The sequence below is a fragment of the Electrophorus electricus genome, chromosome 17 (genome assembly GCF_041902795.1).
Source record: "Electrophorus electricus isolate QZ-2024a chromosome 17, ASM4190279v1, whole genome shotgun sequence".
In the NCBI taxonomy this organism is placed as follows: Eukaryota; Metazoa; Chordata; class Actinopteri; order Gymnotiformes; family Gymnotidae; genus Electrophorus; species Electrophorus electricus.
In genome coordinates, this window is record NC_137513.1 from 17514476 (window position 1) to 17586564 (window position 72089).

Below are 72089 nucleotides of genomic sequence, written 5' to 3' on the forward strand. Positions count from 1 at the left end.
GCCTCCTGTTTCTCAGGCTTCATGTTCCCTGCTCATCCCGTCCTAACCTGTGTCTTCTGCTGCCTCTGCCCTTGGGTTCCCGCCTGTCCTGCCCCGACCTGTGTCTCCGTTGTTGTCTGTTCCTGCTGCTCCATTATTTTTGCCTTCTCCGTTGCCTGGTTTTGTTTTTGCTCCTTTTGTGTTGTCTGTCCCTGTGCCCGTTTCTTTGCCCGTTTTGGTTCCTGTGTCACCCTTTGTTTCTGTCCCTGAGCCCGACCATGTGTCTGTTCCGGTGCCTGTGTCCATTGTTTTTCCTGTCCCTTTGTCCCTGGCCTGGTCTGTTTTGCGTTTTTGTACTCCTCGTCCTTCCTCCTGGCAATTTTCTTGCCCTCAGTTTGTTTCTATTGTTGGTTCTGCTTCCACGTCTGCTCCTACTGCTTCTCCTGTTTCTGCTCTTGATTCTTTTCCTGTTGCTCCTGTTCCTTCGGTTTCTGTGTCGGTTCCTGCTTCTGCTCCTGTTCAGTCTTCTCCTGTTGCCCAGGTTCCTGTGTCTGCTCCTGTTCCAGTGCCTGTTCCTCGTCGTGTCCCGTGTTTGGTTCCTGTTTCTGGCCTGTCTGCTCCTGTGTCTCGTCTGGGTCCTGTCCCTGCTCGGCATCTTGCTCGTTCTGTTCCTGTTGGTCTCTTGTCCTAGTCCTGTGTTTTGGTGGTTACTGTTTTTGCGTGCCCCAGTGTTGTGCGCTTTGGGGGTGGATGTACTGTCACGACCAGTCCCTCCTAGCTTCCTTGTTCAGTGTTTTCCCTGTCTTGTGTATTTTAGTTCCATGCCATAGTTTCATTTTCTCCGCCCGTCATTTGATTGCTTACACCTGTCCCTCGTTTCTACCTTTAGTTCATGTATTTAAACCCTGTTGTGTGCCTTGGTCGCGGCTGTTCAATGAATGTGAATGTGTGTTGTGGTTGTTGTTTGAATCTGTGTTCCAAAGCCTTCGTTTTTGTTATGCTGTTTTGTTTAGCCCCGAGTTTCCCTAGTCTTTGTTATAGCGCGCTTCCCTTTTGCCTTTGTGTGTTTTTTGTTATGTATCCACATACTATCCATATTGGCTCTTTGACCCTGGACTGCTTTAAGGACTCTGATTCTGGATTTGCCCTGAATAAATCTCGCTCTTCTCCGCACATGCGTCCACCCCCTTACCACTCACCATTACATGGACTCTGAGTTTGCATTTCCCCTTCTTACTTTGGCAACTGTTGTACATTTGTATAGAGTGTTTTGGTGTTGTGTACTGTGGGTAGGGAGTGGCTGCAGTTTTTGGTTGGGCTTGAGGTTTTGCCCTTGTTTTTGTGTGAGGGAGTGAGTGTAATAATGTGTTTTGTTTCTTGTGTGGGTTTGTTAGTTGTTTTGGTCTAGGATCACTTTCAAAGAGATTTGTACTAGTTGTATGTGTTTACACAATTGGTACAAACTGGAGCGAGAGAGATTCAAACTTGCAGTAAAGTACACAGAGCTTCCAGAGAAACAATGTTTTGATAGAGGTCCTTCATGAGCTGTGCGAGCAAAGTGCTTCAATATATATATATATATATATATATATATATATATATATATATATATATATATATATATTGTGTACAATACACTAGCTCTATGTGAATCCATTTCCTGGGTTTCACTTCTTAATTCAACACACACTTGGTAGACATTATTTCATGCCTTGTTACAGTCTCACAGCCTAGATGAAATCATAACAAGCACACAAACTTGTTTATTGTTGTAAATGCCATCTTTGTTAAATTGTGTCCATTTTTAGCACATCTACCTTTTTTTTTTCTTTTTTTTTTGAATAGTGAAGTTGCTGTGGCTTAACTGTTTTGTGATGGTCAGAACACTGGTCAAACAGATTTATTAATGCAAAGTGATCAGTCTAAACTCAATATCAACAAGTTTTCATTCCCACTCCTCTTTCTATTAGATTTTTTATTACTGATTTACCTGACCCTTGTAAAGAGTGTGCAAAAGGATGTGATTGGCTCCAAGTCACCCAGAATTGTACATTTTCACTATGTACTGTAATGCAGAGACATTATGTCTCCAGATCATGGAGACATGATGTATTATAATAAAGCATTATATTAGCCACAACAGTACTCTAATATAATACATTATTGATTATTGTACTGATTTTAATATTGATCATATTATCGATCTTGTTGATTATGGTTTTAAGGAATTTTAGATGCCCCATGCCTGAACCGAGAATCATAAGTTACCAGAGTATCTCTCCAGGTGTGGGAAGGGAGGCAGGGTGGACTGGTAGCTCTTTATAATAATTGAAAAAAGACACAAACTGGCTTTCTAGTATTTTTTATCTGGTTTGCAACTCTCTGTTGCTCTGACAGAGGAAAGGGTCTCTTTTTCTTTCAGATATTTGGCAGTCTTCTGGGAGAGAAGTTGGTTCACAAGTGGGCTGTTATTAACCCACACAAGAGCAACCGGTATTGAATCACCAGATGGTTCACCCAGGCTGCCTGTCTGGCCCATAGACACTGAGCCACAGCCCTACCACCACAGCATCATCTTTACTGATCCAGAAGAACAGTTAGCTAAGCCATGGGATGAGATGTAAATCTTTCTGATGGTGGGCTCAGCTTGTCACAGTTGGCCCCTCCTAGCCATTCTAATGACTCTGATTGTGGATTTGCCCTCAATAAATCAATAAACCTCAGCGTATGCATCCTCGTGATTGTTCCACGTTACACAGCTTTCATATGTGATCTGGAGTGTCAGCTGTGAGATGTTCTTATGACTTAACATTGTAAGGAAGGGTGTATTCGGAACATTTAAGAACTACGATATTTAGTGTTAACTGTTTTGCTTCTTTATTTATTTGAAATATTGTTTATTTGTTTATTTCTAGACAATTCTCTGACCCATCTGTCATGGCGAATTCAATAAAAAGGCAATGAATATTAAAGGGAACTGGAAAAAATCCATTGCGATCTGAGATAAGAGCCTTTTTCAAGAGTAAATACTAGGTCTGACAGCACAAAAACATATTAAGCTTTCTCTGAACACACACTGATATCACATATAGTTAGCAATAATCTTTCAAATCTATATCTCAGTACATAGTACATTTTTGTACTTCTCTTTAATGCAAATATAATGCAAATATAGGCCTATTTTTAAACTCCTGACCTTTCTCCTAATAACTTCCACATTTTACATGCATTGATATGCATGTGTGAACATGTTTGCTGCTTAAATTGTCTTTGTCGGAGAAACAGAGTTCAGAGATAAAAGGAAGTGATACCCCTAACCCACTCCATTAAAAAAAACCAACTTGAGATTCTGTACAGCAGAGCTCTCTGCTGGAAAACACATGCTCTCTGCGGTTTCTCTAGCCTTTAACCACTCAATTATCTAAACCCAGTTAAATACAGTACTGTGTTATCTTTGTCTAATATTTAAATTTGTTTGATGATCTGAAACATTTAAGTGTGACAAATATGCAAAAAAATAAGATATCAGGAAGGGAGCAAACACTTTTTAACACCACTGTACATCTGTGATGTGCTTGACAGTGGATATGGCAGATATTGATTACAAGGGAATTTACATAAGTTTGACAGAAAGTGAACTAGTATATATCCAGTAACCTGCTTAAAGAACAACAGTAATAAATACGACTACTGCACTTTTAATTTATGTATTACATGTCATAACAGTTTTTGTAATAGAGTGTTTTTATTTCTACATGGAAATTCTGCTTGCTTACCTACATGGCATTCCAAAGAGAAGAATATATGTGTGCACTGTAATATGCACACATTTATATTGGAATATAAAGTACATATTGTGAAAAGAGCAATGTACAAGCTGAAGCTGCAATTCAATCAACACAAATGTTACTTTGGAGATAATACAGTTGGCTACAAATTAGTCCATGATGTAACAGCCCAACCTGGGCTGGGCCACTAGGTCAGAGTTAGTCACCCTACTACACATAATTAACATAACATATATTTGCAAGGGTTGTAGTCAAATATATTGCAGTGATTTCGCCAATCAATATCAAGCGAGTAATGGCAGTATAACGTAAGGTGATTATACTAGTGTATTGACCCCTATTCATTAGAACAGCTCACTAAAATGATTTAAAATGAGTAAAAAGCAAGAGAGACTCATTAATGTCCTCAACATTATTTCCAAAGTTCTTTTTTTTTTTTGGAGTAGAGTATGGAAGTATGTCTACAGTTCAACAGACGCGCATACTGCATACTTATACATACTTAGACATACACATGTGTAAATCACGTGTGTTCTAGTGGGCAAGGAGCAGATTAATTTAGGTTTCTACATTTCCACATATAAATGTGCTATGAGGCATTTTGTTGTGCATATAATACATTTTGTAATTTATGCATAAATGTACATATGGTGATGAATTTATAGTGTGTGAGAAATGTGTGGGACTTAAGTTCCACTGGATGCTTTGGCAAACTTGTAAACAAGAGCTCATACCACACAGCCCTAAATAGAATGCTGCTAAGACCATTTCAACAGCTTCCTTTCTTCAGTCAGATTTAAACTCAGGGGCACCGTATGGATGCAGAGTTTGGATGATTCTAAGGACCTCTGACCCTAAAAATCCTTGTAGTGCTGAAGTGGTAGGGCCCAACGTAGTATGATTTCATGGATCCCAAAACCCCTGGAGGTGTCCCTGAATAGGCTTAATATATTTGTTTGTCCCATTTACCAGACATTTTCATTCTTGTAGTTTGTGCCACTTGGGGCCAGAATTAGACAAAGTTAGTGTGAGTAAAAGTTTTTCACTGGAGATTTCCATTGGATTTTTAGCTTGAAAGCTTAACATGCAATAATCAAAATTTAACTATTTACAAATGACTAGTCAGTTTGACTCTGTCTGGTTTAGTTGTTTCATTAAGGATGTTTTTAGCTCCCTGTCAACTTCAACAGAGTCATAGTATTTGTCAGTATGACAGGAAAGACTAAACATATCATAAAAACATATATGATAAAAACACCCTAACTGGACCAAAGTTGCTTTCTGAAGTGTATCAATATAAGGACACACTGAAAGGCATATTTCTCACATTCAAATAACTTCAATGTTATTTATTATTGAGGCTCACAGAAAATTTGGAACAGAGACCCAGTAAGATGACTACATTTAAACACCACTTGTAGAAGTCAGAATTAAACAGTAAATATTTAATTTTGTACTTTTGTACTTTAATTGTAATCCTGTCCTGATTATTTTATCTTATAGCAAGCTGTCTCAATGAAAGGCCTCTTTTGGAGAGGTCCTCTATCAGGTGTTGGGTAGGCATTTATGAATTCATAGTACACTGAAGGAGACATCTGAAACAGGGGGGAAAAAACAACCCCAGATGGTTGTTTTTTCTTGCAATGAATTAAAGAACTGCAGTGAAATTACCAGGTATAAATTTATTGCTCATGTTGGGTGTGATCACTCTAGGAGAGTGCACAGTAAAAAAAAGACAGCATGAGAAAGTGAAACATGTATAAAAACGCTATTTCATTATATTAGCATAATAAATTCTAATACATGCACAAAAATGGGGCCAGTAAATGTAATGTAATAGAAAACCAGGAAACACATATATGATAATTAAGAGATTGAAGAAAGGCAAAAATAGAACAAATGAAACAGCAGAAAATATAAATGACTTCTTAAAATGTTTACAGTTAAAGAGTATTAGAGACAGAGACTGGAGATCTGAGAGAGCGGGAGAGAAAGAGAGAGAGAGAGAGAGAGAGAGAGAGAGAGAGAGAGAGAGAGAGAGTATATGTGTGTGGGTGAGTGTGGGATATTGAACTGGAAAAAAATGCGCAGAAAAAAATATTCAATGTTATGTAATAGATACACTGACACCCTATTAACATGATAAGCCCATTTTTAAAATATTCTTTACTAATACTGCTACTAATGAATACCACACATTTGCTTGCATTTTCATGATCATTTACATTGCTTTCATTTACATTTGTTGTTTCTTTATAAAAAAAATTTGTGTGGGGAGATATTACTTTCATATTTCAGCCTTTTGAACATGATTATACTATGAATGAAATGTGACATGACACCAGTAAACTAACACAAAATAAGACAGAAGCAACATACAACATTGATGGAATGGTTGTCTCTACGCCATTACAGGTTGCCATATACGTTGAGATCAGCTGTGTTGGTGTAATCATCATCATAGTTCTGTAAGAAGGTGGTTTTCACAGTCAGCAGTATTCTAAATAGAAGGACTAAATTAAACATAGCTTAAATTACAATAATAAATAAATACATAATATAATACATAAAATGTTCAACACTATCTATTTATTTAATGATCTTAACCTACTTAATATAATTAATCTATGATCACTGGGTGTCTCATGACTGCCATAAATGCCCAGTAGTAGGCTACTGCATGTTATTGCCAAGATCTACAAATAAATGTTTAGTCATTAAATTATAGCATTTATCAATACCTATAAACCAATGATATAATTAGTGAGCTACTATTTATTAGAGCATTTTGTTGTAAAATGTAACCACATATAAATTTTACCACATATAAATGATAAGCTAGAAAAAAAAATGCAGTAAAAGGTCATTAACACAGAAACACAAAATGCTGAATGTGAAGAGATTTGTTTTTTGATCACTTACTGCTGAACATGTGACCTCTGATCTGTTGTAATTTTTTTGCTCACTGTGACATTTATAAAAATAAATGGAAAAAAAAACATAAAAAGATTTAAATTCTTAAAGGAAAAATAATGAACGTAATTATATTCTGGTGCATTTATGTATTTGTTTGTTTATATAGTTTTAATACATGTGCTTTTATGTTTTATGTTTGTGGCATTCATGTATTAATTACCAACATTAGTTCAAGTAATGAAAATGCACGCTACCTCTTTGGAGATGGAAAGTGAGGTTTTGAGAATCCAGTCATTCCAGACATAGTGTCCATACAGTTGTTTGATCTATGAGCATTATAAGACAATTTAATTTTAAGAAAATGAGACGCATATAATACTTTTACAAACACTGTTAAAGGATTTTAGCTTATCTCTAACCAGAAATAATATAGAAAATCTCTTAGCAGACAGCTGATATATGATTTTAATTGTTTAGAAAAACAAAACCAAAGTCATATGTGATTTTATTTTTGATTCCACGACAAGTACCAAAGTAACAGCAAATTACAATTCTTAATTCTATTACCTGTGAGACTAGGTGGTATTTTAAATTTAAGTTCCTCTGATGTTTAATCACCAATAACACATTTTAAACATAAAACCTTCATTTACATTCTGATAGCGATTTTAAAGAAGACTGAAAGTGTGGTATCAGTACATATGTGTAAGCTGAAGCTAATGTTTCCTAAACACTTAGATGTGCCATTTACAGAAGGCTTTAACTTATTGAGGGCCCTCAGAAATATTAGTTATCAATTATGTAAAACTAATCAGTATACTTACTTATTGACAACATCCATGCCAGTCTCCGGCCTCCTGTGGTTTCTGTAACAAAGTACACTCTGCATTTGTATGTGAAGTGGGCTTATGTTAACATGTTAAAATGAGAAGCCCAATTTTAGAATTCTTTACCTTCCCCTTTAGATAACCTTATATGACCCCAAATATGTTTAGATTAAAGTTAATATTCTGTCCCTTTTTCTATTTTTATGTTTATTTCAACTAATAATTCTAGAACAATTCTTAGATCAAACAAACAAACAAACAATTCAAGCCACACTGTCCTAATTCATACAGAGATAACATATGATATTGTCCTTAAAGCCCTGATGAATGCAATAAGGATAAACTTCTGTTGGACCACTGTAGCAGTTGAAGCTATTGGCATGAAATCTATTTTGTGTGCAAACAATGAAATCAGATTTTGAAAAAATATGTCCGTATATTTTCTTTATGGACTTCTTTAGAAGATGCTTCCTTTCATTGGGTTAACCACATCAGATTACAAATCCATGATAACTGTGTTTTCAACATATACATTTTAAGCATCTATATAAACAATTTTTAGAATATAGTGTCAGGAATATTTGTTGTCTTTGTAACTGGTTGCATGTCTGCAATTTTGGAAGTAGGACTGGGTGCTCGTTCACAAACAAATAATTTTTTTAAGTGGCATCTTTATCCTCCCCTGCATTAAAAGAGGAACAGAAAAGGTTCTGAGCAGAGATCATGTTAGATATAATTACTGTAAATGTCAGCAAGTAGAAATATCTCAGAATTCTAAGCAAACACCAATCAGAGTAGTGGAAAAAACACATGAGATGGGCTTCTTCTACTTCACATTTCATTATAGATGTGTTCCTGTAAATATCTAGGAATAAATGTAAAAGTACAACAATTTAGTCCTCCACTGCTTCTTCATTCCATTCTTCCTACATCTGCATGCTCTTTTCCTTACTTAAAATTTCTGAATATTACCAACTTCTAAAAGGACAGCCATGACTACTGAGTTAAGACTACATCTACAGAGAATCACAGCGCACTGATGAACACCTGTACTTAAATAGGACCAAGATATAGAACGTGTTATGCCCAAGATGTATTTTGGAGTTCACCATCGCTTTTGGTTTCTGTTTTATGTCCATGGATGTAAATCACCTGCAAGACCCATGAGGTTAGTTTTTAGTGGACCAGGCCTTGATCCTTGTAGTTCTCTCCAGGAAATGTCTAGTTCACTGACCTGAATCTGGTGATTACACAGTGAGACAAAACAGTCAGAAAGTCACACACACATATATGCATTTTGCCTGCTATGTATTAGGAATCAGATCAACTGCTACACTTTTTATGTCTATGTTTACCTTCTGGACACTCTAGAGATGCGACTCCATAATCTGTGTACCAGAAAGGTTAACAAACATTATACTTAAAAGAAAAACAAACAATTTATTATTTGTGAATTGAAATATAGAATTTATGTAGCAAGACCACTCAAACTACATTGCAATCATTGTTTACTTACCCATTCTCATTTCTAGATTGGAGCTCTTGAATCTGTCTCCTGGTGGTAAGTTTAGTCATTTTAAAAAAGCACACAAATTACTGTCATTTGATTACATTTTCTTAATGTACTTTAACAAGGCATTTGGATTGCAGGAGGAACAAAAATATAACTAATGCCATGAATCAGTGCTGTATACATAAAATAATCTGTTTACAATATTTAGAGGTGAAATCAGATTTTTTTCAGACTCACTTGTACTTCTTGATCACAAAGAAACCCACCACTACAAAAAAAATGATAGCTCCAACCACAGATATGACTGGAATAATGAAGTGAAGGATATTTGGTTTTTCTGCAAACACAAAAGTTAAACTAAAATCATCACAGAGCTCCAAAAAAATTACATTAATGGTATGCTAATCATTCGGAGTTTCTGATACTATTTTTTAAGAAGACAGCGAAAACCTTTTATAAGTGTGAACGCTACTGCCAACCAATCACCACTGTCAGGGCACATTTAACATCCAAGTCAAGTAATAACCCTTAAGTTATTACTGGAACAGGTGTGGTTAATCTTCTGTTAATTTTTTTAAATCTAAATATCCAAGAATAATCCCGAGCGGGGAGTCTTTAATATGCATATTGTTTATTAGGATACTATATTCGTTCCTCTTCTATTCTCAGCTTGTCTTACAGAAGCAAACAGCACCACAAAGATGATGATTGAAAGATATAGAGCTTTTCTTGCCTTACCTTTAACAAACATCTCGAATTTAGATTCAGTCTCCTTGTTTCCATGAAAAACAGCTTTGCATCTGATTTCTGTGTTATGGTCCTGCTCTTTTGTTGTGAAGGACAGAAGAGCCTCCACCTGCCAAGTGCCTTCATGAATTTTATTGTGGCTATAATGGACCTCACCTTCTGAACGGCTCCAAGTGAGTTTGGGGGGGTGGGAGGGGCAGGTGTGCCTCACAGAACATTTGAAGAGGGCATGTTGTCCCTCCACAAAGTACATTTTCTTTTGTTCCAGCACTGGTTCTCTGGGATTTGCTACAAACGAGTACAATGACATGGTTATTATTTCCATTTAAGGATTCCATCTCCTTTACAGCCTAATATTTAGCCTTTAGTATGAAAATAGAACCAAGAACAAAAGGGAACAAAAACGTATTGCAATGTAGCCACATAGAAGAGGAAAACCCAGGGTTACAGAGTCTCAAAGCTGTGATGCCCCTCAAGTAGATATGCCATAGCTACTGCTTTAGTGGGAATATAGCTTTCATGAAATTGTTTTGTCAAAGTGAAATAAAATAATTTATATGGATTGGTTTTGCTTGATATTTAGTTTATGCATGTTAAATTAATCTATTAAAGTTCATATAGTGTTAAATATATTAAAACTAACCCAGATTGTCTGTTAATAGACACTATCACTACTACAAAGATGATTGTCAATATCTTGCTTTATCAGTTTGATCCACTAGAAAAAAATTGCAATAATCAATATTATTATCTTATAAAATACAGACCAATGCAGTCTAGTGAAAGAATATCTGCAATTACTGAATCTTTAACTATAAACGAGGGCATTTTCTTAACTTTGAGCTATTTTTATTCCTCCATGCTTTTCAAAGTCATATTTCCTGTATGTAAAACAAAAAAGAATATGAGGAAAAATGAATTAAATGAATAACCACATCTACTAATATTGCCATCAGCCAAATTTCTTTGTCTTGATAAGTGAAAGATAAAGCTAGCAGATTGTTTATATTTTAATAATATCCCATTTTAATATTATTTGGGTTGTGTAAAACCCCATTATAAATATCCACAATATTTTAATCAGGCAAAAAATGTAAAAATATCAAGCCAAATTTAGAAATCCTTTGACATGCACATTTTGTGTCGCCAGTTCTTCATTGATGCTTGTTTTCTGACCGCAAGACCACTCTGGATATTTTAGGATGGAAGACCACGTCCTGTGAACCAGAAATTGAACAGAGGACAATGATGTGGGGGACTCTACTTACACAACATTGAGAGGCTGACACATTTTTCTTCAAAAGAATATTTGTCTATAGTTGGGATTTCAGCCCTGAAACAGAAAGGGCCGTTGTCATGATTTCTAATGTCATCTATCTCCAAGGTACAGTTTTTCTGACCCAAACTGCCAAGCAGTTTTGTGCGCCCCTTGAAATTCTCTACAACATTTGTTGAATCTTCGTGATAGATGATTTCTCTCTGATTTTTCTGTTTGTGCCAGATTCCTCTCACTCGTGAGTCCGGAAGTTGGGTGCCAGGGTATTGGAATTTGCAGGGTATCACAACACAAGAAGTGACCAGTGCCTCAATTTCAGAAACAACCTCTGCCTTCCATACATCAGAAAGCACAGAGGCAAAGATCACTGGAAGATGAAAGATGAATATCAGTCAGCTGAGGCATGCAGTGGTTAAAACAGTAAAGAGAGCCTCATTTATTGCTATTTATTTATTACTAATGCACTATTGCAAACAGCAATAAATGGAAGTATAACATAACAACAAAGTTTCAGAAATATGAATTGTTAGAAATGTACCTTGAAGATACAGCCAGCAAAATGCCAATCTTTTGTGGACATGCATTCTGGAGCAGCAAACTTGTCAGACTGTTAAAAAATGTGTCTCATATCAGAAGTAGTAAATAACTGCGTATTTACATAAATCAACAGTAAATTAATCCGATACTAAACTGCTTTTAAACCCTAAGTGCTTAACGATACACAGGTTAGTAAATAACCCAAAATTGACAATTTTATAAACCCAGCAAAAAAGAAAGAAATAGCAAAATAACAGAAAACAAATCACCAAACAACAGTATGTGCTCCGTGGCTCTAAGGATTCAACAGAAGTACAATGAATGACTGAATTATGTAGTTACACTTTAACAACAACGCGCGAGTCCGTGACACATAAGGAGATGAGCCGTAAACAAGCAACGGACCGCGTCTCCTCTCGCTTCGCACACAAGGGCGGCGGTTTCTGCTGAGACTCCGGTCTTCTTAGCCCAGCCACACACAGTAGTGTGGAGAATACAAAACAAACAACGCGGAGAGAGGGCTGTACTTTCACGCTAACAAACAACGTTAAACTGGACAGAAAGCGGGGGGCGGAAAGTTACAGTTTGGGATCTATACACTGCGTATATGAAGTCTCCAAACATCGTAAGTTCAGGGGGGAAAGGCTTCACATCTCCCAGTCTATTTGCTCCTCCTTATCACGGGTAGGTCAGCGAAAATGTTCCAACCAGAAAGCTGGCGCGAAACGTTAAAGAATGCTGGCAAGTGGAGTATTTAATACTCAGTACAACAATAATAAAAACAAAATAAACAATACCCCCCCCCCCCCCCCCCCCTTACAGGTATATTTATCTTAGAGGGGTATTTTTATGTGGGCACTTGCTGAGCAGATAATTGGGTGTCACACAATTGTCACCACATCATTTACACTAACAGACAGAAAAAACACAATCTCATTCATATGTTTGTGTAAACTTCATACAAGATCATTTTCACAATAATTTTATCATTAAACAAATATTAGTTGTTGTGCAGTGGGTATTTAAATGTTCAACAAGTCTTTTTTGTGTGATGAATAAATATGATCTTCCACAGGAGACACCTGCTATTAACTACACAAATTGGTATGCCTAGGACATGTTTAATTTACAGATACTCTGATAAGATGATCACTTCTTGGTTTCCTGATTGTAAGTATTTTTTTTTTTTTAATGTAACTAAAAATGTAATTATAATTAATTTTGTCTTTATGGTGCACCAGCAGCTCGTGTGGTTATTATATCGCTTAAAACATATTTTCATGTCAACTAAATGCATTAAAATGGCAAATTCCAGCAAATAACAAAAGGCAATGGAACTTACTTGGTGTTTTCAGCGTGTAGAAAGTCAATGTCTTAAATCTCTGAGTAAACAGCCCACTTCAGTTCTACATTAATTATAGAAAGTATTACTTTGTTTCCTCTCCAGACTAAGTGCTGAAGCCCTGCCCTCAAATTAGCTGTATCTTAAACAGGAAGTTAGACCATTTCAGGAAATATGTATTGTGATAGGGGAAGGTGAGCAAAGAGCTGAATTTAGTGAATGCACAATCACTTTAAACAGCAGCCTGATAGTCAATATACTTGCCTGATGTGCTTTCTCCTTTTGTGATCAAGTATCCTCACAAAAATATACATCTAACTGTACCAAATGAGCTCATCTAGCAGTTGAAACTGATTTTCAGCATTACTGCTTTAGAGCCCCTAACCTGAGCTACTGCACCAGCATGTTCACTTCTGTCAAATCCTTTCCTTCTCCAGCAGTTTTCCTTTTCTTGCCACTCCCTGCCTCTGGGTCTTGTTGGTGATTCCGTTTATCCCTGTCACTGAATATGTAGCCCCTGTTAGCTCTTTGCAAAATCTAGATGGGGTCTCTCAAAAGTGTTCAGCTCTATTCCATGTTCTTTTGATTCATATTTTGTGTTATGGTAACTGTTGGGTCTGATCTTAGTTTTGCCTGTTTCTGAATGACATAATGCACCTGTCTATCGTATCCCTGTATGCCTGTGCTTTGGCCTTTACAAATGTTTATGACCACAATTATCTAAAATAAGATTAAATAAAGAGATTATACACATCTAACCGCCTCTGGTTCCTGTGTATGACATCACATGGCATGATCTTAATTGTCCTACAGGGAAATTGTTCTTGAACTCAACACACAGAAAAACAATCACACGTTCACATACACACATCCCATAGTGTTGACATTTAAAGTTATTTAGACATGAAAAATATTTAATGATGTCTGTATTTATTACAATATAAAGCTATGTTTATATATTTATACAAATGTTTATATAGCAATTTATATACAGCCAACTCACATCTGTGGTTATAGATTTATATTTAAGAAAGTGCTACACAGTCACAGCTTCAGAAAAGTTCTAGACATAAATAGGCTAAATGTTAGTAGTGTATTAATTTGCTGGTATAGCAAAACCAGTAACTACTCTCCTTGGCACACACAAGTCGATACAGCTTGTGTCCAACTGTCAGTGGAGGGAACAACTATTGTACTCTGGTGTAGTTTGATATCATCACCAGAGAAGGAGGCAATTTATGGCATATTATTCTGTAAAATCTCTCATTCTCTTCATGCCTCGATGTCATACGATTTAGGAGCTGTGCCGTTGCCTGAAGTATTTTCTATCTGTCCCCCAGGGACAATTTTTGTTACAATAATTTTCATTCTTGCATATCTGATGGGGACACATTAAATAGAAATACTGTATTTGAATTTTATGTGTTAACAAGCAATAAACGGGGGTGAGGGGCAGACATATCCATCCCCTTACAGTGGCTCACATGATGCCATTGATATTAGTTAAATTTTCAATCCTGTGCTCAGCAATGTAAAATTCATATTCTAATAACTTCCTGATGTTACTATATTAAATAAGAGAACACGATGAATTTCTAATTTGTAGCCTAGTAGTACAGAAAGAAATAAAAGAAAAATTAGCTAAATAATAAACACTTCTCGGAAATCTAGCTCCACTTCTGACAACAGCAACCTTGGTGTGATTCTAGAAAATGACATCAGATTTACTTTAAAATAACTTTCAGATAAACGTCATGGTGAACTGCATTTTTGCATGATTGTTTTACCACCCCACCTAGTGGTACATTTAGAATTCACAGCCAAATCACATGATGGCTTTATTGTGCCAAATGTGCGTGTTGCTGCTAATCGATCTGACAGGAACATGTTTGTAGAAAAATGTACTATTTTGCTTGGTTTTCTTTTTATTTATTTGGCTCTGTGTTCGCCTTACATTGCTGATTTCTAGACTCTGTGTTTTCACACTGCCTGTTTCTATTTATTTGTTTATTCATTCATTCATTCATTCATTCATCTATTTATTTATTTATTTATTTATTTATTTATTTATTTATTTATTTATTTATTTATGTATTTATTTATTTATTTATTGTACGTAGCCAGTGTTCTGGGTTTTTCTGTTTTTTCTGCTTTTCATGTTTTGCTCTGTTACTATGTGTCTCCAATACTATGTATTCTCCAAGTTGGCTCAATGGCCCTGGGCCGTTTTGATTAATATTATTCTGGATTTGCCCTTAATAAATCTTGCTTCGTATTTATTTATTTTGTTGAGAAGAACAAAACAAATAAATAAAATAAGATGTGAAATAAAATGATTAGTGAGGAATAACTGATAGTAACCCCTTGCATAGGCCAGAGGACGAGACTGGTACTGAAATATTTGCGTAAACTAGAGGGTTTCGATCTATAGCTTAACTAAGACTAACCTATCCAAAGAGCTAACAGAGCTGGCTACTGAAGAGTTGGCTGAGAGGAGATGAGATTCCCATCTCTATATAGCCTAACTGGAGGGGAAGGGAGGAAATATTGATCTGGACTGAATTATCTACAGGAAATACAGCTCATTTGCGCACTCCAGAGTTAGCATATGAATGGAAACCACAGCTCTTAATGAGAGCTGGCTGGTCAGTTCACTCACGAAGAGCGAGCTTCGGTTCGACGGATCTCAGGCCGAGCGTGTGCCTTCCTCTGAACCTGATCCACAGCAGAGGTTATTCCGAATTAGCGAAGCGAACTAGTCCAAGTTATTGAGGTCTACCCCGAAATTCGAGAAATCCAAGCTGGTGTGTAGATGTTCCAGGTAGCCCACAGGTGTACTGCTGCTGTAGCGTGTCCTGGAGGTTTAGCTAACCTGTATAAACTAAGGTTAGCTAAACTATCCTTAATTACTGTTAGCAGACAGGATTCATTCTAATTATACCAACGACAAAAAGAAAAACTGACTACGTTGACGGGGAAGTGGGAGGCAAATTAAACAAGTTAAGACAAACTAACACACTAGATGCAAGACAGACATAAAATAAGACGCTATTCTAACTACTTAATTCTTGTCCAAATTCACCTTTTCTGGATCCAACTTCAAATGCGTCCCAGATAATCTACCTTTATAAGCCCGTTTCGTGAGCGCCTACGTGAGAAGGAATCATTCATGTACATTCATTCTTTCGTTGTCTCGTCTCTTTGATGGAAAAGTTTAAGATAAAAAAAAGAAGCAAAACAAAACAGAAAGAAACAGAAATAAAACAACTAAATATTGATACTTGGCTTATGCGACAGTTGTCTTTTTAAGCAATAACAAGTGAGGAAAGTTTTATCACACTAATTTCAACTGAGCCCTTAGTCCGCGTATTTCGAAATAGAAAGTCAGCGTTTTTAATATAAACGTCATCAATATCAGTATAAATGTTATCAGTATATCAATATAAAGCACCCAATTATATGAAAGAAAACAGAACATTTTCCATCAAGAGACACATTACATAGGGATAGAGAGTGTGACTTGGATATAAAGATAGACACGCATAGAAAAGAGAGAGAAAAAGAAAGTGTGATTATTACACAAGCGCTATAACTGTTCTAAACATTACTAATTTAAATAATCTTCCTCTGTTATACTTGAGAAGGAAATCACAAAGTAGTATAAGTATAAAGGTTAATATGCAAACACTAGTATAATAGGGCTAAGACAGGTATATTAATTTTATGAATGGCTGAAATAAGATATAAGAAAAGTTAATATAAATTTGGAGAGAGTGGGTTTCATAATAGTTCAGTGATGATGGCTAATTAGATTTCACTCAGAATTAAACGTATTGGGACTGTTATGTATATCACAATTCATTATTGGACCATACATGGTGGCAGTTGGATTGCTTCCAACAGTTCTGCTACCAGGCGGTGATTTTTTATCTTCGCTCCTGAGCTGGTGAGAAAGTTGCGATGTTTCCAAATGGCCCCAAAGTCATGTGCCACTCCCCAAGCATATCGGGAATCAGTCCAAACATTCACAGTCTTGTCCTGTGCTAGCTTACATGCCTGTATGAGTGCGGCAAGCTCAGCTGCCTGCGCTGAGTAGTTAGATGGGAGTGGTTCTGCTTTCACCACTTCTGTGTGCGACACAACGGCATATGCTGCTCGATTAGTGCCTTGAGAGTCACATTTGGCTGAACCATCCACAAACAATTCCAGGTCCGCATTAAGTATCGGTTCCTCCTTTAAATCTATTCTAGGAGATGTTGCAATTTCTAACACTTCTTGGCAGTCATGGGGCTCCCCCTCCTCCTCTGTAGGCAATAGAGTGGAGGAGTTCAAGGTTGTGCATTGTTTCACAGTAACATTTGGCATATCCAATAAAGCAGTGTGGTACCTGAGCCATCGTTGGGTGGATAAATGTGCCACCTTTTGGTCCTGCAATATTCGCGATACCGCATGGGGAACGTGTAGGGTCAGATTAGCATACCCTACTATATCTCTGGATGCTACTAGAGCCTTTTCTGCTGCAGCTACTGCTCTTATGCAGAATGGCAAGCCTGCTGCAACTGCATCCAGCTTTCCTGAGAAATAGGCTACTGGCCTCTGTTTGTCCCCGTGTTTCTGCATTAAAACGCTTGTCATGTATTGTCCTTTCACATCCACTGTCTGTTCAAATGATTTACTGGGATCTGGAATGCCTAAGGCGGGCATGACCTGTAATAATTGCTTCAATGCTGTAAAGGCTGCTTCAGCTTCCGGCGTCCACTCTAACTGAGAGGAATTCGACCCCTTGGTCGGTATTATATTCCTGAGTGGCCCCTCATGCTCTGCATAAGATGGTATGAACATTCTACAATAGGAGCACATGCCTAAAAAGGACAGCAGCTGTTTTTTCGTCATAGGCTTCGGTATAGTCAAAATAGCATTCACTCGGTCTTTAGTCAGCATGCGCATTTGTTCGGTAATGTCATGTCCTAAAAAGTGCACTTGCTGCTTGCAAAACTGTAATTTAGATTTGGATGCCTTGTGGCCTTGCCCTGCTAAATGATATAGCAGTCCCACCGTGGCTTGTTTACACGCTTCTCGTGTTTTTCCACAAATTAAAAGATCATCAACATATTGCAGCAGAGCTGTTCCTTCAGGGAGCTCTAAAGCCTCTAGGCTTCGGTGTAAGGCGGCATTGTAAATAGTTGGTTATTCACAATACCCCTGACACAACCTCGTGAATGTGTATGGCTTTCCTTCAAAAGTGAAAGCAAACCAAAATTGGCTATCCTTGTGCACAGGTACACTGAAAAAAGCATTGGCCAAATCAACTACACTGAACCAATTGCTGTCTGGTGGGATCTGAGAGAGAATGGTGTGCGGATTTGGAACTTCTGGGGCTCTAGGGTGTACTGCCGCGTTGACAGCCTGCAAATCCTGCACAAATCTCCATTCATCTTTCCCTGGTTTCTTAATTGGGAAGATTGGAGTACGTACCGGTGAGTCTGGGCATGGCACGATTACTCCTGCTTGCTTTAATGATTGGAACACAGGCCTAATACCCTCTGCTGCCTCTGGTTTCAGAGGGTATTGGTGCTGGTGTGGTCTATAATCAGATTTTGGGGTGATGTGGACAGGCTCGCATCCTTTTATTAAGCCCACATCATTTTTTCCCTGTGCCCATAACCCTGCAGGAACTGTTTTCAGTTCCTCTTCCTCTTCCTCTGAGAGGGTAACAGAGGCTGCCATAATTATCATATTTGGACTCACAAGCTCGACCCCCCTTTTGCAATTTAACCTATACGGGGCTGGCATTTTCCACGCTTTTATGCTCGGGCTGTACATAATTTCACACTGGGGTTCCTTTACCCAGTCAGTTGCACTCAACACGCGTTTAGTCCACAATCCTACTCTCTGCCAGTCTGTGTCGGCATGTGTGCTAGCCAGCGACACATGAGGTGCTGCATGCGAGACCGAATATAAAGATTTCTGTTTAGCTGAGAGCTGCACCACTCCCGCAGCCCACTCGCAGTCCCATGCTATAGCTGTGATAATCAAACTGACGCTGCCCCCTAAGTCAAATTTCTGCTCAAAATCAACGTCTGATCCCTCATGGACCTTCATTGTACAGTGAATAGAGTCACTTTGTTTAACCGTCAGCTCACCAGGTAGCGTGTTAGTAGCTTCAGTCATAAAATGTGTTAGTACTTCCCCAGCTGCAATTCATAAACATATAAAGGGACCCCCACTTCTAACTGGACTCCCTGTGTGGGTGTTTCCCACATGACAAATAACCCCTCTGGGTTGCTGCTAATTGTGCATCCAAGTTTACACATCAGGTCTCTAGATAACAAATTAATTGGACACAATTCTGACACCAAAAAGCTATGTTTGAATTGGCTATTTCCTAAACTACATTGGAGAGGCTCGGACATCCTTTCATCGATGGGATGGCCTCCCACTCCAATTACTGTTATCCCATACCCTGGTCTCATTCTACATTCTATTAAACCTTCTTTCAACACCGAATGGGTGGCACCACTGTCAACCAAAAACGTAACATTTTTTCCCTCTACATTCGCAGTTACTTTGGGGAGGCCTCTTGATCCTTTACTAATCTGCTGTAATAATTGGTAATTTAAATTTGTTACTTCCCTTTTGTCGTTTTCCTTCAGTGGCCTGTCGCTGTCCTGCCTCTCCGCCGCCCGTCAATCTTTTTTGACTTCCACAGCCATGTTGTCACTATCTTCCCCTTCTTCTTCAGGACAGTCTCTTGCAAAGTGTCCGAATTTTCCACAATTGTAGCATTCCCTTCCACCAGACTTTTTTCCTCAACCTCTTCCTCTCACTCGTCTGCGTCCTCTGCCATGTCCACAACCTCTTCCTCTGTCTCCTACTGTTTGCAGCATGGTCAGCATGGCCTGGTGGGTGGTGTCGGCGTGCTGGCGCTCCCGTCTAGCATCCTTCTTGCCCAGAATAGTTTCATGGTGCTTGGTGTGTTCTTCAATAGTTGACAAAGGGGCTCGACTATAACCGATGCAGTTTTTTCTGATGAGGTCGCTAATGTCCTTTCTCATAATCATAAGGAAGCTGTTTCACAGATGAGCTTCCCATGCCCCCACTTCTCCGGGGCCCGCTGCACGTTGTGCTGGTGCATCAATTCCACAATGATCAGTATGGACGCATGTCAAACGGACGAGGAAATCAGCCACGGGCTCGTCATCCCTTTGTTTGCATGCTGCTGTCACATCGGTGTTAATAGTTGTCGGGTATGCTGCTTCCACTCTTTTGATGAGTCCTCTCTATGGGCCATTTGAGTCAAGCTGGCCTTGGGGCGGTGCATTCCACTCAGGCAGATGGAGACGAACATCTCCATCCACCCAGTCTCTGTCAATGCGGTTATACTGCGGTCCGAGTCGAATCATAAGCAATCGTCTCAATTCAGCCTGAGTTGGTCTGCAGGACTGCACAAATGCCATAAGTTCTTGTCTGAAGCGTCGTCCGCCGATATCGCCTGGTTTGTTCAGGCCGTCGGCCGCTTTCATGATGTCTTCTGCAGTCCAGTGGCGGTGGACCATAATTATTCCATCTGGTCCAGCAAAGGCTCTAAAGGGGTAGACTGGCTCTACTCCTTATACCTAAACTTCACCCCCCGGAAGGGATGTCCTGTCATCCTGTTTACCTGTTTCCTGCTCCTTATCGCGCTAAACACTTTTGCACATACCAGAACGCTCTGTTCCACCAGGACAGACACCGTTTGCTAGTTCCTCTGTATCAGCATTAGTCGCACGACACATGCAAGATCACGAAGCAGCTGATTCAGCAGTCGTTTTGTTCACACAATATACAAAGACAGAATGTGCAGACTAAACTATTCATATAGGATTACATAGAGAAAGGATTAACATGATTATATATGAATCACATAATAATACATGATCGAATAATAATTTCCATCACAATGGTTAATAAGTCCAGATGGGGGAGTCTGTAATAGTCACTGAGGGGCACTGTTGATTCATATTCAGACAATCAAAGAAATCTTGCTGCGTTCCTTGGAGTCAATGAAGACATACTCTGTTTGTGAATTTGGATTCGTTGTGATGCTCATGAGAAGGCTTTTCGTCCAGTCCGGTTGGGCAGTAGAACAGAGACCAGAGGTATTCCTTAGTATCTTGATCAGGAGATCTTCCACAAGGGGTGTTGGGGTTACTTTAGGGTTAACTGCAGTCTTAAGAGTGGGGCTGCAGCTTCCACTACAACCTTGTATGTTCTCCCTCAGAAATGAACCAACGATGTTGGTGTTACTAGCACCTTGTTCAATTGTTCTATTGACAAGGTACAACACAAATTCTATGGCAAGGGGGAGCCAGGACGAGGGGTCAGAGGGGAGATATCATCATCTTCCCACACCCCAAAATTTGGAAACAAGACCCATCACAAATCAGCATCCCCCTTCCCCAAAGAAGTTCTGAATGTGTTTTAAGGAACTGTTAGCATACACCTATGGCACTCGATTATCATGGGTCAAAATTTTTTTGGAGAGTAGACAAGCCTCAACAAGGCTGAGACAAAGACATGGTAGTGGATGTTGTGTTGATCTGAGTGTAATTATGCCCAGAGGGGTTTCTGGAGTTTTTACATGTGATAGGGTCACTGCTGGGTCGAAAGCATCACTCAAATGTAGCAAGGTTCAGACTACAGCAGCCAAAGAAATAATGTAATGATATAAATGAACATTTACTTGGACTGTAAAAAGTTTACTATTGGTATTGATAAAATAGTCATACTATTTTACTATTCTATACATACTATTTTGTTATTTTGTATTTGCAATTTCTCAGGACACAGCCCACTTTAGAAAAAAAAAAGTTAATTTGTCACAAAACTGATTGTGTGTGTGTGTGTGTGTGTGTGCCATGTAAATGTTCAAAAGAGAGGAAAAATTTTGTTTCCTGAGATATTGCAGTTTATTAACATATTTTGAGGTCCTGATACATCCTCAGCTCATTTTTGACATGTACTGACTGTCTGGTATCTTTCAGTCTTGTGAGAAAATCAGCTTTGCAGGTGATGTGTGTCAAGATAGACTCCACCTCCCATATATCCCCATGCTGGACCTTGTGATGGACATGTGCAAGCTGGGAGGGTGGGAGGAACAGGTGTGTGTGATTCAAAAGTAGAAGATGGCTGTTTGTCCCACCTTTAAGGATTTATTGTATTGCATTGACTACAGTAAAATTGATTGATTCTTCATAAGAATTAAAAAATGAAGTGGTATTGGAGGCAGGCTTAAATGTGCAAAGATCTATAATCACACATATGATCAAGATAGTGACAGTTTCTCAGAAAGGAATGCTTGTCTAGAGATGGGATTTCAACCCTATAACAGAAAGGGCCATTGTCATGGTTTCTAACTTCTCCAATTAATTCTTAAGAATGAACATAAATTCTTACAAATGCACAGTAATGTAGGCAGCAAATGTAATGCAATAGAACACCAGAAAACAGAGATATATGAGAAATGAGACATTAAAGTAAGGCACATTAGGACAAAATAAAACATAAAGCAGAAAACATAATTGACTTTTTAAAATGTTTACAGTTAAAGAGTGAACAGTTAAAGAGGGAAGTATGGGGAGAGAGAGAGAGTGTGTGTGTGTGTGTGTGTGTGAGTGTGAGATATTAACCCTCCTGTCACCTTCAAATTTACTAACATCTTTTATCCTTGGGGTCAATTTCACCCCAGCAATTTAAACCTCCAGAAAATGATTATAATTAAAATTGTTACCCAAGTTTATGTCACATACTTTGTTTGTTTTGTTTTTTTTGACTACTTAAATAGCCTTTAACCCTCAGCACACCCCACTCCACCCCCCCCTTATACATCCAGAATACCTGTTATGTGACTGTCGAGAAAATGCAGATCACCATGAAATCTTACTGATTGACCTAAATCAGAGATCTTTTTGGTGTTTTAATTGCTTTATATTATTTCTAAGTACATATTTTCGCTATATATAACATTTGGAATTAAAAACTATTTGTTACGACGTGTACGATGTGAAAAAATTATCATATGTAATGTTATGACCATTCAGTCCTTCAGCCATGTCAAGTACCACCCTCATGCCCTGATTTTCTTTCAGGTGCTTCCCCAGGGGATTCACCAGTGTAAATCTGCATATTCCAGACATAGCTGGACTGTGCATCACACGCTGCCCATATTTTGATACAGCATGTATTGTCTGGGACAGCACCTACAAAATGCAATCAGACATTCATCCACAGTCACGTGGGGCCTGGATTGTAAAGAAAGGGTAATCACTAAACCCACTTGTCCCATACATCCCGTATTGCTGCGAGTTTGTATTGCTCTCCTCGGCTCTGCCTTGTTTCTCTGTCATCAAAGCGTACGACACGGTAATTAAGTCTACCATGTTGTTCAAGTGGGGAGACGGACCATAATAAGTTTCCATTTTTGGAAGGTAGTGTATTTGCTGGTGGTTGAGAGACAAAAGGAGGGTCAACACTGAGGGTCTCATTCTCATCAGAGGAGGATGCCTCATAATCAGGTCCTCCTCAATATCATCCTCTGTCTCAGACACATCCTCCTCTATGTCACTTTCATGGTCAAAGAGCTGTGACAAAACCTCATTGACAGAAAACCTTTCCTTAGAAGTCATTTTCAGTTGAAACAGACATATTAAAATTAAATATGCCCTCTGTGTTTGCTTTACATAGCTGTTTTCTAGCCTCTGTGTTTTCACACTGCCTGTATTTCTTTGGACGTAGCCAGTGTTCTGGGTTTTTCTGTGTCCGATGATCCTTTCTCTTTTCATGTTTTGCCTTCTTACTATGTGTTCCCGTACTCTCCAAGTTGGCTCTATGGCCCTGGACCGTTTTGAAGACTCTTATTCTGGATTTGCCCTTAATAAAATAAAATTAACATAAAATATGAAGCTAAAAAATTGTCAATCATTTATTTAAAGACATTAAATATTGAATGGGATCAAATTGATTCCAAAGATAATAGGCTTAAACTGGAAAACAATGTGCAGATAAAAAAATACATTGTCATGCTGTAAGTACATTGACAACATGTTTCGGTACTCTACATTTATATGTGAAGTGGGCTTATGTTAACATGTTAAAATGAGAAGCCCAATTTTTAGAATTCTTTACCTTCCCCTTTTAGATAACCTTATATGACCCCAAATATGTTTAGATTTAAGTTAATATTCTGTCCCTTTTTTATTTTTATGTTTATTTCAACTAATAATTCTAGAACAATTCTTAGATCAAACAAACAAACAAACAATTCAAGCCACACCGTCCTAATTCATACAGAGATAACATATGATATTGTCCTTAAAGCCCTGATGAATGCAATAAGGATAAACTTCTGTTGGACCACTGTAGCAGTTGAAGCTATTGGCATGAAATCTATTTTGTGTGCAAACAATAAAATCAGATTTTGAAAAAGTATGTCCTTATATTTTCTTTATGGACTTCTTTAGAAGATGCTTCCTTTCATTGGGTTAACCACACCAAATTACAAATCCATGATAACTGTGTTTTCAACAAATACATGTTAAGCATCTATATAAACAATTTTTAGAATATAGTGTCAGGAATATTTGTTGTCTTTTTAACTGGTTGCATGTCTGCAATTTTGGAAACAGGATTGGGTGCTCGTTCACAAACAAATAAAAAAATTTTTAAGTGGCATCTTTATCCTCCCCTGCATTAAAAGAGGAACAGAAAAAGTTCTGAGCAGAGATCATGTTAGATATAATTACTGTAAATGTCAGCAAGTAGAAATATCTCAGAATTCTAAGCAGTCACCAATCAGAGTAGTGGAAAAAACACGAGATGGGCTTCTTCTACTTCATATTTCATTATAGATGTGTTCCTGTAAATATCTATGAATAAATGTAAAAGTACAACAATTTAGTCCTCCACATGCTTCTTGAGGCATGCAGTGGTTAAAACAGTAAAGAGAGCCTCATTTATTGCTATTTATTTATTACTAATGCACTATTGCAAACAGCAATAAATGGAAGTATAACATTACAACAAAGTTTCAGTAATATGAATTGTTAGAAATGTACCTTGAAGATAAAGCCAGCAAAATGCCAATCTTTCGTGGACATGCATTCTGGAGTAGCAAACTTGTCAGACTTAAAAAATGTGTCTCATATCATCAGTAGTAAATAACTGCGTATTTACATAAATCAACAGTAAATTAATCCGATACTAAACTGCTTTTAAACCCTAAGTGCTTAACGATACACAAGTTAGTAAATAACCCAAAATTGACAATTTTATTTTAAAAATAATAAACCCAGCAAAAAATAAAGAAATCACGAAACAACAGTACGTGCTCAGTGGCTCTAAGGATTCAACAGAAGTACAATGAATGACTGAATTATGTAGAGTTACAATTTAACAACAACGCGCGAGTCCGTGACACATAAGGAGATGAGCCGTAAACAAGCAACGGATCGCGTCTCCTCTCGCTTCGCACACAAGGGCGGCGGTTTCTGCTGAGACTCCGGTCTTCTTAGCCCAGCCACACACAGTAGTGTGGAGAATACAAAACAAACAACGCGGAGAGAGGGCTGTACTTTCACGCTAACAAACAACGTTAAACTGGACAGAAAGCGGGGGGCGGAAAGTTACAGTTTGGGGTCTATACACTGCGTATATGAAGTCTCCAAACATCGTAAGTTCAGGGGAAAAACGCTTCCCAACTCCCAATCTATTTGCTCCTCCTTATCACGGGCAGGTCAGCGAAAATGTCCCTCAATCCTCGCAGTCCTCTGATTGCTCAGCTTGCTCAAAGGGTGGCAGTTCCAACCAGAAAGCTGGCGCGAAACGTCAAATAATTCTGGCAAGTCAAGTATTTAATATTCAGTACAACATTAATAAAAACATTACTTTGTTTCCTCTCCAGACTAAGTGCTGAACCCCTGCCCTCAAATTCGCTGTATATATGTACTGTGATAGGGGAAGGTGAGCAAAGAGCTGAATTTAGTGAATGCACAATCACTTTAAACAGCAGCCTGATAGTCAATATACTTGCCTGACGTGTTTTCTCCTTTTGTGATCAAGTATCCTCACAAAAATATACATCTAACTGTACCAAATGAGCTCATCTAGCAGTTGAAACTGATTTTCAGCATTACTGCTTTAGAGCCCCTAACCGGAGCTACTGCACCACCATGCTCACTTCTGTCAAATCCTTTCCTTCTCCAGCAGTTTTCCTTTTCTTGCCACTCCCTGCCTCTGGGTCTTGTTGGTGATTCCGTTTATCCGTCGCTGAATATGTAGCCCCTGTTAGCTCTTTGCAAAATCTATATGGGGTCTCTCAAAAGTGTTCAGCTCTATTCCATGTTCTTTTGATTCATATTTTGTGTTATGGTAACTGTTGGGTCTGATCTTAGTTTTGCCTGTTTCTCAGAATTACATAATATACCTGTCTACAGTATCCTCAACATTATTTCCAATATTCTTTTTCTGGAGTAGAGTATGGAAGTATGCCTACAGTTCAACAGACGCGCATACTGCATACTTATACATACTTATACATACACATGTGTAAATCACGTGTGTTCTAGTGGGCAATGAGCATGTTAATTTAGGTTTCTACATTTCCACATATAAATGTACTATGAGGCATTTTGTTGTGCATATAATACATTTTGTAATTTATGCATAAAAGTACTGTCACGGTACGCCCCCCCCCCCCCCACCCCTCAAATGTGTGCATGTGTGTGTGCGTGCATGTGCGTGTCTGTGCATGTGTGTCTGTGTGTTCGTATTGCCACGCCCTCTTGTGTTGTGGACCTGATCCTTGTTGCGTGTAATTGTCATGAGTGTATATAAGTCTCGTTTCGTATCGTCAAAGTTGTCTGTGTTTGATCTAAGCAGTCTGTGTTAAGACGTGTGTGATTCCTGTGCGAATAAAAACGTATGTTTGTGTTCGACGTGCCTCGTCCCCGCATCCTGCTTAACCCTCGTCCGTCACATGTACATATAGTGTTGAATTTATAATGTGTTAGAAATGTGTGGGACTTAAGTTCCACTGAATGCTTTGGCCACTTGTAAACGAGCTCATACCACACAGCCATAAATAGGTGATATAAAATAGAATGCTGCTAAGACCATTTCAACAGCTTCCTTTCTTCAGTCAGATTTAGACTCAGAGGCACCGCATGGAGGCAGAGTTTGGATGATTCTAAGGACCTCTGACCCTAAAAATCCTTGTAGTGCTGAAGTGGTAGGGCCCAACGTGGTATGATTTCATGGTTTCCAAAACTCCTGGAGGTGTCCCTGATTAGGCTTAATATATTTGTTTGTCCCATTTACCAGACATTTTCGTTCTTGTATTTTGTGTCACTTGGGGCCAGAATTAGACAAAGTTAGTGTGAGTAAAAGTTTTTCACTGGAGATTTCCATTGGATTTTTAGCTTGAAAGCTTAACATGCAATAATCAAAATTTAACTATTTACAAATGACTAGTCAGTTTGACTCTGTCTGGTTTAGTTGTTTCATTAAGGATGTTTTCTGCTCCCTGTCAACTTCAACAGAGTCATAGTATTTGTCAGTATGACAGGAAAGACTAAACATATCATTAAAACATATATGATAAAAACACCCTAACTGGACCAAAGTTGCTTTCTGAAGTGTACCAATATAAGGACACACTGAAAGGCATATTTCTCACATTCGATTATCTTTTTTCAGTAAGCCATTTTTCAGTAAGCTGATTACATTCAAACACCACTTATAGAATACAAAACTAAACAGTAAAGATATAACTGGGACTTTCATTGTAATCCTGTCCTGATTATTTTTTCATATAGTAAGCCATCTCACTGGAAGGCCTCCTTAGAGAGGTCTTCTGTGTCAGGTCTTGGCCTTTATGGCTTCATAGTACACTGAAGGAGTCATCTGGAATAGTTAGGGAGAAAATCCCTGTTTCTTGCAATGAATTAAATAACTTTAGAGAAATTACCAGGTGTATTTTATTGTGATCACTAGATTCCACAGTAAAAAAGAAAGAAAAAAACACCCTAACTGGACTAAAGTTGCTTTCTGAAGTGTACCAATATAAATACACACTGAAAGGCATATTTCTCACATTCAAATAACTTCAATGTTATTTATTATTGAGGCTCACAGAAAATTTGGAACAGAGACCCAGTAAGATGACTACATTTAAACACCACTTGTAGAAGTCAGAATTAAACAGTAAATATTTAATTTTGTACTTTTGTACTTTAATTGTAATCCTGTCCTGATTATTTTATCTTATAGCAAGCTGTCTCAATGAAAGGCCTCTTTTGGAGAGGTCCTCTGTATCAGGTGTTGGGTAGGCATTTATGAATTCATAGTATACTGAAGGAGACATCTGAAACAGGGGGGAAAAAACAACCCCAGATGGTTGTTTTTTCTTGCAATGAATTAAAGAACTGCAGTGAAATTACCAGGTATAAATTTATTGCTCATGTTGGGTGTGATCACTCTAGGAGAGTGCACATTAAAAAAAAGACAGCATGGGAAAGTGAAACATGTATAAAAACGCTATTTCATTATATTAACATAAGAAATTCTAGAACATGCACAAAAATGGGGCCAGTAAATGTAATGTAATAGAAAACCAGGAAACACATATATGATAATTAAGAGATTGAAGAAAGGCTAAAATAAAACAACCAAAACAGCAGAAAATATAAATGACTTCTTAAAATTTTTACAGTTAAAGAGTATTAGAGACAGAGACTGGAGATCAGAGAGAGAGAGAGAGAGAGAAAGAGAGAGAGAGAGAGAGAGAGAGAGAGAGAGAGAGAGAGAGAGTATATGTGTGTGTGTGAGTGTGGGATATTGAACTAGTAAAAAATGCGCAGATAAAAAATATTCAGTGTTATTTTATAGATACACTGACACCCTATTTCAGTACACTTTACATTTGTCTAAGAAATGGGCTTAACATGATAAAATGATAAGCCCATTTTTTTTAATATTCTTTACTAATACTGCTACTAATGAATACCACACATTTGCTTGCATTTTCATGATCATTTACATTGTTTTCATTTACATTTGTTGTTTCTTTATAAAAAAAAAATATGTGTGGGGAGATATTACTTTCATATTTCAGCCTTTTGAACATGATTATATTATGAATGAAATGTGACATGACACCAGTAAACCAACATAAAATAAGACAGAAACAACATACAACATTGATGGAATGGGTGTCTCTACGCCATTACAGGTTGCCATATACGTTGAGATCAGCTGTGTTGGTGTAATCATCATCATAGTTCTGTAAGAAGGTGGTTTTCACAGTCAGCAGTATTCTAAATAGTAGGACTAAATTAAACATATCTTAAATTACAGTAATAAATAAATACATAATATAATACATAAAAAGTTTACCACTATCTATTTATTTCATGATCTTAATCTACTTAATATAATTAATCTATGATCACTGGGTGTCTCATGACTGCCATAAATGCCCAGTAGTAGGCTACTGCATGTTATTGCCAAGATGTACAAATAAATGTTTAGTCATTTATATTATAGCATTTATCAATGCCTATAAACCAATGATATAATTAGTGAGCTACTATTTATTAGAGAATTTTGTTGTAAAATGTAACAACATAAAATTTTACCACATATAAATGATAAGCTAGAAAAAAAAATGCAGTAAAAGGTCATTAACACAGAAACACAAAATGCTGAATGTGAAGAGATTTGTTTTTTAATCACTTACTGCTGAACATGTGACCTCTGATCTGTTGTCATTTTTTTGCTCACTGTGACATTTATAAAAATAAATGGAAAAAAAAAACATAAAAAGATTTAAATTCTTAAAGGAAAAATAATGAACGTAATTATATTCTGGTGCATTTATGTATTTGTTTGTTTATATAGTTTTAATACATGTGCTTTTATGTTTTATGTTTGTGGTATTCATGTATTAATTACCAACATTAGTTCAAGTAATGAAAATGCACGCTACCTCTTTGGAGATGGAAAGCGAGCTTTTGAGAATCCAGTCATTCCAGACATAGTGTCCATACAGTTGTTTGATCTATGAGCATTATAAGACAATTTAATTTTAAGAAAATGAGACGCATATAATACTTTTACAAACACTGTTAAAGGATTTTAGCTTATCTCTAACCAGAAATAATATAGAAAATCTCTTAGCAGACAGCTGATATATGATTTTAATTGTTTAGAAAAACAAAACCAAAGTCATATGTGATTTTATTTTTGATTCCACGACAAGTACCAAAGTAACAGCAAATTACAATTCTTAATTCTATTACCTGTGAGACTAGGTGGTATTTTAAATTTAAGTTCCTCTGATGTTTAATCACCAATAACACATTTTAAACATAAAACCTTCATTTACATTCTGATAGCGATTTTAAAGAAGACTGAAAGTGTGGTATCAGTACATATGTGTAAGCTGAAGCTAATGTTTCCTAAACACTTAGATGTGCCATTTACAGAAGGCTTTAACTTATTGAGGGCCCTCAGAAATATTAGTTATCAATTATGTAAAACTAATCAGTATACTTACTTATTGACAACATCCATGCCAGTCTCCGGCCTCCTGTGGTTTCTGTAACAAAGTACACTCTGCATTTGTATGTGAAGTGGGCTTATGTTAACATGTTAAAATGAGAAGCCCAATTTTAGAATTCTTTACCTTCCCCTTTAGATAACCTTATATGACCCCAAATATGTTTAGATTAAAGTTAATATTCTGTCCCTTTTTCTATTTTTATGTTTATTTCAACTAATAATTCTAGAACAATTCTTAGATCAAACAAACAAACAAACAATTCAAGCCACACTGTCCTAATTCATACAGAGATAACATATGATATTGTCCTTAAAGCCCTGATGAATGCAATAAGGATAAACCTCTGTTGGACCACTGTAGCAGTTGAAGCTATTGGCATGAAATCTATTTTGTGTGCAAACAATGAAATCAGATTTTGAAAAAATATGTCCGTATATTTTCTTTATGGACTTCTTTAGAAGATGCTTCCTTTCATTGGGTTAACCACATCAGATTACAAATCCATGATAACTGTGTTTTCAACATATACATTTTAAGCATCTATATAAACAATTTTTAGAATATAGTGTCAGGAATATTTGTTGTCTTTGTAACTGGTTGCATGTCTGCAATTTTGGAAGTAGGATTGGGTGCTCGTTCACAAACAAATAATTTTTTTAAGTGGCATCTTTATCCTCCCCTGCATTAAAAGAGGAACAGAAAAAGTTCTGAGCAGAGATCATGTTAGATATAATTACTGTAAATGTCAGCAAGTAGAAATATCTCAGAATTCTAAGCAAACACCAATCAGAGTAGTGGAAAAAACACATGAGATGGGCTTCTTCTACTTCACATTTCATTATAGATGTGTTCCTGTAAATATCTAGGAATAAATGTAAAAGTACAACAATTTAGTCCTCCACTGCTTCTTCATTCCATTCTTCCTACATCTGCATGCTCTTTTCCTTACTTAAAATTTCTGAATATTACCAACTTCTAAAAGGACAGCCATGACTACTGAGTTAAGACTACATCTACAGAGAATCACAGCGCACTGATGAACACCTGTACTTAAATAGGACCAAGATATAGAACGTGTTATGCCCAAGATGTATTTTGGAGTTCACCATCGCTTTTGGTTTCTGTTTTATGTCCATGGATGTAAATCACCTGCAAGACCCATGAGGTTAGTTTTTAGTGGACCAGGCCTTGATCCTTGTAGTTCTCTCCAGGAAATGTCTAGTTCACTGACCTGAATCTGGTGATTACACAGTGAGACAAAACAGTCAGAAAGTCACACACACATATATGCATTTTGCCTGCTATGTATTAGGAATCAGATCAACTGCTACACTTTTTATGTCTATGTTTACCTTCTGGACACTCTAGAGATGCGACTCCATAATCTGTGTACCAGAAAGGTTAACAAACATTATACTTAAAAGAAAAACAAACAATTTATTATTTGTGAATTGAAATATAGAATTTATGTAGCAAGACCACTCAAACTACATTGCAATCATTGTTTACTTACCCATTCTCATTTCTAGATTGGAGCTCTTGAATCTGTCTCCTGGTGGTAAGTTTAGTCATTTTAAAAAAGCACACAAATTACTGTCATTTGATTACATTTTCTTAATGTACTTTAACAAGGCATTTGGATTGCAGGAGGAACAAAAATATAACTAATGCCATGAATCAGTGCTGTATACATAAAATAATCTGTTTACAATATTTAGAGGTGAAATCAGATTTTTTTCAGACTCACTTGTACTTCTTGATCACAAAGAAACCCACCACTACAAAAACAATGATAGCTCCAACCACAGATATGACTGGAATAATGAAGTGAAGGATATTTGGTTTTTCTGCAAACACAAAAGTTAAACTAAAATCATCACAGAGCTCCAAAAAAATTACATTAATGGTATGCTAATCATTCGGAGTTTCTGCTACTATTTTTTAAGAAGACAGCGAAAACCTTTTATAAGTGTGAACGCTACTGCCAACCAATCACCACTGTCAGGGCACATTTAACATCCAAGTCAAGTAATAACCCTTAAGTTATTACTGGAACAGGTGTGGTTAATCTTCTGTTAATTTTTTTAAATCTAAATATCCAAGAATAATCCCGAGCGGGGAGTCTTTAATATGCATATTGTTTATTAGGATACTATATTCGTTCCTCTTCTATTCTCAGCTTGTCTTACAGAAGCAAACAGCACCACAAAGATGATGATTGAAAGATATAGAGCTTTTCTTGCCTTACCTTTAACAAACATCACGAATTTAGATTCAGTCTCCTTGTTTCCATGAAAAACAGCTTTGCATCTGATTTCTGTGTTATGGTCCTGCTCTTTTGTTGTGAAGGACAGAAGAGCCTCCACCTGCCAAGTGCCTTCATGAATTTTATTGTGGCTATAATGGACCTCACCTTCTGAACGGCTCCAAGTGAGTTTGGGGGGGTGGGAGGGGCAGGTGTGCCTCACAGAACATTTGAAGAGGGCATGTTGTCCCTCCACAAAGTACATTTTCTTTTGTTCCAGCACTGGTTCTCTGGGATTTGCTACAAACGAGTACAATGACATGGTTATTATTTCCATTTAAGGATTCCATCTCCTTTACAGCCTAATATTTAGCCTTTAGTATGAAAATAGAACCAAGAACAAAAGGGAACAAAAACGTATTGCAATGTAGCCACATAGAAGAGGAAAACCCAGGGTTACAGAGTCTCAAAGCTGTGATGCCCCTCAAGTAGATATGCCATAGCTACTGCTTTAGTGGGAATATAGCTTTCATGAAATTGTTTTGTCAAAGTGAAATAAAATAATTTATATGGATTGGTTTTGCTTGATATTTAGTTTATGCATGTTAAATTAATCTATTAAAGTTCATATAGTGTTAAATATATTAAAACTAACCCAGATTGTCTGTTAATAGACACTATCACTACTGCAAAGATGATTGTCAATATCTTGCTTTATCAGTTTGATCCACTAGAAAAAAATTGCAATAATCAATATTATTATCTTATAAAATACAGACCAATGCAGTCTAGTGAAAGAATATCTGCAATTACTGAATCTTTAACTATAAACGAGGGCATTTTCTTAACTTTGAGCTATTTTTATTCCTCCATGCTTTTCAAAGTCATATTTCCTGTATGTAAAACAAAAAAGAATATGAGGAAAAATGAATTAAATGAATAACCACATCTACTAATATTGCCATCAGCCAAATTTCTTTGTCTTGATAAGTGAAAGATAAAGCTAGCAGATTGTTTATATTTTAATAATATCCCATTTTAATATTATTTGGGTTGTGTAAAACCCCATTATAAATATCCACAATATTTTAATCAGGCAAAAAATGTAAAAATATCAAGCCAAATTTAGAAATCCTTTGACATGCACATTTTGTGTCGCCAGTTCTTCATTGATGCTTGTTTTCTGACCGCAAGACCACTCTGGATATTTTAGGATGGAAGACCATGTCCTGTGAACCAGAAATTGAACAGAGGACAATGATGTGGGGGACTCTATTTACACAACATTGAGAGGCTGACACATTTTTCTTCAAAAGAATATTTGTCTATAGTTGGGATTTCAGCCCTGAAACAGAAAGGGCCGTTGTCATGATTTCTAATGTCATCTATCTCCAAGGTACAGTTTTTCTGACCCAAACTGCCAAGCAGTTTTGTGCGCCCCTTGAAATTGTCTACAATACGTAATGAATCTTCGTGATAGATGATTTCTCTCTGATTTTTCTGTTTGTGCCAGATTCCTCTCACTCGTGAGTCTGGAAGTTGGGTGCCAGGGTATTGGAATTTGCAGGGTATCACAACACAAGAAGTGACCATTGCCTCAATTTCAGAAACAACCTCTGCCTTCCATACATCAGAAAGCACAGAGGCAAAGATCACTGGAAGATGAAAGATGAATATCAGTCAGCTGAGGCATGCAGTGGATAAAACAGTAAAGAGAGCCTCATTTATTGCTATTTATTTATTACTAATGCACTATTGCAAACAGCAATAAATGGAAGTATAACATAACAACAAAGTTTCAGAAATATGAATTGTTAGAAATGTACCTTGAAGATACAGCCAGCAAAATGCCAATCTTTTGTGGACATGCATTCTGGAGCAGCAAACTTGTCAGACTGTTAAAAAATGTGTCTCATATCAGCAGTAGTAAATAACTGCGTATTTACATAAATCAACAGTAAATTAATCCGATACTAAACTGCTTTTAAACCCTAAGTGCTTAACGATACACAGGTTAGTAAATAACCCAAAATTGACAATTTTATTTAAAAAATAATAAACCCAGCAAAAAAGAAAGAAATAGCAGAATAACAGAAAACAAATCACGAAACAACAGTATGTGCTCCGTGGCACTAAGGATTCAACAGAAGTACAATGAATGACTGAATTATGTAGAGTTACAATTTAACAACAACGCGCGAGTCCGTGACACATAAGGAGATGAGCCGTAAACAAGCAACGGATCGCGTCTCCTCTCGCTTCGCACACAAGGGCGGCGGCTTCTGCTGAGACTCCGGTCTTCTTAGCCCAGCCACACACAGTAGTGTGGAGAATACAAAACAAACAACAGGGGGCTGTTCTTTCACGCTAACAAACAAGGTTACACCTAAAAGAAAGCGGGGGGGAGTTTCAGTTTGGGGCTTGTACACTGCGTACATGAAGTCTCCAAACATCGTAAGTTCATGGGGGAAAGGCTTCACATCTCCCAGTCTATTTGCTCCTCCTTATCACGGATAGGTCAGCGAAAATGTCACTCACTCCGAGCAATCCTCTGATTGCTCAGCTTGGTCAAAGGCTGGCAGTTCCAACCAGAAAGCTGGCGCGAAATGTCAAAGGATGCTGGCAAGTGGAGTATTTAATACTCAGTACAACATTAATAAAAACAAAATAAACAACCTGGGGTCCCCCCCCCCTTACAGCTATATCTATCTTAGATGGTATTTGTATTTGGGCACTTACAAACTAGAGTCAATGTATTGGCTTCTTCCTTCATAATGGGTCAGTTTCTCATCATAGGACTACTACTGACCAGATATTTGACACAATTGTCAGCACATCATTTACACTAACAGGGTAAAGACAAGGTTTTATTGATCTGGTCCACATTTAGCAGACATGTTGTTGTTTTTGTTTATGATTGTTTAAGGCTGAGAGTTATTTACCAACCAAAAATATTACATCATCAGTCAGGAGCTGGTTTCAATGAAGGTGTCGGCCATTTTTTAGACCTGTTTGACTAATGCATGGCTAAACACAACCTGTGTGTGGCTACAGACTCTAATTGTACACTTAAAACATTGTCAAGTTCCTGTATGTGAAAATCCCCCCATATTATGTAGGTAGGATAACTGTGTTCATTATGTCAACAATAGTAACAAAAAACACAATCTCACTGGCCATATGTTTGTGTAAGCTTCATACAAGATCATTTTCTCAATAATTTTATCATTAAACAAATATTGGTTGTTGTGCAGTGGGTGTTTAAATGTTCAACAAGTGTGTTTGTGTGATGAATAAATATGATCTTCCACAGGAAACACCTGCTTTTGACTATACAAATTGGTATGCCTAGGACATGTTTAATTCACAGATACTCTAATAAGATGATCACCTCTTGGTTTCCTGACTGTAAGTAATTCTTTTTTAAAACTGTAAGTAATAAAAATGTATTTATAATCAATTTAATTTTATAATCAATCAATTATAATCAAGCTCTTGTGGTTATTATATCACATAAAACATATTTTCATGTTAACTAAGGGCATTAAAATGGCAAATTACAGCAAATAACAAAAGGCAATGCAACTTACTTGGTGTTTTCAGGGTGTAGAAAATCAATGTCTTAAATTTCTAAATTTCTTAAGTTTCTAACTTCATCAGGCCACTTCAGTTCTACATTAATTACAGAAAGTATTACTTTGTTTCCTCTCCAGACTAAGTGCTGAAGCCCTGCCTTCAAATTAGCTGTATCTTAAACAGGAAGTTAGATCATTTCAGGAAATATGTATTGTGATAGGGGAAGGTGAGCAAAGAGCTGAATTTAGTGAATGCACAATCTCTTTATACAGCAGCCTGATAGTCAATATACTTGCCTGAAGTGCTTTCTCCTTTTGTGATCAAGTATCCTACATACTTATACATACACATGTGTAAATCACGTGTGTTCTAGTGGGCAATGAGCATGTTAATTTAGGTTTCTACATTTCCACATATAAATGTGCTATGAGGCATATTGTTGTGCATTTAATACATTTTGTAATTTATGCATAAATGTACTGTCACGGTACGCCCCCCCCCCCCCCCCCCAAATGTGTGCATGTGTGTGTGCATGCATGTGCGTGTCTGTGCATGTGTGTCTGTATGTGTTCGTATTGCCACACCCTCTTGTGTTGTGCACCTGATCCTTGTCGTGTGTAATTGTCATGAGTGTATATAAGTCTTATGTCGTATTGTCAAAGTTGTCGGTGTTTGATCTAAGTAGTCTGTGTTAAGACGTGTTTGCTTCCTGTGCTAATAAAAACATATGTTTGTGTTCGACGTGCCTTGTCCCCACATCCTGCTTAACCCTCATCTGTCACATGTACATATAGTGTTGAATTTATAATTTGTTAGAAATGTGTGGGACTTAAGTTCCACTGAATGCTTTGGCCACTTGTAAACAAGAGCTCATACCACACAGCCCTAAATAGGTGATATAAAATAGAATGCTGCTAAGACCATTTCAACAGCTTCCTTTTTTCAGTCAGATTTAGACTCAGGGGCACTGTAGGTAGGCAGAGTTTGGATGATGACCCAAAAAATCCTTGTAGTGCTGAAGTGGTAGGGCCCAACATGGTATGATTTCATGGGTCCCAAAACTCCTGGAGGTGTCCCTGATTAGGCTTAATATATTTGTCCCATTTACCAGACATTTTCATTCTTGTAGTTTGTGCCACTTAAGGCCAGAATTAGACAAAGTTAGTGTGAGTAAAAATTTTTCACTGGAGATTTCCATTGGATTTTTAGCTTGAAAGCTTAACATGCAATAATCAAAATTTAACTATTTACAAATGACTAGTCAGTTTGACTCTGTCTGGTTTAGTTGTTTCATTAAGGATGTTTTCTGCTCCCTGTCAACTTCAACAGAGTCATAGTATTTGTCAGTATGACAGGAAAGACTAAACATATCATAAAAACATATATGATAAAACACCCTAACTGGACCAAAGTTGCTTTCTGAAGTGTACCAATATAAGGACACACTGAAAGGCATATTTCTCACATTCGAATAACTTCACTGTTTTTTGTTGTTGAGACTCACAGAAAACAGAGACCATTTTTTGGTAAGCTAAGTACATTCAAACACCACTTACAGAATACAGAACTAAACAGTAAAGATATAAATGGGACTTTCATTGTAATCCTGTCCTGATTATTTTTTCATATAGTAAGCCATCTCACTGGAAGGCCTCCTTAGAGAGGCCTTCTGTGTCAGGTCTTGGCCTTTATGGCTTCATAGTACACTGAAGGAGTCATCTGGAATAGTTAGGGAGAAAATCCCTGTTTCTTGCAATGAATTAAATAACTTTAGAGAAATTACCAGGTGTATTTTATTGTGATCACTAGATTCCACAGTAAAAAAGAAAGAAAAACACCCTAACTGGACCAAAGTTGCTTTCTGAAGTGTACCAATATAAATACACACTGAAAGGCATATTTCTCACATTCAAATAACTTCACTGTTATTTATTGTTGAGGCTCACAGAAAATTTGGAACAGAGACCCATGTTCAAGTTCAAGTTCAAGTTCAAAGAGGTTTTATTGTCATTTCAGCTATATACAAGTACACAACAAAAACGAGACAATGTTCCTCCAGGACCATGGTGCAACACAAAAACAACAGTGCAACAGACAACATGCTACACGAGTGCAAACAATCCAATATAGTGTAAAATGTCATTAAATAAACATTAAATAAACAATAATAAATACAGGACAGGACAAATACAAAATGAGTAGACAGTGTAGACAGTAGACAATTATTTAGTACAGTACACAGTACTGGGCATATGTAAAGCGAGTTGTGCATAGCAATCAGTGACATGCTACCCTGAACATAGCAGTCACCGATAGCAGCCAGAACAGTTCAGAGTACAGTGCTGGTTTAGTACAGTACTCTAGCAGCAAGTAGGATAATGTGCAAGACTGCAACAGGAGTGCATAGTTTATTTGTGTGAGGTTTGACTTCAGCACTAGTCCGATGCAAAACAATGTGTGTGTGTGTGTAGATATGTATGTATGTACGTATGTGTGTGTGTGTGTGTGTGACTGTCTATAAGCATGTATAAAATTGCCCATTTTGGAATCTGAATTGGAATTGGAGTTAGCCAGAGTTCAGGAGTCTAACGGCTTCTGCGAAGAAGCTGTTGCACAGTCTGGAGGTGCGGGACTGGATGCTGCGGTACCTTCTTCCAGATAGCAAAAGGGTGAACAGATCATGTGAGGGGTGTGTGGGGTCTTTCACAATGTTGGTGGCTTTCCAGATGCAGCATGTTATGTAGATGTTTGTGATGGAGGGAAGAGAGACCCCAATGATCTTCTCAGCTGTTCTCACTATTGTTTGGAGGGTCTTGCGGTCAAAGGCGGTGCAGTTCCCAAACCAGGTAATGATGCAGCTGCTCAGGATGCTCTCTACAGTACCTCTATAGAAGGTAGTGAGGATGGGTGATGGGAGATGGGCTTCCCTCAGCTTCCGAAGGAAGTAAAGACGTTGCTGGGCTCTCTTGGTGATGGAACTGGTGTTCAGGGTCCAGGTGAGGTTCTCTGCTAAGTGAACACCAAGGAACTTGATGTTCTTGACGATCTCCACTGAGGAGCCGTTGATGGCAAGCGGGGAGTGATCTCACCTTGCTCTCCTGAAGTCAACAACCATTTCTTTTGTCTTGTCAACATTCAGATACAGGTTGTTGACCTTACACCAGCTCACCAGTTCTCGCACCTCCTCTCTGTATGCTGACTCGTTGTCTTTGTTGATGAGACCCACCACGTTCGCGTCATCAGCAAACTTGATGATGTGATTCGAACTGTGCATCACTGCACAGTCATGAGTCAGCAGTGTGAACAGCAGAGGGCTGAGTACGCTGCCCTGGGGAGCACCAGTACTCAGTGTGGTGGTGTTGGAAGTGCTGCTCCCAATCCAGACAAACTGAGGTCTACCAGTCAAGAAATCCAGGATCCAGTTGCAGAGGGAGGTGTTCAAGCCCAGTAAGCTCAACTTTCCAATCAGATGCTGAGGAACAATGGTGTTGAATGCTGAACTGAAGTCTATGAACAGCATTCTTATGTAGGTGCCCTTTTTATCCAGATGTGTGAGTGCCAGATGAAATGTGGTAGAGATGGCATTATCTGTAGAGCAGTTGGGGTGGTACACGAACTGCAGGGGGTCCAGAGAAGCGGGAAGCTGGGTCTTGATGTGTCTCATGACGAGTCTCTTGAAGCACTTCATGATGATGGATGTGAGTGCAATGGGATGGTAGTCATTGAGACACGACACTGTGGGCTTCCTAGGCACGGGGACGATGGTGGTGGTCTTGAAGCATGTCGGGACCACGGCGCAGCTCAGAGAGATATTGAAGATGTCTGTCAGGACATCTGCAAGCTGGTCAGCACATTCTCTGAGCACATGACCCGGGATGTTGTCTGGTCCAGCAGCTTTCCGTGGGTTAACTCCACGCAGAATACGCCTCACATCAGCCGCCGTCAGACACAGCACCTGGTCATTTTGCAAACGGATGGACTTTTCTGCTGCAATGTTGTTCTGCGCTTCAAACCGTGCATAGAAGTCATTCAGTGCATCTGGGAGGATGGCATCACTGTCACAGGAAGGTGATGTTTTCCTGTAGTTAGTAATGGCCCGAATGCGCTCCCACATGTGCCGTGTGTCACCAGTGTCTTTGAAGTGTCCATGGATCCTCTGTGCGTGTGCACGCTTTGCTTCCCTGATCGCACGTGACAGTTTGGCTCTTGTTTTCCTCAGAGCCTCTCTGTCACCTGTTCTGAAGGCTGAGTCACAGGTCCTCAGTAGCATGCACACCTCAGCAGTCATCCACGGCTTCGGGTTGGGGCGTGTGGTGATGGTCTTGGAGACAGTAACATCATCAATGCACTTGCTGATGTAGCCAATCACTGATGCTGTATACTCTTCCAGGTTAACAGTGGCACAGTCAGTAGCAGTCTCCTTGAACGTGATCCAAGTCTTCTGCTCAAAACAGTCCTGAAGAGCAGAGATGGCTCCTGCTGGCCAGGTTCTCACCTGCTTCAGAAGCGGTTTCGAGCGTCTGACGATCGGTCTATATGCAGGAATCAACATTACAGACATGTGATCAGAGTATCCGAGGTGGGGGCGGGGCTCCACCCGGTACGCACCGGAAATGTTTGTGTAAACGAGATCCAGCGCGTTCGCTCCTCTCATTGCAAAGTTCACATGTTGATGGAATTTAGACAGTACTGACTTGAGATTTGCATGGTTGAAGTCTCCGGTGACAATAAACAGTCCGTCTGGATGAACGTTCTGCAGTTCACTAATCGCTCCATAAAGTGTACTGTAAGTACACCCAGTAAAATTACAACATTTAAACACCACTTGTAGAAGTCAGAATTAAACAGTAAATATTTAATTTTGTACTTTTGTACTTTAATTGTAATCCTGTCCTGATTATTTTATCTTATAGCAAGCTGTCTCAATGAAAGGCCTCTTTTGGAGAGGTCCTCTATCAGGTGTTGGGTAGGCATTTATGAATTCATAGTACACTGAAGGAGACATCTGAAACAGGGGGGAAAAAACAACCCCAGATGGTTGTTTTTTCTTGCAATGAATTAAAGAACTGCAGTGAAATTACCAGGTATAAATTTATTTCTCATGTTGGGTGTGATTGCTCTAGGAGAGTGCACAGTAAAAAAAAAGACAGCATGAGAAAGTAAAACATGTATAAAAAGCTATTTCATTATATTAACATAATAAATTCTAATACATGCACAAAAATGGGACCAGTAAATGTAATGTAATAGAAAACCAGGAAACACATATGATAATTAAGAGATTGAAGAAAGGCAAAAATAGAACAAATGAAACAGCAGAAAATATAAATGACTTCTTAAAATGTTTACAGTTAAAGAGTATTAGAGACAGAGACTGGAGATCAGAGAGAGAGAGAGAGAGAGAAAGAGAGAGAGAGAGAGAGAGAGAGAGAGAGAGAGAGAGAGAGAGAGAGAGAGTATATGTGTGTGTGTGAGTGTGGGATATTGAACTAGTAAAAAATGCGCAGATAAAAAATTTCAGTGTTATGTTATAGATACACTGACACCCTATTTCAGTACACTTTACATTTGTCTGAGAAATGGGCTTAACATGATAAAATGATAAGCCTATTTTTAAAATATTCTTTACTAATACTACTACTAATGAATACCACACATTTGCTTGCATTTTCATGATCATTTACATTGCTTTCATTTACATTTGTTGTTTCTTTATAAATAAATGTGTGGGGAGATGTTAGTTTCATATTTCAGCCTTTTGAACATGATTATATTATGAATGAAATGTGACATGACACCAGTAAACTAACACAAAATAAGACAGAAACAACATACAACATTGATGGAATGGTTGTCTCTACGCCATTACAGGTTGCCATATATGTTGAGATCAGCTGTGTTGGTGTAATCATCATCATAGTTCTGTAAGAAGGTGGTTTTCTCAGTCAGCAGTATTCTAAATAGTAGGACTGAATTAAACAGCTTAAATTACAATAATAAATAAATACATAATATAATACATAAAACGTTCACCACTATCTATTTAATGATCTTAATCTACTTAATATAATTAATCTATGATCACTGGGTGTCTCATGACTGCCATAAATGCTGAGTAGTAGGCTACTGCATGTTATTGCCAAGATGTACAAATAAATGTTTAGTCATTTAAATTATAGCATTTATCAATGACTATAAACCAATGATATAATTAGTGAGTTACTATTTATTAGAGCATTTTGTTGTGAAATGTAACAACATAAAAATTTTACTAAACTGCTTTTAAGCCCTAAGTGCTTAACGATACACAAGTTAGTAAGTAACCCAAAATTGACAATTTTATTTCAAAAATAATAAACCCAACGGAATTATGTAAAGTTACACCTTAACAACAACGCGCGAGTCCGTGACACGAACGGAGATGAGCCGTAGCGCCGGAACAAGCAACGGACCGCGTCTCCTCTCGCTTCGCACACAAGGGCGCCGGTTTCTGCTGAGACTCCGGTCCTCTTAGCCCAGAAACACGGGCAGTAGTGTGGAGAATACAAAACAAACAACGCATATAGCGAAAAGAGGGCTGTTCTTTCATGCTAACAAACAACATTAGACTTAAAAGAAAGCTGGGGGCTATATGAAGTCTCCAAACATCGTAAGTTCAGGGGAAAAACGCTTCCCAACTTCCAGTCTATTTGTTCCTCCTTATCACGGGTAGGTCAGCGAAAATGTCACTCACTCCTCGCAGTCCTCTGATTGCTCAGCTTGGCCAAAGGCTGGCTGTTCCAACCAGAAAGCTGGCGCGAAATGTCAAAGGATGCTGGCAAGTGGAGTATTTAATACTCAGTACAACATTAATAAAAACACAATAAACAATATGGGGTCCCCCCTCTTACAGGTATATCTATCTTAGAGGGGTATTTTTATGTGGGCACTTACAAACTGGAGTCTGTCTCTCTCCTGAGGCTTCCCTTAGCCATTCAAGTTCCTCCCCGTTTTCTGGTTTTGTTTGGGAAGTTTTAGTTTGGTTTTCCCCAGTGCATCGGGGCTGCCATTTCTTCCCGTGGCGTCCTTTGTTCTTCATTTTTTTAGACACAGATTACACTAATACATTGAGGTTAGGGAACGGATTGGGGGATTATGGGAAACGTAGTCCTCTTCGGGCAGGCTTGACGCCACAGACATGACAATATACCTTCACCCTTCAGTTAGCGAAAGGCAAGAGTATAGATTGAAATCAATGATATCATATATGATGATCTTTCTAGATTCTGAGATTAGAAAGATCATTGTTAGAAAGATCATTTCATAACATTCAAAATATCTACAATGCATACTTTTTGACTACAGATTATTAATGGAAAGCTTTGGTAAGTTTAGATAGAACATTATGAAACTAAGTATTCTGATCAAACACATTTAAAGGAAATTCAGACAGGTGGAACAAAGTGAGAAGGAGAATAGAAAGTTGTTCTTTCATCCAGGCTCTTCTCACATGGGCTACAGATGTAGCTGTATGTTTGGCCAGCCTTTACCTTTCCCAAAGATGAACATTAGACCAATGCTTTTGAATCCTTACTTTTGAGTCTCTTCTCAACATTTATTTCTCATAGCCTCACATTTGTCTTGACCCTATTGCTTTTGTCTTGTTAATTATGGATCTATACATATGCACATTTATATTAACTGAGGGTAATTAAAATAATTTTTTGCTGAATTACATTAAAACATGAACTCGTTGATAAAGGGGTTTTGTTTGTCATGAGGCACCATACTGCAGTCCACATACACACCACAAATCAGTATCCCTCTTTCGAAAAAATGTGCTGAATGTTTTTTATTAAGGAACTGTTAGTAGCTAACATTTATCTTGGGCAGTTAAAAATCTTTACATAGTATCAACTACAACCTGGAGGCTATTAAGTGTTACTGTGGTAAAGTGGTGCTGTGGTACTGTAATAATGTTTGCCAGAGGTTTTTAAGAAATAATGGAACTAATGCAGAACTAAATTGCCTTTATATGCTGGTCCCTAAGAAGACCCCCAACTGCCTAATAGATACATGATATAAAGATATAGGGCCAGTTCTCAGGAGAAGAATTTGGTGAATCACTCTTAAGACTATTTCTGAGTCTAACTCTACAAAACTGGGCTTAAATGTATTAGGAATAAAGGGTAGAGAGAGTAATAATATACACTAACAGTCAAAATGATTTATTGCTTGATTTGACAGCTGTCAATCATCCCATATATATATATATATATATATATATATATATATGTCCCCCCCATTGGCTGATTCTCTAAGGAAGTCACACCTCCTCCCAAGTCCTTCCCCCTAACATACAGGAATACACATCAGAAATTGACATAAGGCCCCCTCACACAACCCTCCCCACTCACACATCCCTCCCCCTTCTCCTACCCATACAGGAATACACTTTCTGACAAAAATTGATAAAAGACCCCTCACCCTACCCACTCCCACTTTAGGTATTGATTCTTTAAAAGTAAGGCTCTCTGATCAGTTTGAAGCGGACATTCGATACCCATTTATAGAAGGTAGTGTCACGTGTCAAAGGGAAACTGAGCCCGGTTTTGCTGCCAAAATCAATAACGCCACCCCCACCCCACACACCCTGCCCATCTAATATAAATAGGGGGTATGGACTAGCCGAAACATTACAGCTTGAAAGGATGAGCCTAGAAACAGGTCTCATATTCTATACTCCTATGATGATCTCATATCACGAAGAAGCGGCTCTTACAGGTGTGAATGACAATGAGAGCGGACCCTCTGAAACAAGCTTTAGTGAAAACATGAATAACAACGAAACCGATGGGTGCATCAACGCAACGGTGCTGGCGGTCGTTCGAGCTGTGGTCGGGAATCTGATATATAGAATTATTGTTCAAGATATGAGAGAAAACTGTTACATTATGCTATTGATCACCCTAGTCAGCGTCAACACACGTGCCTGTGAGATCCGGATGAATCCTATTTCAGCCTAAACGCGCCTAAACTGCTAAAAAAAAACAAAAAAAAACTGTTCAAGCCGTGGTTCACCCACACGCTGTCCAGAGCTTTGAAGCTGTGCGGAAGTCAGATACTTCCATCCTCTAGCAAGATTCACAAGATTCAGGCTATAGCTGAGGTAGTGGTAACCGACCTGCAGGAGGAACAGAATATCAAATACGCTCTCAAAGAGTTCGTAGAAAAAACGATAGGGTGTACTGGGAGCAGGTATACGAAGACGTGGTGGACTACTGAAATCTGCATGAAAACCTGAACCATGGTGATCAGGTCATATGGGAAATCTCATCGACAACCGCTCCGGTCCTTCACCCGAGAAAAAAAGAGTACGGAGTTGATCACGCTGTTCTGTAAAACCCGTGAAAATAGAGTCAGATCGGTAAGCGTCACTGATGAGTTCAAATCTGCATATAATTTGGAAAAGCTGATGTGTGTAGTACATGAGTCTAGCAGTCAGTGTAGTTCTCTAGTATCAGAAGCCAATAATACACGTTATCCTTTATACACACACACTATATATATATATATATATATATATATATATATATATATATATATATATATATATATATATAAAGTGTATATTCTTACTCCCATGTTTGAAAACCCAGATTAATGTAAAAACGGGCATCTTATAAGTATATTCACCTATGTAATAGATGCATGTGTTTTGAAACTAAGTAACGATGAAAAGGTTGATGTATATAAAACCTTTGAATGCTTTCATTTTAGTTGAACGTAACATAAACGTAACCTCTTTTGCTATTAAAACCATAATCCATTCTAGCACTCTCTTCATTGTGCTTCAATAATTTCTCCATGACTAAACGGGGTCGAGAGTCTGCAAAGGTCCATGGTAGATGAAATCGGTAAAAGGGTTGATAAGGAAATCAAAAACTGGTTAGCAGCTCAGGATGCGTACAAACTACATAAACCAATCTGTGAAATTTAAAAGAGAGTCATTGCAAAAAACAGATGATTCAATGGCAGGCCGATTTGGTGGACATGACCAACATAGATATACTTTCCAAGTATGCTTGAGTATGTGTGATGAAAAACAAGACAGGTGCTGAGGTTACCAAAGCCTTTCTTTCTATTCTAAAACAAGCCAGAGTTCCTAAAAAACTTCAGATTTTTTAATAAACACATACACATATAAATAATTTTTTAATAAAAGCTTCAAAACATTAATGAAAAAACATAACGTCAATCACTTTGCTACTGGAATGGGACAAAAAGCATCAGTGTGTCAACGGTTCAACAGGACGTTGAAAACCAGAATGTGGAGATACATCAGCATTGTTAGATTTGACTTTAGTCATGTAGACTTTTTTTTTCTTTCAATATTTTAAAACTTTTTTCTTAGGAATGTACACTGCAGGGGTCTAAGACGAAGCTCTTCTGGCGTTTGAGCTTTCAAGTCTACAAATAGAGGTCTAGAGGTGGTGTCATGAAAACATTCAAAACATACACTGACCTGTGACTTGTCTCTGGGGTTCTTAAATAAAATCATGTAGTTTGCGTTGAGGTCGATAGTTCTGCTGGTCTTACCCTGAAAAAACAGATTTTGTACCAAATACAAAGTACTCAGGTTCCTGTGATGAGTATATTTTGTAAAAGTCTTTTCTACTTCTTCGTTCTTACTGGCATTATTCATCAAATCATCTAGAATTAGAAGGTTAGTCTAGCTGAGGGGAAACAGTTAATCACACAAAGATTCTGCTATTTCCTGAACAAAATTAATGTTTATTTTGTTCATCAGCTCATCATACAGAGGTTGCCAACACGTATAACACCATACAATGTTATCAGGAACTTTAGACAATGACTCATTACAATTTTCAAGTATTTTCCACTATTGATAGGACCACAAACGATACATGAAAATGGTACTTGTATTCTAGCATCAAAACAATGAGTTACAGATATTTTACAGTAACACTAAAAAATACAAATCCTATATACAAACAGATTCATAATCCTCGTACGGCAGAGTCCTGAAATCGGGCAACAAAACATGTTTGTCATAATCAGTCCTGAATCTTTTCAGTTGTGATTTGTTTTTTCAAGAGAAAGCCCTTTTTAGCTCTTACGATTTGATTGTGGGTGGTCATAAGTACTCTAGTCTGATCACCGTTTTTCACACATTTGTCAACCAGTTCTGTCAGAGATTTTAAGTTTACGAGTTTAGCATTTGAAAGTGATACCCTTGGCTTTCATTGTTGTTTTACCCTTGAGAGTCCTATACCTGTATGTCTTAGGTCCTTAGCTGACAAATACTACGATCTTGTCACCAGAGTCCAACTCATTTGTAAGACCCCCCCCAGGTAATCACCCAATCACCCTTATGACTTTTGAAGATGATGCTATCCATGTCTGTGTACCAGCAACAGTCTTGTAAACGATCTATCAAATTGTACAGCTTGAGCCTAGCATATGCGGTTGTAAAAATACCTATGAACATGTTAGCGTTCCCCGGTTTACAGCACCTGATGTCCTTGTGACGCCACTGCACCATTGCCACCTCGTCGTTCAGAAAAGAGAAATGGCTTACATCGTACAGGTTTGAGAATATGTACTCTAAAAACACATCAGGATTTCTGATTAAAACCGTGTTTGACCTGACTGGTTTTTGACATATCTTATCCCACAGAGAATTCAGCGTGAGTTTAGCTATGGACCTCTTGGCTGGTTGACGGAAATTCTCTTCCTCCAGCTTAATCCCTTCGTTCTCCTCATATTTTTGAACATACTCCTTTTTTGTGGTTTAATCAACCACCCAGGAAGGAGAACCTGAGCTCTTATGTTTGCTTTTCAAAAACATTTTTGTAGTCTGAAAACAGCTCATCTGTTCTATTAGGAAAGTGCCAGATCTCAAATACTTTCAGCACACTGTACCCCTTCTGTAGGGCCGTCATCAGCTCCATACGACACCACACACCTGTCAGGGCCCTCTCATCATCCCCATGATCACAGCTATGCTGTTGTTGCTCAGCGCAGGTTCTACAGAGAGGGAACAAGAGTTTGTTTTTTACCCGGTAGGGAAGAACAGGGGCCCACAACCCCCTGAGAGGTAAAACCTTTACCTTGATGATACCGAAGTAGTTTTCCAAGGGCCCAAAGTCATGACAAAAGATAACGGGGTGACCTATGGGGTACATTTTTACCTTATTCACATAAAGGTAGGTGAAGTTGTAGTAATCGATTCTTTTACCAGGTCGAACTGTGTAATACAGCTGTAGGGCATTTGTACGGCCCAACCCCTCCCCCCCCCCAAACAAAACAAACAAACAAACAAAAAAAAAACAGTTAATGTAATTATCTAGGGGAAGGAAGGCCAAAGTGTTTTTGGGCAGGAACATGGTACAGAATATTTTCATGCAGACGGATGCTATGGTAATCGACTTGAACGGGTCAACTTGAACGCTTGTGTCTCTCAGAATCTCACTTCTGAAAATTTTACACCCTGTTTTCAAAATCTTTACATCGTTACAGCAGTATTCTTTATATCTTTTCTGAAATCAAAGACTTTATCAGAGACCATTTTATACCAATCAAAGAAATCCTGCCTCTCTTTGGGCTTCATCGTATCCACATTGTAAAACCCAGGCTAAGGATACAACCTCACATAGTTCTGATTCTCTAGGTTGTTGTAAAAGTGGGAAAATGTTCTTATTTGTAACGGGCTCGAAGCCAGGTCACACAAGTGATGACACCGACAGCCTACTGGGTGAGAAACCACACTCTAATGATGGTGGGCACATGTGCAAAAACAGTTCGATCGTAGAACATATAAAACAAGAAAAGTAAATAACCAAAGGTGGGGAGTTGAACCCTGGCCGCTTTGAACCCGCTAGACTGCGGCTGCCATCAAAGTGACCTGCACGTATATCGCGCTTCAGTCCTCCACACAGTGAAGTTAAGCACTCTTCTTTTTCATACTGCATTTGAGATCCATACTTAATCACCACTGGCCTATCATTTTAATATTAGTTCATCATAAAGGATTTCACTATTTGTCACAGTCAAACTATCCCTTCACATCCCTAGTATCTAGGTGATGTTGTACTGTTCAGTCCATATCTGAGTGTAGCCATATCATTTAAGATCATGCCCAACTGGTTATTCTTGAACACTGATGGCATAAATGATTCCTCAGACTGAAGATGATGAAAGCCTAGATTGCAATTAAATTTGATTAAGTACACAGTTGTTATGGAACTGTTTGTATCTGTTGATCTTTGTATCTGTTGAACAGCGACTCCAGTGTCTATTATCATTTCTGTGTCTATTACCATTATTGTGGCTGGAATTGTAGCTGTGCTTGCATTTCTCTGCAGACGAAGAAGAAGGTGGGTCTACTTTAGACAATCTTCTGTATTTTTTAACTATAGAAATTATTAATTAATTCTGTTGTTATGAGTGTTTAATACTTTTGAGTGATTAATACTTTTCTCTTACTGTACTTTGGGTGATTTAATTGCAGTTGTAATATAACCAATTATTGTATGTTTAGCAAATTAACATTATAAGAATTATTATCTTTCAGAGGAAGGAACACTTTCAAACATGACTCAGAGGTTGAAATGCCTCATGGAACACAACCTGATATGTGAGACACTACTTTCATAATTTGAAATATCTGGTAAATCTGCATATAGCCTTGGAGTTTATAGCCTCGGAATATATCAAGGGACATAAGTTATCACTTTAGTAACTGCAAGCTTGCTGCAACATAGTTTGAAATGAAGGATTTGCTGTCTATCAAGTGTGATCTCCCTAGCTGCAAACTGTCTTCATCTCTCACAGCACAACTCAAATCTAAAAATATAATACATTTTCATATCATATTATTTTTAATCTTTGCATTATGAGTAATTAGTAATAAAACTAACCTGACTGCAAAATAATCATAATCATCCTCACACAGGCAAGACATGAACGAGAAGGATAACAAAGAACAGGAGCCACCACACACACCTAAAGATGAACCTATTTATAACAATGTACAGGTAGTCTATTTAAATCCAACATCAGCCATAACATATTCAACTCAAAGTAATGTTATTTAACAAAACTAACCAAACACAGGCCTTGAAACAATGACAATGTACTTATTATAAAGTGAGAGGTAAGGAGATCACATATGCTGAATTATACATTATCACAGATGAAATATACATTCTATAACTTAAACAAATAAATATGTGTTATGTGGTTAATAGTTTATGCAATCATTTGGATACTTACTCCTGTCATACGGGTAGATGTAGACGTAACGCGTGGTGGCCCGAGTGCCGCAGGCCGAGGGGCAGGACGCACAGACTAGCGACTGGGACATACATTTATTTACATAAACGACAGTGGCACTGATACGTATTACAAACAATAAACACAAACGTAACGATTGACATTAAACAAACACGATGAACACACATACGTTTCAACAATAAGGAAAGAACATTGACACGCTACGTCAACATTAACCAACACTCTCCACACTTTGACACGGGTTTATAGACATTTAGATGAACGCAGGCGCAGGTGTGTGCAGGTGTGGTTACAAACAGAACAGCCCTCCCACTGCATGTGGCTGGCCAAACCCTGTGACTCGGGGGAGGCGAGTGTTCCGTGACAGTAGACAAGGCAAGCCAACTGATTATCATTTTAATACAATAGTTCAGGGCCATTACAATTTTAAATCTGATTAAAATTAAATTAAAACTAAGTAAAGATAAAGTTCATCAAATAACCCATTAAAAATTGTTTGCAGAAAAAAGTAGCTTGAAGTTGAGCTACTCTACTGTCAGTTACAGTCTGATGGGGTTTACTTAATGTAGTGTCTTTGTCACCAAGCAGTCCTACCAAAATAAACATGATATCATAATGTTGGTCTATTTTTGGAAGATTAGCCCTTAATTGTCATGCATAATGTTTATTGGTCTCATTTACCAATATCAGTTTAAAGCCAACAAAGGACAGGCTAAGAAAACAGAAAGAAAGGAAAAGCTTCAGCGGGCCGCCCAGGGTAGCTCTCTTCTCTTCTGGATCAGGCCATCTAGCATTAAGGAGAAGAAGGAGGAGGGAATGATATTGCCACCTGATACAGAAGCCATCACAGATGAAGAAGAAAGCACAGAGTCCAGAGCAGAGTCAGTTTCAGGGACAACTACAGAAACAATCTTCTGACACATTAGATCAAGATGAGGGTGAGACGGAGGCTGGACCCCTTATAGCACAGGGAGGATATGAGCAAAAGCAAGCTGTTAATGCAGGAGAGGAAGTACATCGCAAACATAGTTGATAAACATTTCACATCAGCTGCAATGAGAATTACATTTCTATGTGCTGCAACACAGTCCTCTGTCTAGAGGCTGGTATATGATATGGTAACTAGACATAGCATATCTCAAAAATGCTGAAAAACATTGGTTCTCTGGAAAAGTATGTCTGGAGTACTCAAATACTCTTTTTTCAATACACTGTTTTAGTTGTCAGCTTTCAACCAGCACTCAGTCACAGAAATCCTCATGACAAGCATGGTCAGGCCAACTACCAAAAAAGGCACTCCAGACATTCTTTGATGTATAGCAGGAAGAATGCATTTCCTGCCATGACAGTGTCAATGTAGAATGTAGAATGAATGCAGAGTGAAAGTCACCAAGACAAAGCCCCAGGTGTCTGTGCTGTCTAACAGAAGCCAAAAAGACATATTTGCAGCACTGGGCCCTTACATCAGGAAGGCGAGATACAAAGTGAAATAAAAGGGGTGGGAATGTACTCCATCCTATTGGATGAAACCTCTGATGTTTTAAACCATAGGCAAGTGTTATTTGTAGTATGATATCTTCATCATATACAAATAAAGGGGAGACTCATTGGGGTGTGTAATGTTGATACAACTACAGGCCAGGAGCTGGAAAGTGCTATGCCTTCCCTTCTGTAGAAGACTGGTCCAGAGATAAAGAATACATGTGGCCAAGGATATGATGGAGCAGCCAACGTGAGTGGCATGTATAAAGGTCTTCAAGCCAGAATACATGCATGCAACAAAAAACAAAGTGCACTATTTGAATCTGGTCCTGGTGGAAGCCTCAAAATCTAACAAGCAGTTTGTGTATACTTGTTGCATACTTTTTGCACTGGCTCCCCAAAGTGCCTAGCTGCACTGATGAAATAGCAGCAGTCTTTGCATCCTCTACACTGAAGCTCAAGAAGCTCTTAGATATCTGATGGGCCTTCAGAGAGAGAGCACCGAAAGCCCTTCGGAATATTATGAAAGCTCTTACGAAGCTCCTTGATGACATCAGTGCAAGTGATTCACCTAATCTGGCCCTAGGGGATGATGAGATGCATAGAAATGGGATCAACTTTATTCTCTGCCTGGAAAGCATCACGTCAGAGACCACTGTCAGGGCCAAGAGAATGTTCTAAGATATGTAGACGTTAGCTGCTACATAGATAGTTAACCGCCTTCACAATCTGAGTTCTGCTAAGGATGGTGACCTGTTTGATGAGAAGTTGTAAGCATTCTTATCTACAAGAGGATTTGAACTAAGTGGACAAGCAATGATGCTGATGTCATTGCTCATCTGCTTGCTGACGCAACAGCAGGGAACAATGAACTGTGGCTTGCTCAGAATCAATTGGATCAACAAGAAATAACTTTGGGTCTTTGTTGGTATTGTATAAATGCTGAACTGGATTACAGATACAAAGTCACCTACCATGTGTCACATATATAGTGTTCTGGTGAAGCAATATGACCATATTGCATACATCACCTCCTTTACCAGTGGAGCTAAGGAGATTGTACAGCATCTCCAGGACGAACTTAGAGACTAGAATGACCCACACTTACCGGAAGAGCTCCGGAAAGCCTGGATTATATGTGGAAGAGAACTGCAATACCTCTCACAGCTCACATTCCCACAGTGCTATTTAAGCCCAGAAATGGATATTCCAGAATCACATCACGCATGGCAAATCACTATAGTCTCTTTAGGGTAAGAACCCTTCACATAATGGTCCTTCATTCCTCTGCTGCAGAACATTAAACAATGTGAATTTCTGTGGGGCCTCATAAGAACTTATCTCTTCTGTACCAAAGGCAAGAGCTACTAGAGAAAATGGCTCTTCGTGAGGCAGCAAGGAATGTGCCATCAGTTGGCAACCATAAAGCGACAAAACTTACACTCCTACATTTCACCATGTATCTGATGTATTTGATACAAAGCATCCTGTGATTAAACTCATTATTTCTGAATCTGATGACAAAGTGAAGCATCTACATAAGAATAAGTGTTCAGACACTTCTGAAAAAAAAAAAAAAGCTGTGAAATGTCATCAGCACAAATGCAGTGTTCCAAAGGTGGAGAGCAAAGCCACAGCCACCTACAATGACAGCTCTTCCCCCATGTAGACTTCAACTTTTTAAGCCTGCTTTCTTTTTCACTGGCACTATTTTGGCCCATTTGTAATCAAAATAATCCAAAGGAATGAAAAGAGGTGGGGCATCTTGATCAAGTGTCTGACAACACTTCCAGTATACGATTCTGTACTCTCTAGTACTGATACATTCATTCCCGATGGCCTGAGACAATTTAGTTTCTCACAGAGGAATTCCATCAGAGCGGTACTAACTCCACCAGAGGGACTAACTTTAGAGGAGGAGAATGCGAGTTGAAGAATGTGGGAGCATGAAATATGGTCTATTAAAGTAGCCTTGCAAGTATCATTTAGGACCCAGACCACACTTATCCCAAGTAGAAAATCCAGATAACAACAAATGACCATGGTCATGATTCTGATTGGGCAATGGGAACTGGCCCATCAGCCACTTTACAGAACTTTTGTCAGGGGAAGATGGAGCAGAACTGCTGCTCATGTGCGGGACAAAAACTTACGTCAGATGAAGGACAAGGCTAGTTCGCCTACCTGATTAGATTTGAAAGTAGAAAAATGTTCATGTGCAGTCAACAAACTGTTCAGTGTGGCCAAGCACCATCTAGAGGGCATTGTCAGGAACTGCACTTTTAAATTCAGGCTTTTTGGTCTTGTGTTACAATTACTCTAATGTGTATTTGTCATTTCTTAAAGACAAGCTTCCTCACATGGTCACACAGATAACCAAAATAAAGAAAGGAAGTTTTACATTATACATGATTTCTTCAACTCTCTGAAATAATTCGTTGAATTTTACAATTTAAAAATGGCATCCAATATGCACAAACAAGCCTAGATTGATTGAGATCAACCTAAACATAAATAAAGATTTTTCTTGAAGTCTTGCTCTCCTTCTCCAAGTGTCCAGCTCAGATTCAGTTCACTGGACTTCAGATGTTGGCATAAATGGCATCATCAGTAGCACATTCGTATGGATTGTCCTCTACATCCAGCTGCAAGAGTAAGAAATGGTTACGTTTATATGGATAGAGCACACAAAATTACAAGCCTCTGGTCACTAAATTATTTAAATAAATTGAGTGGCGGTAAGAGTTAGTTTCTTCTGTTTCATTAGTGCCTTTTTGTATAGTTTTATGTTGTTTTATTTATTTTAGAGCCTCCATGACTGTAATTGTGATCCTGGGATGCTGGGAGGGTGTCCAGATGGTAATGCATTGTTACTGCATTGTAATATACACTGTATTGCCAAAAGTATTCGCTCGTCTGCCTTTGCATGCATATGAACTTGAGTGACATTCCAATCTTAATCCATTGGGTTTAACATGATGTCAGCCTACCCTCTGCAGCTATAACAGCTTCAACTCTTCTGGGAAGGCTTTTCACCATGTTTAGGAATGCGTTTATGGGAATTTTTGACCATTCCTCCAGAAGGTCAGAGTGAGGTCAGACACTGATATAGGATGAGAAGGCCTGGCTCTCAGTCACCTAATTCATCCCAAAGGTGTTCTATCAGGTTGAGGTCAGGACTCTGTGCAGGTCAGTCAAGTTGTTCTACACCAAACTCGCTCATCCACATCTTTGTGGACCTTGCTTTGTGAACTAGTGCGCAGTCATGTTGGAACAGGAAGGGGCCATTCCCAAACTGTTCCCACAAAGCTGGGAGCATGAAATTGTCCAAAATCTCTTGGTATGCTGAAGCATTAACAGTTCCTTTCACTGGAACTAAGAGGCTGAGCCTAACTCCTGAAATCAACCCCACACCATAATCCTCCCTCCACCAAACTTTGCACTTGGCACAATGCAGTCAGACAAGTACTGTTCTCCTGGCAACCGCCAAACCCAGACTCGACAGAGAAGTGTGATTCAGCACTCCAAACAACATGTCTCCACTGCTCTAGAGTCCAGTGGCGGCATGCTTTACACTACTGCATCTGACGCTTTGCATTGCACTTGGTGATGTAAGGCTCGGATGCAGCTGCTCAACCATGGAAACCCATTCCATGAAGCTCTCTACGCACTGTTCTTGAGCTAACCTGAAGGCCATATGAAGTTTGGAGGTCTGTAGCGATTGACTCCGCAGAAAGTCGGCGATCTCTGCACACTACGAACCTCAGCATCCACTGACCTTGCACTGTCATTTTACGTGGCATACCAATTCGTGGCTGAGTTGCTGTCATTCCCAATCACTTCCACCTTATTATAATACCACTCACAGTTGACTGTGGAATATTTACTAGCACGGAAATTTCATGACTGGGCTTGTTGCAGAGGTGGCATCCTATCACAGCACCATGCTGGAATTCACCGAGCTCCTGACAGAGACCCATTCTTTCACAAATGTTTGTAGAAGTAGTCTACACGCCTGGGTGCTTGGTTTTATACACCTGTAGCCATGGATGTGATTGGAATACCTGAACTGAATGATTTGGATGGGTGAGTGAATACTTTTGGCAATATAATGATTAAAGTCTCATCTTTTACAGTACAGTTTTGCAGTTTCTCTTGCTGATAGTGGTGGAACCCACTGGTATATAGGAGTGCTATGTATTGGTGTTTTTCCTTTGTGTGTATTTTCTTTAGATCTGTTGTGGACCTCATCATTTTTTATTGGTTTGATGGTGTCACTGGGTTAAACTCCTCATGGTGGTGATGCCGAGTTAAACTGCTCTCATTAGACGTCATAACAGCTGATGTAAAGACAGCTGGACAGAAGTCGTTACATTACTTAGGACAGGATGTCCTCGAAATTGGTGTGATATGAAATGACCTCCATATTAGAGGAATGGTGTGTGTGTGGGTGTATGTATCTAAAGAAAGCTCAAAAATGATGCTTCAACAAATGCACTCATTATGTGAACCAGTAGTTTTCTTTGTACTGATACATCAAAATGTATTTATCACATGGCCAACCTTGTGTGTCATGTGTCACGGACTGTCGCCAGATCAGTAAGCATGAGCACCTTTGCCTTGTTTATTCTCTCTTATTTAAAGCCCATAGTTACTGTCCTCCAGTGCAGTGCATTGCTCGCCTGTACAGAGCCTAGAAGGCGACGCCTGCAAGCCAGCTTCCACATCGCTGTACAATGAGTGGTTATTGTCAGCTGCTTGTCAGTTTCCTTTCTATTAATGGAGTTAGCTCTCCGCTGGGCATATTTTTGTTCTTGTTATGGAGAATCAGGACTTTGTAAGTGCACTTGCTTCTCGTTCTCTCCCTGCTGCCGTCACAAAATGTTATCCTATCCTGACTGCTTGGTGTGATGCTCTTACAAATATCAGTACATTTATGATAAATGCCCCCTTTTTTCAAACATCACAAAATGACCATGTAGTGAATTTGAAAATTCAAAGTCATTTTGTGCCGGACTTGGCTTCTTTGATGAGAACTTTCCTGTCATGCTCTTTATTGTGTCCCAGAGTGTTTTGGGCTCTTTGTTGTAACAGCATCTTCCAGAGAGTTCCTCCATTTTACACTGTCAGCTTCTCTCTTAGGTTTCCCCTCAGTTTGACAGGACCTCAGTACTGGACACTAAATGCCTTCCTCATGGGATTTATCATCTGTTTAATATTCTCACTAATATGCATCATCTTGTTTAGGTGGCACAGACATAGACCTTAATATTTCCTGTAGGAATAACTGTTCCGCACACACGTATTGTCACTTGTAATTGTGGTAATCCAATGTACCCTGCTGACATGTGTTCCAATATGTATTTTCAAACCAACCTTTTAGTTGACTCATACTGTCTTGAGTCCACAACCTAACCTCTCTTTCCAGGGTGTTATTGTTTTAAAATTTTGATTAATGTTAGAATTAAGTAGACCACCAAATAAAGTTGTTCCCTTTAAAAAAAAAATCCGCTAAATACACTGTTTACTTAAATTCAACCGTATCCCTACTCTTATGAGACACATTGTGCGTATTTAGCACTACTGTAAATGCTGTGACAGATTAGTGTGGTACATGTTTTAGACTCCTTAACATTCCACAAAAGCAAATGACTTTCAACAAATGCAAAGATGATTTGTTGTGATCTGCCTACCGCCATGTTGCTATACACATGCTGCGTTCCTTTGTAGTTTGGGGGGGAATCTTCACATTTTCTGCAAACCGAAGGACAAGTTATTATGATATGAATATACCCAATCCATGTAAAGTGACCTCTGAAACCAAGAGCAATGCTAGCATGCTGACTAATATGCTACTGATATAGTGACTTTTCATTTACAGTAAACATCACTGGACAAATGTCGTTAATTCAAACTGCTTACAGCTTGCTCTGTAACAGGTAAGTATCTCTGCTGCAATTTTGACACAAGGATGTCCTTGCATGTACCTTTGTGAGTCAGCCTGGCTTGGGGTGACATTCATTTCTGTCTTCAGGTGTGTTGCATTCTGCTCTATTCTGCTAATTTCTCACAAAAGACATGTAGCATTATTTTCTCTCCCACAGCTTGTTCATATATTTTTAGAAGTGTGTTAATGTAGTTATTTGAAAAGAGTGATTCATTCTTACCATTTTCTTTTCATTATCCATATGGAGATGCCAGTTATGGTTACAACAAGTGCAGAGACAGCAATTGAAATGTATATAAGCTTTCCTATCAAAAAGGAAACACTATTAACACTGTCAGGTTGGAGATGAACACTTGAAATTCTATATTATACTAAACTTCTCACATGGTGCATTCATCATCTAGAAGACTGATTTGAAGTCTCACCATTGTGAGGCACTTGTAAAGTCAGGGTAGAGCTGCCCTCACTGTTGCTGGCACTGCAGTGCACAGTGTCTGTGAAGCCTAGTATCCCCTGTAGAGTTCCAATAGTAAGAGAGCCATTTGTCTCTATGCTGGTATTGTGGAGCTCTTTGGATGGGTCTGAACCCCACCACTTGATGTAGCTGGCAGGATGGGAGTTCACCTTGCACAGACATGTTACTACTAAGATCGCCGAAGTACACGAGGAGGCAACTTCAATTTGAGGAGGATCTGCGAAGGATAATTTCAAAAGGTGCTTAAATTTAGACTACTGGTGACATAAAAAGGTCAATGATGGTGATTATTTCATAATGTAACACATATATAAGTGTATCTGCCTTAATTGTATCTACAGATTTGTGAATGTGCAATGGTGCTCGAACCCAGGTCAGGACACCAACAGCCTACTGGGTGAGCTACCACGCTTTAACAATGGTGTACCCGTGTGCAAAACAGTTAGATCTAAGAACAGGTAGAACAGGAGAAGGTAAAAAAAAAAAAAAAAAAAAAAAAAAAAAAAAAAAAAAGTGGGGAGTTGAACCCTGGTCACTTTGCTGCAAGGCAAACGAACTCCAGCTAGACTGAGGCCGCCATCACAAAGCATGACAAAACGAGAGGAAAAACTAAACACCACGCTGAGCGTGGAAAATGGGAGAACAAAAGATGCTACGGAAAGAATGGCAGTACCGATGCACTGGGGAAAACCAAATTAAAACTTCCCAAACAAAACCAGAAAACAGGGAGAAACTTTAATGGCTAAGGGGAGCGACAGACTCGAGAGGGGAAAACTGGAGAAGGGAGGGGACGTGTACAGACACAGACACTCTCACAGAGGTGTAGCACAAGGGCTCACAGACCTCAGTTCCCAAAGTTACCAGCTAGGAGCTTGGCTCAACACTTTAGCAAAAGCCCAGCACTGAGTGACTGGGTCACTGGGCTTATACAGATCTAGCACAGCTGTCAGGCATCAAGCCTGATTAGTAATGTGCCTGGTACCGACCCTTACACTTTTTTGCGTCTATAAACCCCATGGCTTTTGAAATAGCGCTGTTTCATAGGTAGGAACGAGAGTCTATGAATCTCTGCTGATAAGCGGTACCTTCAAAGCACAAAATTTTCCCCCCTAACACTATGATTTCACCAGATAATTCAACAAAAGATAGGAATCATAACCATTAGTGTTATATGCTACGAATGTGTACCCTTCGAATTTTCTTTGACGGAACATTTTTAAAAAGGCTTCGATCTACACATCCCCTTAAGCCATCCACACACCCTCATTAAACCCCACGCAGCATAAAGAATTAGCTATATGCACGCCCATTTCCTGTATGGACTCTATATCATAAAATATGTAACGTTCGTCTGCCATCTCTACCTGTAACGGTTGTATGAAACATTCGTGTTTAACCTCTGATTCTATTTTTTCTCTACAAACTCTGCACCAAGGCTGAGCACATTTATGTTCTTTTTGACCTTTGCTAAAGGGGCTCAGATGTTCTACCATTCCACATTTCGGGCAGTAGAATCCTATTCTGTATAACGAATATGTATCTCCCAACAAGTTTCGCATCTCTTCTTTGTGTTTATCGTAGTAGTAATCTGACCTACACAGTCTTAGACAATCTGAACACTGCAATGTATTCTGAGTATAACTATAACATTCAGGATCAAGACATACGTTACAGTAATACTCGCATTTGTGTTTTCTCATACATGTGAACTCTTTGTAACAGAAACGACAGACGTAAGGAAACCCGATGAGGAAGACCTTCAATATTTTTAACACCGTAGTAATGGTTGTCGTGTTTGAATAAGAAAATGGTATTCTCGTGGGGTGTCCTGCTAGTTTAAAAACAAAGAGCAGCCACTTTTGTTGAACGTGTGATACAACACAACTATTTTACAATTCAATAACTTCTCAAATCGGTTTATATCGTTAAAACTAACTGCATCATTATCGAATAATCTTACACCCCGCTGCATCTGACTAACAACATTTTCAATGTATTGGGATACTTCCTGAGGATTCAAATGCTGTGCAATGCATAATGCAAAGCATAGATTGTTGTTAGTGTTGTGAAAAACATACAGATGTCTCATCTTCTTTTGGAAAACGTCTGATCTGAAGAGGTGCGCTATTTTACTCCTAACACAGCCTTTGGGTGGGTGCACTATTTGGATCACCAGTTCCACACTATCACTTGCCATTATCTCAAGATTGCTCTGCATAGCTTTCTTGAGCATGGTTAGAAAAGAGTCTAGTTCCACGGCTCTGTTATTCAACTCAAATTGTAATGAAACATTCAGATTAGGACCTTGAACTAGAAAATGTACAGCATCTCTCGGACCAGCTATTTCATTAACGGTATCCATCATGCCGTTTATAATCTCTAGAATATAATTGTAAAATTCTGCAAAACTGTTAACGTTATCCAGTGAGACAAAATGAACTCTCCTCCTAATTTTTGTTATTGAACTTTTCTCTACAAATTATTCTAATGTCAGGATCTACCCCATACCCCGTTTGTTCCGTTTCCGTACGGTTTTCATCATTATCTGAAGGGAGAAATTCTACATCAGTTTCATATGTTCTAGGACTCTTGTTCATCCTTATTAAAACTGGTTGAAGAAGAATTCTGTGAACTCGACTGTTGAGTACATTCACCAAATAAGAGTCTCTCATTTAACACAGCCAAGCACTGATTCAGTTCAGCCGCCCAGTCGAACAGACTCAACTCCTGATCCTCGTCGTCTGAGCCATCTTAGAGGGAAAAAAAACTGATCCAATCATTCTAGTATATATGTGATTATTAATCATGCATTTATAATGATACTTACGTGGTGATAGTGGCCTACATGTTAGTGGTTGAACAACTTGAATAGGCCTAGAGTTATTTAGACGTTATGAGCCACAGTGACCTCTGCATACGCATATGTGTAGACGTCGCCGGTTGTACGAGGTTCCATGAAAGAATTGTGAGCTCCGTCGGGGGGCTCGATGAATAGTGGATGACGGTAGAGGGATTCACCCCTTCTGCCTCTATGTGACAAATTAAAGCACTGTATAAGCTTTTCGACAAAAAGCAGTCTTTTAACATATGTTAGACGTGCTCTAGAATGGATTACCTTGTATCAATTCATTCAGTATATGAACTGTTTCATCATCTTGTGTCCTTATATCTGCTGATAAAAAATAACAAAAATTAAAATGATAAATAAATTACATCAAATTAAAATGTCTAAAAGTTCAAGAAATTACCTTGGTCAGCAATTCTCTCCACAGATTCAACAGGAACTCGTGAACATCTGAACCTACGGAAATACATAGAACAGAATTATAGACTGTGAGCAGAAGAGATCATCATGATGGTGTCCTTTATAACAAAACGCATTGATGTTACATAATTTAATGCATAAATTAAATAAATAGAATCACCTACTTCAAAGTTAAAGTTTCTCTATTTAGCTAGCCATGAGAATAAGAACAGCCATCGATCAAAAGAGTTTCACAGTTTTAAGAAAGAAAGGTCGGTGGGGAAAAGAGATGGTTTTCAGACAAAAGCTGTAAATTACAATCCACCCATCCCCAACACCACTCTCAGATGTGGAATGCACTGAAAAATGTTAAGGGCCCAATGTGTGATAATGGACAAAATGGACAAGAACCTTGTGTGATAAAACTTATAGAGTAAACACATTTGGTGAGAGATCACAGAAAAAAAAATAAAATAAATGGAAACATTATGATGTTTTGTGAAAGGTTTGCTTATTGCCCTGTTTGAGTGCATATGGCAGATAAGATGTGAGGAGGAGGAGAGAGAGAGAGAGAGAGAGAGAGAGAGAGAGAGAGAGAGAGTGTCAATGACCCCTGACTGCAGAGTGTGTGTCAGAGAGGATAATGAACAGACAGAGAAAGTGGAGAAAGACTGGTATAGTATGAGACTGAAAACTTAAATTTTCTTTAATCACGTTAATATTTCTCAGTTAAAGAAACCTCTAATACACAGGTCTGTTTGGTTGGGTAAAAAAAAAAGGCGGTAAAATTTGAACTTTCTGGCCTAGTGTATTACTGACCCTGGGAGGAGTTTGGTTTTTGGGGGACGGACACCTTATATCAATTTTTGTCAGAAAGTGTATTCCTGTATGGGTAGGAGAAGGGGGAGGGATGTGTGAGTGGGGAGGGTTGTATGAGGGGGGCTTATGTCAATTTTTGACAGAAGGTGTATTCCTGTATGTTAGGAGGAAGGACTTGGGAGGAGGTGTGACTTCCTTAGAGAATCAGCCAATGGGGGGGAAGAGTGAGTGAGTGGGTGAGTGTGAGAGAGAGAGAGAGACACAACTGAGACCCATACGCATGTTTGAGTATCCGTACATGACCGGCAGCGGAGCAGAGCGGACATTAATGACTGGGAGGTATGTATTCATTTAAGACTCATAACTTTTAATTACTTTAATCACTTGATTATTTCTCAATTCAATAAATTATTACATGTTTTCATATAATATTATGTCACATCATATCATGACTCGTGTCATGTAACTCGTGTCGGCCCGAGTGCCACAGGGCGTGGAGCAAGACTCGCAGACTTCCTCGACAAGGACGAACATTTATTAAATAAATGACAGCGGCACTCACACGTATTACAAATGATAACATGAACATGAAACGAGTGACATTTAAACAAACATAATGAACACGCTTAAGCTTTCACAATGACGAAGAAACATTAACAAGTTACATCAACACGTTACATCGACACGTTACTTCGACAATGACCAGCAACGCCGCACACCCTGACGTGAGTTTAAATACACACAGACTAAAACGAAGTGCAGGTGTGTGCAGGCGTGGCCACAAACGAGAGTCCTCCCACTGCACGTGGCTGGCCAAACCACGTGCCTTGCGCTTGACAATAATAATAATTTATATATATATATAAATTTTATAAGAAATATGGTGGTGGGGGGGTCGGGGTGGTGTGTGTATGTGTGGGGGTGATTGACAGATGTCAAATCAATCAATCAAATCAACAAATAAGTCATTTTGACTGTTAGTGTATACTATTACTCTCTCTCAGGGTTCATTTGATGACACATTTGCATGGGCTAGATGAATGATAAGGGAAACTAAGACTAGAATAAACGGGAAGTGTTAAGGCCTAAAATAAAGACATAACACTGGCCCTAAAAAGGGAACAAAGCACCCAAGGATAACAACTATGTTCTGAATTCAAGAATACTGCCAATCACTGGGTGCAAAAGGTATCTGATTGTTTTATTTACATTTTCATTTAGGGACTTTAGCAGATGCACTTGTCCAGAGTGACTTTTAAAAGTGCTGTAGTTGTCTATTCAGAAAAGTATCCTTAGCTATCATAAATAGTATAAATATAATAAAGACAAAACCTTTCTGAGCAGGTATGTAAATTTGGACCCCACAAGAAAACTACACATATGGTTTGCAGTACCAGAACAGCAAAGAAAATTTTAAACCTGAGTTTTTGTTTATTATTGTTCCAAATAAAGTAATTACATTATTATGTATATGTATAATGATGTATAATTCCAATTGCCCTGTATTGCTCCTGAAATTCTATGATAACTATTTCCCAGGTGAACAGTAAGACAGGAAGATGTTCTTTTACTGGTGGTATTTGTGTTTTTATGTCCTCTGGCTTAAGGGTAAGTAGAGAAAATTATACAAGTTTTTAAAATAAACATCAAAGAAATGTTAACCTCACCAAATATTAAAGATACCATAGAATGTATTTATTCAGTATTTTTAATTTGTTCTCTGATATCTGTATACCTGCAGAACAGCAGAAGGTTTGCCTGGAGTAGAATTTGGGCTGATGTATGCACATTTTAGGTGCAATATTTTAATCAATCAAGACTAACAGTCTAATATTTATGGAATTGGTTTGTTTTACAACCCACTTTTGCTTATGTGAGATTAACATTTGAATGGGGTGACAACAGAGTGTGAGGTTCACAGAATGTGAGTTCATGTACTGAGCTCTCCTTATTGAAATGTGCCAAGCTAAATACAGTTTTCCATTCTGTGACACCTTTAAATGTCCTTACAACAACTTTTAAACAGTGTTTTAATATTTTTAAAATTGTATTCTATTTAACTTATTGAGTTTCAGAAGTTTTTGGATTTCATTTGAAGCAATGCTAATGGAATAATCCCCAACAGTTATAAAACTGCATCTTAATTTTAATTAAGCCTTTTGTTGTTGTTAAACCTTAATTTCAAGATCCCACTTGACGCTGCATTATTTATGATAATGAAAAAGGCTGGATTTTCAGGCATGATTTTAGAAGCATGTGGTGATTACTGATTTGTCATGTCACAGTCTGGTCTTCCTGAATGCTCATACTCACATGTTGTAGCACGGTGAACACTTCATATACTCATTGTGTGTCATTTCAGTGTCCCCCATTGAGAGTGACTCATGGAGAGTTAAAATACCTCCCTTGATGGTTGGCTTGGAAGGCTCGTGTGTGGTGATTCCCTGCCACTTTAATTATCCTGGTCCAAGCAAAAAGGCCTCGGACTTCACTGGAATCTGGTTAACAGACTTTAATGAGAAGGTTTTCCATTCAGTAACCTCCAAAATCAGTCAAATGTTCCAGGGACGTACAAGCCTCACGGGTGACTTAAGCCACAGAAACTGCTCGCTGAAAATCAACCCACTGCATCACACAGATAAAGGCACTTTCATGTTCCGGATTGAGATCGAAGATTACAACAAATATTCCTTTACTCAAAGTAAAGTCTCCCTTTTAGTAAAAGGTGGGTGTCAGACAAAGGTTTAAATAACAATCAAAGGAAATATTAGTGTATGTCTCAGCCACAATGCACATTACATTCTAGCTGGATTGAACTGGAGTCAGAATATTCTTGGAACCAGAACAAGACCACTGTGTCCACATAGTCTCTTTTCATTGGATTTGGCCCACAGCCTATTGTGACCAGTGTTCCCATCCACCCAAAGAAATCAAACCAAGAAGGATAAACAGGGTTCAAAATAATTGCTCCAGATTAACTATGGTGAAAATTCATTGCAATTACTTGTTTCAATTTAATGTTTGAGGTTCCAAAATTGTGTATATATGTTACAGGTGCTTATGTTTATATAGGTCAAATTTTGTTTGGCCCGTATTTTTATGTCTGTGAAATGTGTGGTTGAACTTGGCATTGAGGTTTGTGTTTTTGTTTTATGATTTATTTTCATGGCACTACCTTTAAATTTTATTTTATTTTTCATGCATAGATTCTCCAGCACGCCCAACCATATCTTCAGGGATGGAAATGAGGTCAGGGAAGAAGGTGACAACTTCCTGCTCTGTGTCTCACTCCTGTCCATCAGACCCACCTCACATCACATGGAATTACAGAGGAATACTTAATAGCCAATCACAGGAGCAGACCAAGGGTCAGTGGACAATGACTTCAACTCTGAGCTTTATACCCTCCAAAGTGGACCACAACCAGCCTCTCATTTGCACAGCTGAGTTTCCAGGAGGGAAGAGAGTAAACATCCAGACAACTTTGAATGTCAAATGTGAGTCAAACATAAAATCTAGTGTATGTTTATATGGCAAATCTTTGTCGGAATCATCTATTATGAAATAGAGATTGGGGAATTTCTGCATTTAATCAACATTTATGAGCATCAGCAGGCTTTTAACTGTCAAATAATACATGTAAAATTCCAGTTTGCCTTTATCTCTAAGAAGGCCTATTGGTTCAACTCCCCAGCATTTGATTATATATTAAATTATGGAGCCTTTGTTTCTGTTTATTTGTACGTAAATTTTTTCAGAATATAGTGACTGATGCTACACAGTATATATGTATTATTGATCCTCCAGAAATTGTTGAGGTGATCTTGGAATCCTTAGTGCTTTGCATACACTTTCATTCTGTAAGGGTTGGCACCAGGCCGTGGCCTTGAGTCAGGCACACTATCAGGCTTGATGCCTGACAGCTGTGCTAGATCTGTATAAGCCCAGTGACCCAGTCACTCAGTGCTGGGCTTTTGCTAAAGTGTTGAGCCAAGCTCCTAGCTGGTAACTTTGGGATCTGAGGTCTGTGAGCCCTTGTGCTACACCTCTGTGAGAGTGTCTGTGTCTGTACACGTCCCCTCCCTTCTCCAGTTTTCCCCTCTCGAGTCTGTCGCTCCCCTTAGCCATTAAAGTTTCTCCCTGTTTTCTGGTTTTGTTTGGGAAGTTTTAATTTGGTTTTCCCCAGTGCATCGGTACTGCCATTCTTTCCGTAGCATCTTTTGTTCTCCCATTTTCCACGCTCAGCGTGGTGTTTAGTTTTTCCTCTCGTTTTGTCATGCTCCATTCCTTTGAAGTGCGATATACGCGCAGGTCATTATGATGGCGGCCTCAGTCTAGCTGGAGTTCGTTTGCCTTGCAGCAAAGTGACCAGGGTTCAACTCCCCACTTTTTTTCTTTTTTTTCTTTTTTTTACTTCTCCTGTTCTACCTGTTCTTAGATCTAACTGTTTTGCACACGGGTACACCATTGTTAAAGCGTGGTAGCTCACCCAGTAGGCTGTTGGTGTCCTGACCTGGGTTCGAGCACCATTGCACATTCACAAATCTGTAGATACAATTAAGGCAGATACACTTATATATGTGTTACATTATGAAATAATCACCATCATTGACCTTTTTATGTCACCAGTAGTCTAAATTTAAGCACCTTTTGAAATTATCCTTCGCAGATCCTCCTCAAATTGAAGTTGCCTCCTCGTGTACTTCGGCGATCTTAGTAGTAACATGTCTGTGCAAGGTGAACTCCCATCCTGCCAGCTACATCAAGTGGTGGGGTTCAGACCCATCCAAAGAGCTCCACAATACCAGCATAGAGACAAATGGCTCTCTTACTATTGGAACTCTACAGGGGATACTAGGCTTCACAGACACTGTGCACTGCAGTGCCAGCAACAGTGAGGGCAGCTCTACCCTGACTTTACAAGTGCCTCACAATGGTGAGACTTCAAATCAGTCTTCTAGATGATGAATGCACCATGTGAGAAGTTTAGTATAATATAGAATTTCAAGTGTTCATCTCCAACCTGACAGTGTTAATAGTGTTTCCTTTTTGATAGGAAACCTTATATACATTTCACTTGCTGTCTCTGCACTTGTTGTAACCATAACTGGCATCTCCATATGGATAATGAAAAGAAAATGGTAAGAATGAATCACTCTTTTCAAATAACTACATTAACACACTTCTAAAAATATATGAACAAGCTGTGGGAGAGAAAATAATGCTACATGTCTTTTGTGAGAAATTAGCAGAATAGAGCAGAATGCAACACACCTGAAGACAGAAATGAATGTCACCCCAAGCCAGGCTGACTCACAAAGGTACATGCAAGGACATCCTTGTGTCAAAATTGCAGCAGAGATACTTACCTGTTACAGAGCAAGCTGTAAGCAGTTTGAATTAACGACATTTGTCCAGTGATGTTTACTGTAAATGAAAAGTCACTATATCAGTAGCATATTAGTCAGCATGCTAGCATTGCTCTTGGTTTCAGAGGTCACTTTACATGGATTGGGTATATTCATATCATAATAACTTGTCCTTCGGTTTGCAGAAAATGTGAAGATTCCCCCCCAAACTACAAAGGAACGCAGCATGTGTATAGCAACATGGCGGTAGGCAGATCACAACAAATCATCTTTGCATTTGTTGAAAGTCATTTGCTTTTGTGGAATGTTAAGGAGTCTAAAACATGTACCACACTAATCTGTCACAGCATTTACAGTAGTGCTAAATACGCACAATGTGTCTCATAAGAGTAGGGATACGGTTGAATTTAAGTAAACAGTGTATTTAGCGGAATTTTTTTTTAAAGGGAACAACTTTATTTGGTGGTCTACTTAATTCTAACATTAATCAAAATTTTAAAACAATAACACCCTGGAAAGAGAGGTTAGGTTGTGGACTCAAGACAGTATGAGTCAACTAAAAGGTTGGTTTGAAAATACATATTGGAACACATGTCAGCAGGGTACATTGGATTACCACAATTACAAGTGACAATACGTGTGTGCGGAACAGTTATTCCTACAGGAAATATTAAGGTCTATGTCTGTGCCACCTAAACAAGATGATGCATATTAGTGAGAATATTAAACAGATGATAAATCCCATGAGGAAGGCATTTAGTGTCCAGTACTGAGGTCCTGTCAAACTGAGGGGAAACCTAAGAGAGAAGCTGACAGTGTAAAATGGAGGAACTCTCTGGAAGATGCTGTTACAACAAAGAGCCCAAAACACTCTGGGACACAATAAAGAGCATGACAGGAAAGTTCTCATCAAAGAAGCCAAGTCCGGCACAAAATGACTTTGAATTTTCAAATTCACTACATGGTCATTTTGTGATGTTTGAACATAGGGGGCATTTATCATAAATGTACGGATATTTGTAAGCATCACACCAAGCAGTCAGGATAGGATAACATTTTGTGACGGCAGCAGGGAGAGAACGAGAAGCAAGTGCACTTACAAAGTCCTGATTCTCCATAACAAGAACAAAAATATGCCCAGCGGAGAGCTAACTCCATTAATAGAAAGGAAACTGACAAGCAGCTGACAATAACCACTCATTGTACAGCGATGTGGAAGCTGGCTTGCAGGCGTCGCCTTCTAGGCTCTGTACAGGCGAGCAATGCACTGCACTGGAGGACAGTAACTATGGGCTTTAAATAAGAGAGAATAAACAAGGCAAAGGTGCTCATGCTTACTGATCTGGCGACAGTCCGTGACACGTGACACACAAGGTTGGCCATGTGATAAATACATTTTGATGTATCAGTACAAAGAAAACTACTGGTTCACATAATGAGTGCATTTGTTGAAGCATCATTTTTGAGCTTTCTTTAGATACATACACCCACGCACACACCATTCCTCTAATATGGAGGTCATTTCATATCACACCAATTTCGAGGACATCCTGTCCTAAGTAATGTAACGACTTCTGTCCAGCTGTCTTTACATCAGCTGTTATGACGTCTAATGAGAGCAGTTTAACTCGGCATCACCACCATGAGGAGTTTAACCCAGTGACACCACCAAACCAATAAAAAATGATGAGGTCCACAACAGATCTAAAGAAAATACACACAAAGGAAAAACACCAATACATAGCACTCCTATATACCAGTGGGTTCCACCACTATCAGCAAGAGAAACTGCAAAACTGTACTGTAAAAGATGAGACTTTAATCATTATATTGCCAAAAGTATTCACTCACCCATCCAAATCATTCAGTTCAGGTATTCCAATCACATCCATGGCTACAGGTGTATAAAACCAAGCACCCAGGCGTGTAGACTACTTCTACAAACATTTGTGAAAGAATGGGTCTCTGTCAGGAGCTCGGTGAATTCCAGCATGGTGCTGTGATAGGATGCCACCTCTGCAACAAGCCCAGTCATGAAATTTCCGTGCTAGTAAATATTCCACAGTCAACTGTGAGTGGTATTATAATAAGGTGGAAGTGATTGGGAATGACAGCAACTCAGCCACGAATTGGTATGCCACGTAAAATGACAGTGCAAGGTCAGCGGATGCTGAGGTTCGTAGTGTGCAGAGATCGCCGACTTTCTGCGGAGTCAATCGCTACAGACCTCCAAACTTCATATGGCCTTCAGGTTAGCTCAAGAACAGTGCGTAGAGAGCTTCATGGAATGGGTTTCCATGGTTGAGCAGCTGCATCCGAGCCTTACATCACCAAGCGCAATGCAAAGCGTCAGATGCAGTAGTGTAAAGCATGCCGCCACTGGACTCTAGAGCAGTGGAGACATGTTGTTTGGAGTGCTGAATCACACTTCTCTGTCGAGTCTGGGTTTGGCGGTTGCCAGGAGAACAGTACTTGTCTGACTGCATTGTGCCAAGTGCAAAGTTTGGTGGAGGGAGGATTATGGTGTGGGGTTGATTTCAGGAGTTAGGCTCAGCCTCTTAGTTCCAGTGAAAGGAACTGTTAATGCTTCAGCATACCAAGAGATTTTGGACAATTTCATGTTCCCAGCTTTGTGGGAACAGTTTGGGAATGGCCCCTTCCTGTTCCAACATGACTGCGCACTAGTTCACAAAGCAAGGTCCACAAAGATGTGGATGAGCGAGTTTGGTGTAGAACAACTTGACTGACCTGCACAGAGTCCTGACCTCAACCTGATAGAACACCTTTGGGATGAATTAGGTGACTGAGAGCCAGGCCTTCTCATCCTATATCAGTGTCTGACCTCACTCTGACCTTCTGGAGGAATGGTCAAAAATTCCCATAAACGCATTCCTAAACATGGTGAAAAGCCTTCCCAGAAGAGTTGAAGCTGTTATAGCTGCAGAGGGTAGGCTGACATCATGTTAAACCCAGTGGATTAAGATTGGAATGTCACTCAAGTTCATATGCATGCAAAGGCAGACGAGCGAATACTTTTGGCAATACAGTGTATATTACAATGCAGTAACAATGCATTACCATCTGGACACCCTCCCAGCATCCCAGGATCACAATTACAGTCATGGAGGCTCTAAAATAAATAAAACAACATAAAACTATACAAAAAGGCACTAATGAAACAGAAGAAACTAACTCTTACCGCCACTCAATTTATTTAAATAATTTAGTGACCAGAGGCTTGTAATTTTGTGTGCTCTATCCATATAAACGTAACCATTTCTTACTCTTGCAGCTGGATGTAGAGGACAATCCATACGAATGTGCTACTGATGATGCCATTTATGCCAACATCTGAAGTCCAGTGAACTGAATCTGAGCTGGACACTTGGAGAAGGAGAGCAAGACTTCAAGAAAAATCTTTATTTATGTTTAGGTTGATCTCAATCAATCTAGGCTTGTTTGTGCATATTGGATGCCATTTTTAAATTGTAAAATTCAACGAATTATTTCAGAGAGTTGAAGAAATCATGTAGAATGTAAAACTTCCTTTCTTTATTTTGGTTATCTGTGTGACCATGTGAGGAAGCTTGTCTTTAAGAAATGACAAATACACATTAGAGTAATTGTAACACAAGACCAAAAAGCCTGAATTTAAAAGTGCAGTTCCTGACAATGCCCTCTAGATGGTGCTTGGCCACACTGAACAGTTTGTTGACTGCACATGAACATTTTTCTACTTTCAAATCTAATCAGGTAGGCGAACTAGCCTTGTCCTTCATCTGACGTAAGTTTTTGTCCCGCACATGAGCAGCAGTTCTGCTCCATCTTCCCCTGACAAAAGTTCTGTAAAGTGGCTGATGGGCCAGTTCCCATTGTCCAATCAGAATCATGACCATGGTCATTTGTTGTTATCTGGATTTTCTACTTGGGATAAGTGTGGTCTGGGTCCTAAATGATACTTGCAAGGCTACTTTAATAGACCATATTTCATGCTCCCACATTCCTCTAAAGTATGGCGCTCCAGGAGGACTGAAGTTGAATGTGATGTTTTGCTTGACATGCTTCTCTTGTAATGTAGCACACATTTCTTTGAAAGCTTCAACTCGCGTTCTC

The 72089-nt window shown here is 38.7% G+C and overlaps 3 protein-coding genes and 1 long non-coding RNA gene across 19 annotated transcripts; 1 reads left to right on the plus strand and 3 right to left on the minus strand.

The window, feature by feature from the left end:
- Window positions 1–5429: 5429 nt before the first annotated feature.
- LOC113588912 (myelin-associated glycoprotein-like) lies at window positions 5430–20393 on the minus strand. 7 transcript variants are annotated; one of them, XM_081700370.1, is made up of 13 exons: window positions 12926–13895; window positions 11585–11653; window positions 11039–11413; window positions 9762–10058; window positions 9261–9360; window positions 9027–9065; window positions 8866–8898; window positions 8251–8750; window positions 7508–7549; window positions 6938–7009; window positions 6690–6732; window positions 6147–6233; window positions 5430–5741 (listed from the first exon to the last, which is right to left on the minus strand). In XM_081700370.1, exons 2-8 carry the CDS (start codon window positions 11628–11630, stop codon window positions 8732–8734), a joined length of 909 nt encoding a protein of 302 aa, XP_081556496.1. In that variant the 5' UTR covers window positions 11631–11653; window positions 12926–13895; the 3' UTR covers window positions 5430–5741; window positions 6147–6233; window positions 6690–6732; window positions 6938–7009; window positions 7508–7549; window positions 8251–8731. The 7 variants fall into 7 exon arrangements, with proteins under 7 accessions (XP_081556496.1, XP_081556495.1, XP_081556500.1 ...); XM_081700369.1 differs by lacking the exon at window positions 12926–13895 and adding an exon at window positions 16008–16136 and having other exon boundaries at window positions 5430–6233; XM_081700374.1 differs by having other exon boundaries at window positions 5430–6233; window positions 9927–10058; window positions 12926–13901.
- An 8001-nt stretch (window positions 20394–28394) lies between these two features.
- On the minus strand, window positions 28395–36496 carry LOC113587868 (myelin-associated glycoprotein-like). Of its 7 annotated transcripts, none has more exons than XM_081700474.1 (12): window positions 36357–36496; window positions 34593–34661; window positions 34047–34421; window positions 32770–33066; window positions 32269–32368; window positions 32035–32073; window positions 31874–31906; window positions 31671–31758; window positions 30516–30557; window positions 29946–30017; window positions 29697–29739; window positions 28395–29240 (listed from the first exon to the last, which is right to left on the minus strand). In XM_081700474.1, the coding sequence occupies exons 2-8, from the start codon at window positions 34636–34638 to the stop codon at window positions 31740–31742; spliced, it is 909 nt and encodes a 302-aa protein (XP_081556600.1). In that variant the 5' UTR covers window positions 34639–34661; window positions 36357–36496; the 3' UTR covers window positions 28395–29240; window positions 29697–29739; window positions 29946–30017; window positions 30516–30557; window positions 31671–31739. The 7 variants fall into 7 exon arrangements, with proteins under 7 accessions (XP_081556600.1, XP_081556599.1, XP_081556602.1 ...); XM_081700473.1 differs by adding an exon at window positions 34982–35152 and having other exon boundaries at window positions 30516–31758; window positions 34593–34660; window positions 36357–36488; XM_081700476.1 differs by having other exon boundaries at window positions 30516–31758; window positions 32935–33066.
- A 13715-nt stretch (window positions 36497–50211) lies between these two features.
- On the minus strand, window positions 50212–58351 carry LOC118242591 (uncharacterized). Its single transcript, XR_004776915.2, has 4 exons — window positions 58290–58351; window positions 58110–58181; window positions 57816–57876; window positions 50212–54767 (listed from the first exon to the last, which is right to left on the minus strand). It is a non-coding gene; the product is annotated as an uncharacterized LOC118242591 (long non-coding RNA).
- A 4521-nt stretch (window positions 58352–62872) lies between these two features.
- Window positions 62873–71477, plus strand: LOC113568565 (myelin-associated glycoprotein). 4 transcript variants are annotated; one of them, XM_035534273.2, is made up of 9 exons: window positions 62873–62946; window positions 64147–64215; window positions 64970–65332; window positions 65814–66104; window positions 67277–67543; window positions 67664–67748; window positions 67857–67928; window positions 68162–68222; window positions 71269–71477. In XM_035534273.2, exons 2-9 carry the CDS (start codon window positions 64167–64169, stop codon window positions 71329–71331), a joined length of 1251 nt encoding a protein of 416 aa, XP_035390166.1. In that variant the 5' UTR covers window positions 62873–62946; window positions 64147–64166; the 3' UTR covers window positions 71332–71477. The 4 variants fall into 4 exon arrangements, 3 of the variants coding, with proteins under 3 accessions (XP_035390166.1, XP_081556433.1, XP_035390167.1); XM_035534274.2 differs by lacking the exon at window positions 62873–62946 and adding an exon at window positions 64349–64402 and having other exon boundaries at window positions 64153–64215; XR_014117929.1 differs by lacking the exon at window positions 71269–71477 and having other exon boundaries at window positions 67860–67928.
- The last annotated feature ends 612 nt before the right edge of the window (window positions 71478–72089 follow it).

Excerpts from the sequence above, each read along its gene's own strand:
- LOC113588912 (XM_081700366.1), bottom strand. The coding sequence starts at position 19,096 with ATGACTGAAGCTACTAACACGCTACCTGGTGAGCTGACGGTTAAACAA.
- LOC113587868 (XM_081700474.1), bottom strand. The coding sequence starts at position 34,638 with ATGCATGTCCACAAAAGATTGGCATTTTGCTGGCTGTATCTTCAAG. Across the intron at positions 33,067-34,046 it reads TGTCAGCCTCTCAATGTTGT|CAAATCCCAGAGAACCAGTG; the intron begins GTAAATAGAGTC and ends ACTCGTTTGTAG. Across the intron at positions 32,074-32,268 it reads TTTGTGATCAAGAAGTACAA|GAGACAGATTCAAGAGCTCC; the intron begins GTGAGTCTGAAA and ends ACTTACCACCAG.
- LOC113568565 (XM_035534273.2), top strand. The coding sequence starts at position 64,167 with ATGTTCTTTTACTGGTGGTATTTGTGTTTTTATGTCCTCTGGCTTAAG. Across the intron at positions 64,216-64,969 it reads TTATGTCCTCTGGCTTAAGG|TGTCCCCCATTGAGAGTGAC; the intron begins GTAAGTAGAGAA and ends GTGTCATTTCAG. Across the intron at positions 67,544-67,663 it reads TTTACAAGTGCCTCACAATG|GAAACCTTATATACATTTCA; the intron begins GTGAGACTTCAA and ends CCTTTTTGATAG.